The sequence below is a fragment of the Aythya ferina genome (assembly GCF_964211825.1).
Source record: "Aythya ferina genome assembly, chromosome: 13".
Lineage (NCBI taxonomy): Eukaryota > Metazoa > Chordata > Aves > Anseriformes > Anatidae > Aythya > Aythya ferina.
Genome location: NC_140311.1, coordinates 1,719,323 through 1,783,822, shown reverse-complemented (window position 1 = coordinate 1,783,822; position 64,500 = coordinate 1,719,323). Strand labels below are relative to the sequence as shown.

The 64,500-nt window shown below is 48.9% G+C and overlaps 3 protein-coding genes and 3 long non-coding RNA genes across 12 annotated transcripts in view; 4 read left to right on the top strand and 2 right to left on the bottom strand.

Annotated features, from left to right (window-relative positions):
- The first annotated feature begins 11,780 nt into the window (after positions 1–11,780).
- On the top strand, positions 11,781–14,223 carry LOC311443954. Its single transcript, XR_014697579.1, has 2 exons — positions 11,781–12,850; positions 13,172–14,223. It is a non-coding gene; the product is annotated as an uncharacterized lncRNA (long non-coding RNA).
- Positions 14,224–18,727: 4,504 nt separating this feature from the next.
- On the top strand, positions 18,728–21,370 carry LOC311443953. Its single transcript, XR_014697578.1, has 2 exons — positions 18,728–18,880; positions 19,735–21,370. It is a non-coding gene; the product is annotated as an uncharacterized lncRNA (long non-coding RNA).
- Positions 21,371–24,108: 2,738 nt separating this feature from the next.
- Positions 24,109–33,419, top strand: ITM2A (integral membrane protein 2A). Its single transcript, XM_084534644.1, has 6 exons — positions 24,109–24,295; positions 27,377–27,508; positions 27,733–27,921; positions 28,425–28,535; positions 29,696–29,846; positions 32,317–33,419. The coding sequence occupies exons 1-6, from the start codon at positions 24,212–24,214 to the stop codon at positions 32,403–32,405; spliced, it is 756 nt and encodes a 251-aa protein (XP_084390770.1). The 5' UTR covers positions 24,109–24,211; the 3' UTR covers positions 32,406–33,419.
- Positions 33,420–34,201: 782 nt separating this feature from the next.
- LOC311443814 lies at positions 34,202–44,371 on the top strand. 2 transcript variants are annotated; one of them, XR_014697511.1, is made up of 2 exons: positions 34,202–35,076; positions 43,135–44,371. It is a non-coding gene; the product is annotated as an uncharacterized lncRNA (long non-coding RNA). The 2 variants fall into 2 exon arrangements; XR_014697512.1 differs by lacking the exon at positions 34,202–35,076 and adding an exon at positions 37,929–38,125.
- Positions 44,001–51,971, bottom strand: GPR174 (G protein-coupled receptor 174). Of its 3 annotated transcripts, none has more exons than XM_084534324.1 (2): positions 51,869–51,971; positions 44,001–47,177 (listed from the first exon to the last, which is right to left on the bottom strand). In XM_084534324.1, the coding sequence occupies exon 2, from the start codon at positions 46,578–46,580 to the stop codon at positions 45,594–45,596; it is 987 nt and encodes a 328-aa protein (XP_084390450.1). In that variant the 5' UTR covers positions 46,581–47,177; positions 51,869–51,971; the 3' UTR covers positions 44,001–45,593. The 3 variants fall into 3 exon arrangements, with proteins under 3 accessions (XP_084390450.1, XP_084390452.1, XP_084390451.1); XM_084534326.1 differs by lacking the exon at positions 51,869–51,971 and adding an exon at positions 50,677–51,023; XM_084534325.1 differs by lacking the exon at positions 51,869–51,971 and adding an exon at positions 48,803–49,254.
- A 4,857-nt stretch (positions 51,972–56,828) lies between these two features.
- Positions 56,829–64,500, bottom strand: part of LOC311443693 (putative P2Y purinoceptor 10) — a 9,258-nt gene continuing 1,586 nt past the window's right edge. For 2 of the 4 annotated variants that reach the window (XM_084534034.1, XM_084534035.1), the window contains 3 exons: positions 64,416–64,500; positions 61,770–62,180; positions 56,829–58,690 (listed from right to left, as the gene is read on the bottom strand). The exon at positions 64,416–64,500 is cut by the window's right edge and continues 333 nt beyond it. In XM_084534034.1, the coding sequence (XP_084390160.1) occupies positions 57,525–58,640 (1,116 nt within the window). In that variant the 5' untranslated portion in view covers positions 58,641–58,690; positions 61,770–62,180; positions 64,416–64,500 and the 3' untranslated portion in view covers positions 56,829–57,524. The remainder of the gene's footprint in view (positions 58,691–61,769; positions 62,181–64,415) is intronic. The other 2 variants (XM_084534033.1, XM_084534036.1) reach the window with 2 other exon arrangements.

Sequence of the window (64,500 nt, the reverse complement as noted above, 5' to 3'; positions counted from 1 at the left end):
AGCTCTGCAGCTCGGGACCTCCAGCTCTGAACTCGCACATTTGCATCCCTGGAGCTGCAGAGCAGAAATGGCTGGGGCAGAGGCAGCTTAATAGCTTAAGTACAGAGAAAATTGTCAGGATGTGCAGGATTCAGAGCCTGCTCACTTGCCTTGGCTCTACGCCCTGCTAAAAAGGTTTTTCCTTTCATGGCCTTTCACAATACCACATTTCTTTTTTTTTTTATTATTATTTTTTTTTGACTGAATTGAGCCCTGAAAGGAGTAACCCTAGACAGAGTGAAATTTTCCAATCGCGGATCCCCCGGCTGCCCTGTAACAGCTTCGCTGTTATTTTTGCCCGACAATGAAATATTTGGGACTGAGGAGAACAGAACACCCACCTTTTGCCGGCATCCGAAAAATATCATTTCTCGGAGTGAGACAGACCCCAGTATTTGAATTATGGCCCCAAAACCGCGGCCTCGTCCCTGCAGCTCTGAGGTGGTGGTATGGAGCCATCTGCGGAGGGCAAGGCTCACATCACAGGCTGCTGATAAAGAAAGAGCCGGGGCTTTTCTGAGCAGAAGCGGTTCTTTCAGATCTCTGCTATGCGAGTTATTTTACACTTTGCCGATACGTGTTTTTGGCAACAGGAAAACAGGAAACCAGCTTGGAAAATATTAACTAAATGGAAACCGAGGTCGTAAAGTATTTTGGTCTGGCCAGCTTTCGTTCTTCCAATCTGTGAGCGCAGCAGAAGCAGAACCGTAAACCAATTAAAGGCAATTTCTTTTAAGAGGCTTCTCACGGAGGGAAGAGCTCTGGCGTGTCTGTGGCAGGGCGGCAAGCAGCAAGGACACCACCAAGCCCAGCACCTGCGGGGATATTGCTAACAGAGACGGGGCTGGGGCAGAGCGGGATGCGATGCAGATGTTCCCAGCTCCTGCATCCCTCCCGCGAGCTGCAGATACCAGACATGGGCGGCGCGGGTCAGATTCTCCCTCAATTATTAAGGGAATCCGATGCCGTTTTTTTTAATACCACCAGCATGTATTTTGGACAGGTTTGGGCAATTTGAGAAGTAATGGAAATTTAGCACCGCATGGCCCTGGGGAAGAGCAAACTCAAAAAAAAAAAAAAAAGAAAAAAAAAAAAGGCCAGGAGCGAGGGGAAGCTCGGTGCAGGGCACGGGCTGGCTCTGCCGTGTCCCTGCTCACCCCCCTGGCACCATTTGGGAGCCTTCCCCAGGCAGTATTTTGCCTCTTTTCTCAGAAATTCCTCGGCTGCAGCGATATCCAGGCTGCCAAGTCCTGCTTCTGAGCAGTTTTTCCCACAAGAGCCCTCGCAGCCGGAGGCCACGGACTCGTTTTTCCCCTCGGCACCCAAGCCGGCGAGCACTTACAGCCCACTTTGCATCCTGAGAACTCACCAACAAATTGCTTCCACACTACACCACAGCTTCAGAAATTGTGCAGTACAAGGGTTAACCAACTTAAACGTTTAAAGAGTCATGAAATGGACTGTTTCCGCTTTCCATCTGGCTTTTATCAATTTTAAGTCGGTTTCAGAAGTACTGCTACACAATCAAAACACACAATCTCCCTAGTCAGATAATTCAATTTCATAAATGAATTACTTATGTGCCTATAAGTAAATACATTCCTATGCGGGGAGATATTGACTGCTGTCAATGAAATAATGAAGTCCAGGGGATGCGGCCGTGGCCGTGCCCCTCAGAGATGTCCTCCTGCGGTGCCGTGGGACCGACGGAGCCCACAGCACGTGGGGATGTGCTCGGACAGGAGGGGCTGCCCCGTGGGAGGGGACACCTCGAGCCTCCTCGTGTGGACCACGAGCAACGTCATGGGTGTGAAAGGGGATGGACTTGGCCATGAGTTTGAGACGCATGGTAAGTAGGGGGAAAATATGTTGGAGGAGATGGTTGGAAGGCACAGAGACCCTGCAGAGGGGCTGCAGGAGGTCCCAGCCTACCCACGCAGACACATCTCCTCCCCATTTGCTGTTTCAGCCCTGCCTTGTTCCACGAGGTGCTAAAAACCACCCTTAGACCCATCAAACTGTGTGCAAGGAGACCTGATGCCGCAGGAGATGATTTCTCAGCTATTGCATTTTTGTTCATGGGGTCTATATCCAACGGGGACTCTGAGTGTGGGCACAGACACAGACGTGCACCCACATTCAGCAGAGCACAGCCTGCGGGCACCCGCTTGGGTGTTGCACAGCAAAATGCTGCACACGGGAACATGCAAACTCCTGGTACTGAGTCCCCGGAGAAATTAAATCTGTAAAATCCGACGGCCATACATGGTGGGTATGATCTCAGCCCGGGGATGTGGCCTGGGGATTTTTGCTTCCTTCTGTTTTCATTGCTTCATTTAACAAGAAGCTAAAAGTGCCCCAGGGCCTGTATCGTGGTGGTGCTGGCGGAGGAAGGATTCAACCGGGAGCTGAACCTGCCCCGGCTGCCAGGGCACAGGATCAGTCCCAGTGCAAACCCTTGCAAACACAAATATTTCGTGATGGACAAGGAAAGCACAACTCTTTGGGGGCCGTGTAACTGCTGAAGAGTGTTGATCTGTTGTCTTTTTTTTTATTTCCCCTCGCTATCTAACAGCATCAGACTGAGGTCTGGCAGGGCTGCCTGTCTCCAGCCAGCAGCTTTTCCCACTAAACCCCTGCCAGGGGGAGCTCAGCCCACGCTTTTGACCAGCTCCACACTTTCAGATGCTGAGATTCCAGCATCGTTTTCTATCAACACTTTGATGTTTTTTTTCCTGCACTTTCCTAAGTAGCATTTCCCATTTTCTGCTCAGTTTTGGTGAGCGTGAACACCACGAGCTGTGTCCTCTCTCAGACCTCCGAGCCCAACCTGGGGGCAGCAGCGTTGCCCATCGCCCAGCCCTGACAGCAGCACCCAAGGGTGCTCTTTTGGGTCTCTCCGTTCCTCCACACTCACCAAAAAAGCTCCCATGGGCAAACAGCCCGGCCAATCGCTCTGCAAGATGCAGAGGTGAACGATGAGGTACAAGAGGAATTCCTTCGTGCAGGCAGCCGTTGGGTTTTCTCTTGTCTTTTTGACACTTGTTTAATAGGAGCCAAGGCAAAAAGTCAAATTTTGGATAAAACAGCACTGGGTTGCCTGAGGAGGGGCTGCCAGGAGCGTGAGCTGGTACCGACAGCTGCCAAGAGCACATGCAGCCTTTCCCACCCTGGACCCGCGCCTCCTTGGGCTAATCTCTCACTTTTTCAGTTATTTCCTTTTTCTGTAGCAGGGATTTGGCAGAATTTGAGCAGCCCTGGCTGACGGGGCCGTTTTGGTGGGAGCTTTGCGGGGTTTGCTGCTGGGGTTTTGTCCACATCACAGGGGGTTTTGAAAGTGGTACCAAGCAACCTGTAATAAAAAACGGATATTGCACATTTGAAGTGAAAATCAGAACCCTTTCCGTGATGACTGAAGCAGCAAAATCCCGCTCATTACATCTTAAACCATCACTGAGGCTCTTAGGAAAGAATGCAAAAAAAAACCCTGCTTTGAACAAAAATGGTGAGGATTTGCTGCTAAATAAAAGTAATCCTTGCAGGCCTCCTGCAGTGACTTTTGTCTTGTTGTCTCCATTTGGAAGCGCTCGGAGAAACACCTCTAACTCCCCCAAAAGCATCCCTGCCTTTGGGGTTGGTACGGGACTGGTGGCCTTGGGGACACCGAGCGCTGGTGGCACATCTGTACCCTGCCCTCGTGGCAAAAACCCCATCCCAGGCAGAACAGCATCACCCACGGGCGGTCCTGGTGATGGAAGTGGTCTCCTGGTGCCTGCTCCAACCCCTCCGAGCAAATCCGGCACATTTCTGCATAATCACCCTGCAGCCCTGCCCCGCTGGAGGGGACGCAGAGCAAGGGCAGCGCTCGCTCTCCTCTGCGGCGAGTCGATTGCTAAATAAATACGGTGCTGAAAGCCCGGAGAAATTCGGAGACAACTCTTCAAAAGGACAGTTTTGGGGGGTACAAATTGTAACCGCAAAATCTGCATTTACATCTGCATCTGCGGGTAATTGTAAGCATCTGTAGGGCTGAGCGAGCGGGGATGGGGAAGGCACATCCCCGCGTTCAAGAAAATAAAATAAAAGCCCCATGTTTAATGAAATGAAATGAAATGAAATGAAATGAAATGAAATGAAATGAAATGAAATGAAATGAAATGAAGAAATAAATAAAATAAAATAAAATAAAATAAAATAAAATAAAATAAAAATAAAATACCCATTTTAGTCTTAAATTTGAAGTCCAGGTGTGCTTAAATGCCTATGGAAAAGCCTCGTAGCATTTTCCATCCGAACCCTCTCTTGCCTCGGAGGGAATCAACCTGCCAGACCCTGCCACAGTCCCTGCTACGCCGAGCTTTTGAAAGCAACTTCTTCACCTTAGCCTTAGAAAAGCCTTAGGAGCAGGGTCTGCTCTTTCTTCTGCTCCTTCTTTTGGCACAGGCCAAAAATCTTTGATGCTCAAGTCTTATTTTTTCACTTGAGAAATTGTTTGGGTGCTGGCAGCCGACAGGCACTTCGCAGCCACTGCGGCTTTGGAGGGTAACATGCGTATTTTGGCACCTCGAGTTAGAAGGGAACTGAAGCAAGTTCTTGCCAATATCCCCCTAAATTGCACCTTCCCAGCTTTAGCTCTTTTTACCTTTTGGAGGCTGGACTCTTCCCATACCCGTCACCAGACAAGCCGTAGCACCAACACAGTTGGACACTGCCCGAAGAGCAGCTTCTGAGTAATCAGCTCTTTGCAAAGTTCAGGAGGTCCTTACTTTCATGGCGGAAGTGCTTTAATCAAGATTAATTTTTTCCAGTTTTCAGTAATCGGAGCTCTTCCTGAGTTTTCCTCAGCTCCCCTTTAGGATGAAATTATCAAATTTCCATGGCAATTAAAGGAGAAAGCTGGAGCATGCGGCTCACTCCGTACAATGCACGAAGGGAACAAGTGGAAGGGGGCTGGAAGAAGGGCAGAGCAGCGACCTGCGGGGAGCATTTTGGTGCTGTGCTGTGTCCTGCAGGGCCAGCCAGCAGAGCCCTCTGCTTGCCACCCTCCTGCAGCTTCTGCATTGCTTTAGCTTTGATGCTGGCCGGTCCCAAACCAAGCAGGTGCTTGGCAATGGGTGCGTGGATGCCCGTGTTTGAATAAGCTGATCCTGTAGCACTGCCCTAAAGTCTTAAGGAAGGGCGTCCCCATTCGGGGGTGTGCAGTTCCTGGGTCCCATTATTATTTGCAAAACCACAACCAGTCCCTAGGGGTCACAAAACAGCTTGGGAATTCCAGGAAGCTCGTGAGCCAACTGGAAATGGGATCCTCAACACATTCCTGACTGCACACCCAATTTTAAAAGGTTTGGGCAGTTCGAGGAGGCAGAAGCAACATGCAGCTGATGGGTATGGCATGCAGAGCAATCCATCCCAGTGACAAAAGTACAGGATGGGCTGAGCAGATGGGGATGCTGAGTGCTTACAGTGGCCACTTGTGCCCCAGGAAAGCAGCCCCGAATGCCAGCCCCCAGCCTGACCCTGCCCACGGCAGGCAGGGACGGGCTGTAAAACATCCAAAGCCCGGGGAAACGTACTCTAATTCTGTTATATGGCTCAGTTCCTCATTTCTGAAGCTGAAGAATAAACACTACTGAGAGCTCAGCAGCGGCAGCTGGGGGAGCTGGTGTTTGCAAAACATGGGCTGCTCTCAGCTGACATCTTTTCCTGGGCTCCACGAGGACCAGCAAGAGCCAGAAGGGGCAGTGCCACCCTGGAGAGCTTCATCTCACTGCTCTCAGGTGTTGCCCTGTGCCTCCCCTCCTTGCTCTCCTTCTCCTTGCCTTGAAGGAAGCCGATTCCCTGCAGGGACATGGGGCCCTTCCCTGTGCTGCAGCCCCAGCCCTGCCGCGGGCTCTCCCCGGCCATATGAAAGACATCATCCCTGCTCCGCAGGGTTGGGTTACCCTGCAGTAATTCACTTACAGTTAGCAAACGATAAATCCTTGCACAGTTGGTTGAGAAATCTGGGCTAAGAAGGTATGGAAGTGTATTATTAAATCCAAATGGCTCTGCAGCCCGCGCCTGTCCTACTCACTTCGCAGCAGAATTAACAATATCGTGGGGCATGATAAACTGCAGCGCTGAAATAGCTGCTCCCCGAGCACACCTGAAACAAAGCGATGGCTTTTTCAGTGAGGCTTTTAGCCTGATGCTAACTGAATTTTAGGGAGGGCTTTAAAAAAAAAATAAATCTTCAGTATTTTTCTTCTATTTTGGCACAATTCCGTAACCTCCTGTCCTTTCTTGTTCCTGGTGGCAAAACCTTGGCTTAGAGCAAGCCTGGGGCTGCTCCTGACACTGCTGTGAGCCAGAGCTTTGCAGAGCAAGGCAGAGCAGGAGGCAGCAATCTCTACTGCCAAAAATCCCTTTAAAGGTGAATTTTGGCTGACAGCACGGAGCTCACACCCTGCTTTCTGTTCTCCTTCCCAGTAGGAGCCCCCTCGCTCCCATGCACCCCAAACCAGACCTCTCTGGCTTGGCTGGGGCAGACTTCAGCACCAAGTTTCTCCTGGCCTCCAGCTGCCCTGATTTGTCTGGCTTTTAAAATTTTGTGCAGACTTGAATCAAAATTCTCCCTTGAGACCTGAGAGCTTTTTCGGTGCCTTTCCAACTGCAACAAGGCAAGGAGCAGCTGCTCCCCAGGGCCAGCATCACCCCAGGCAGCCCAGAGCTTTGTGCAGGAGGTTTGGGACATTCTGGAGGCCTGGGTGCAGGAGGCACCGAGATGCCACCTCCATTTTCCACGTCCAAAACCACGATGTGAGCCCTGATGTGTGGGCTCCACGCTGCCTGCGTCATGCCCGAGTGATCTGCTTCCATCAGGGATTTACAAAATGTAGCAGAAAAGAGCAGAAAGCCACTAAATCCTGACATTTGCCCCTTCGCATCAGACATTTGCGCTGGCTTAGGACTTTTGTGTTTATCTCCCAGCGGAGCTGCTGGCTGCATTGCCAAACAGTAACATTATCCACTCGGGCTTTCCAAAAATAGTCCGGGTTCTGCTCAGCAGGAGGACAATCGTGTTTTGGCCTCTGCTTTGGGCAGAGGTGAAGACTGAAGGAGGAAATCTCCGAGGCTGTGCTGGCCCTGATTTGCTGTCAGCAGCGCGATGCCTGTTTGTCTGACCTCACCCCCCTGTGCCATGGCCATATTTTATTCTTACGTGTGCTCCTTTTTTCATGCATGCCTTCATTTCTTCACAAATCTATTTGCTCTGTGCTTAGGGCTCTCTGCTCCCTTGCTCCCAGGCTGGGGGCTGGTTTCTGGGTGCGCACTTTAAGGAGAAGCAGCGGCACTTGGTTGCTTGGCCCCATTATCCTGGAGCTCCATGAGAAACCTCCTGAGCCATTTCATAGGAACTCAGACGAAATCATGGAAAATCCAGGAGCACTACTTCACACCAAGCCACATGTTTTTTTTTTTTTTTGGTAATTGCCCAGGGACTGGGAGGCACAGCCACCCTGCCACCAACCCTGTTTAAGGCAGGTTTGGAGAGGGCACAGGACACCACCTCCCGGGGCCACCAAGCAGGGCAGCTCGAACAAGGACCCTTTTTGTGGGTAAGGCACTGTTTGTGCAGCCCCCTTCTGCAGAGCCACTGGCACACATGCCCCTGAGCATGGCATTTATTTGTACCTTATGGCAAAGTCTGTCTGTGCAGCACAACACTTAACTGCTTGCTTAATTTTTAGCTTACATCTGCAGAGCTGTACCCTAAATCAGTGGGACATCCAATCAGTGGGACCTTGTCCTTCACAAGGAGCACCAGAACTTTACCATGGGAAGTCATGGTTTGTTTTTTTCCTAAAGACTAAGTTTATAAAAATGAATATTGCAGCATTGCTTTCAGGCTTATTAGCTGTGTCATACTGTTATTGCCTCCAGTCATTTTTTTAGAAAACAAATAAACAGCGAGTATTTGTCAATCTCAGCAATAAACTATAGTGGCAGCAAACTTAATCTGGTGTTAATTAGGCTTGTGGAAAACTAAATCAAGCATCAGAAACCACAGATTATTTTAGGCTTCCTCTAGCATAAACACAAAGGCTTGAGGATCCATAACATATTATTTTTGTTGACAGTTTTCCACTTTTCCCCCAATTTATTTCATGTATCCGATAGGCTGCTCCTTGATTGCTTTTAGCTCTGTCTTCTTTTGGCCTCAGCGTGGCAGTTTGTTAATCCTTCCTATTTTTGTGTATTTAAGCAGGATTACAAACTTCAAATACATTGTAAAAGGAACCTGTATACAATCTTTCAAAATCACTTAAGTGGGCCAATGACAGAAGTACCAGCCTTGCAAGTAAATACAGAACATTTCGGAAATCATCCCCAGTGTTTATTTATAAGCCATTTTTAATTACTCAGTGGGAATGAATGAAAGAACTAGAAAATGGAAAACGACAGAGGGTTTTGCATTAAGTTACAGCTCACGGAGAACAAGGGAGTGATCACAGCGCTTTCAAGTCGGGATGGTTTGAGTGTATAATTACACCCTGCTGGTTTATTGACAACCTAATAAAATTAAACTGCAAACTATTTTTCAAATAGCAGGAGGAGGATCTCTTGAAACGCTCCACGCAGCACGGAGGAACAGCAGATGCCTTCCCTGGGGCAGCAGGTAAGGAAGGCAGGGAAATAGTGGGGCAGAACACTTGCCCAGGACCAGGACAGTGACTTTAGCACCACCAAGGGGGAGAGAGGCAGGCTCCAGCTTTTGGTCCTATCTTGGATGCGACAGCGAGGGGCAGCTGGGCAAGGAACCTGCAGGAGGTTGAAAGTGTATGCAGAGCATGGCCTGCATGAAATGGGCATTATGGTGCTTCTGAGCAGGGCTGCACGCAAAGCAAAGCTGTTGGAGACTTGGTCACTGAGCCATGAGGAGGTCGGGACTTCTTCAAACTGTTTGCATGGTCCAGCCTCCAAAGCAGTCCTTGCCCCCGGGGCTGTAACTGCTTGCAGGTGCCACTCGCAGCAGGGTGAGTTTTCTTCTAGGAAGTGTCACTAGTGCAGGACTTCAAAGTAAAAGCAAAATAAATAGCATTATTCAGAGTATCTGCAGCTCCCAGGCTCTAGCTACAGGCTCGCCAGTGGTTTGGTGATGCTGTGAGATCAAAACAGAGGTGTGGACAGCTTCAGAGGACAGCTCCAGGGAGGTGGGAAGCTGCAGTGGGGGCAAGGGAAAGATGTTCCTCTGGAAATACTCTGCCCATCCCCAGCACCAAACCAGGGCCAAAATAATGAAGTGGGCTTGCCAAATGTTGGCATTTGCCAGAGCGATGGTGTGGGGAGTCCCTGGAGCCTGCACAGCTCCAGCACAGCTCAGCAACAAGCACAGCACGGTACGCTGCACCGCAGGAATGCGGGGATCTGGAAACGGGCAGCGTGCGCATGCAGCTCCAGTTTACGTGAGGCTGAGGAACAATTAATCAGCAACACATAAAGGAGAAAAAAACACGTGAAGGAGACAATCTCATTTCTGAAAAGCCTGTCTCAGGGGATGAGCAGAAAAAGCAGCGCGCTGCGGCCAAGCTCAAGACAACCCTGCGAAAAGTTGCTCTGACCGTTAAGGCACAGGGATGGGAAATCTCTTACAGATGATGGCAGTTTAGTCAACAGCTTGAACACATTCGTTGTCTCATTATTCAGCTGAGGAGCTGGAGGTCAGCTTGTCTCAGACGAGCAGACGTGTTACGGAGACAAAAGGAGCAAAGTTCTCCACGAGCCCCTGCGACTCGCTGGGAGAGCTTGAGCACGCTGGCTGCACACCAAAATCCAGCACTTGCTGTCCCTGCACAGATCCTCCTGGGATGTTTAACTACATTTCTATTGATCGCTTATAAATATGTGTGCTGGTGGGGCTGTGAAGCGTCACTTACAGCTGGCTAGTAAAGAGTCAGTGCTGGGACTCCCTGCCAGAAGGGCTTTCCCCAGCACAGAGGGAAATAGCAGCAGTACCCAAGAAGCACTGCCAGGAATCCAGGTGATGGAGGCAGGTGGCAATTTAGCATCTTTAAAAGCTTTTAAACTATTTATTTGATGGTCTGGGAAAGGTGAGAGGTCCCCACCCTACCCCAGGCAGCTGATTGAGGCCCTGTGGCCTTCCTAAAATCTCCCTTCAAGATTTTAGATTCTTAAAGTAGAGAGATTTCCTTAGATATTAGGAGGCACCAGAGGGGTGCCTCCTTCTGAGCAGCCCCCCAGGGAGGTAAGCAGCTGCCGTGACTATCTAAAAGCTGCAAAAAATGATGCAAGCAGTAATTTTAGAAATGTAGCTGCACGTTTGTGGTGTGCTCGTCTGTATTTAGGGCAGTTGCATGGAAAATACTGTGAAATGTGCAAGGCATGTCCTTAGGGAACAAATCTGCGAGTGCAGGAGGCAGTGCTAAGAGAAGGAGAGATGCTGCGATGCTATGGTTTAGCTAAAAAGTGTTTTATCTGCATTTCCCACAAGAAAGCCCACGGCAGGGGAGGCTGGCTCCCCAGGCAGCTCATGGTCACAGTAGAAGCACAGGGCCACGCCGACATCTTTGTCCCTCCTGTCCTTTCCTGTCACATGGCTCAGCCCCACATTTACATAAAACAAAAAGGGATTTTCCTCATACTGACAAAAAACTGTGTTCCTTGCTGTATGCCGCATGTATACTGTGCAGTAGCACCTGCATTTGGACACCACCAGCACCACCTTTACAGACCTCATTTTTCCCAGTGTTCATTCCTCCTCGAGTTTCTCTTCCAATAAAAGCTAGTGCTAGATGGCCTGAGAAAGAACAGTGTGTTCATTTATTGGGACAAGATGATTTTCAAGCTGATTTGCATTAATTTTGAAAGTAAGATTTTTTGTTCCCATCTCTTTCCAGGAAAAACTGAAGTCATATGAGAGCAGACCATGCATTGCCTGGTTTTGATCACTTGGCATACTCCAAACCAAACTCCTCAAAGTAAATATTTCCTATGAAGATCATTAAGGGTGCGACCAACATGTAAGGAACAGCAACAGGAAAATACTGCTTTAAACCTAATACCACATCATGTTGCATTCATTAGTTGCTTGACATTGTAGCTGGGAGAGGAAAAAATAAAAAGGCATGGAGCAGAAAGATACTTCAGTTCATTAAACGCTTCTGAATCAGTACAATTACCCCCAAAATTGCAGTAATTCCCCACACATTGAACAAATGCAGCAGCTGCTGCTGCCTGTGCACTGCCTTTTCCTGGTGGGCAGGGGAGGAAGGAGGTGTGGGAGCTCCGGCTCAGCTCAGGACCATGCCACAGGTTGTTGCCAGAGGGACATCCCACATCCCCAAGACATTATCTGAGAGATGACACCGTGCTCCCTGCATCGCCAGAGGGAAATAATCATTTCACCAGGACACGGCTCACAGCAGGGACAGCCCAACCATGGCCCCCGGTGGCCCAGCCTGGATATCCCAGGACAGCCAGCCAGCATGCTCGTGGGCCCATCCAGCCCTGGCCCTGCTCCTGGGAGCTCTTCAGCTTGTAACCAGCCTTACTTTACATTAGGTTATATTTAGCAAGGAAAAAAAAAAAAAAAAAAAAAGCTGACGCACTCTGGCGAGGTCCTGGCGGAAGGAAGATAAGGCAGCGGTTCTCCTTCCTCCCTGGCCGCCCAAGGGAAAGCCCATGTGTTATCTGGTGGAGGCAGCGCGGCCCAGCTCCTGCTCCCGAGCATGGGGCATGGCACCGGGGAAGGGGTTTTAAGACATACTGCAGCATTTTGGTAGCTGAGAGTGGCCAGCGGCCCTGATGGCCATGGCTCGTGCTGTGCTGGTCCCCACAGGGACCTGGCTGCACTCGTGGGTTTCGGAAACAACTCCCAAGCTCTCTTCCCTTTAGTCACCATCCCTTCCTGCCATGTTGTGAATAAAGATAGTAAACAGCAAGAAACAACCCCCTGGAAAGTGGAGGGAAGGAGATGAGGTCTGAAAATATGTAAGAAAACAGTGAATGGGAGGGGCTGCCCCATGGCATTCAGCTGCAGGCCTGGTGCCCAAAGGCCCAGGCCTCATGGGGCCGGCACCTCAATCCTGTGGCCACCAGCGGCGAGGGGATGGCCCTACAGCCACCAGCACGGTGCTGGGCAAAGAGGACAGCAGGCATGAGCAGGATTTTCCAGCATTTCATTTCTGCCCTCCAGAACATCAGCCATTTGGGCATTTCGTGAATGTCATGGCCCTGTCTGCTCCTCTGGGGTTCGCAATGGCATTACACTGAACTTACCCTGCACATCAGTGAGTGACCCCTTTCATCACCTTCGATTTTTATTTCACAATAAGTGAATTTGCTTTTCTTTGCCACAAGATGGAGCCTTGAGATTAAACTCGATGTTTGAGGGTTGATTGTTACTTAAGAAAATCAAGCCACGTTTAGAGATGCATGTGTTTAATTTTCTTAGATGAAAATCTTTTTTTTTTTTTTTTTTTTTTTTTTTTTTTTTTTTTTTTTTTTATGAATCATATTTTTCATCATCTCTTATTAGTCAGAGATGAGGAAACGAGGAAGGCTCTGCCAAAATAGGTGCCACTCTGGCACGGATCAGCAGGGGAAGATGCTGAACAATGCAGCTTTTCTTCCTGAAGAAGAAATCAAACCGACACCACGCAGTATTTGGGGTGGTGCTCCAGGGACAGTGGGCAAAAGAAGCACATTGAGGAAAAGCCAAGGCATGAATGAAGGATAAGAGAGAGATTTGGGTGGCTTTTCTTCTCTCATATTTACCTTCTGCTTAAATATTACGTCTGAAAATCCCCTAGTAAGACACCCTACGGTGATTTCTGAAGGGCAATAGAGAAGTAGAGCTGAGAGGATTTTTCTGAGTGCTTGCATTCGCTGGGAGCAGAACTGCAAAGGCGCAGCCGTTCCGGCAGCACGCGGCTCTCCGCTCGCTGTTCGTCCATCTGTCTGTGTCACGTTCCTCCCTGACCTTTGCCAAGAGTTGCTTCCCCAAAATACAAAGCTTGTCTGTAGAAATTGTATTTCTCTTTTGATTTCACTTCCTTTCAGCCTGGAGGGATTGAACTTTGTGTTTTGCACAGTGCTTTTTTTTTTTTTTTTTTTTTTTTTTTTCTTAAAGCTATTGTGGAAAACATGGGAAAAGAATTGAGGTCTGGATTTTTTTCTGACGGCACTAGGTCTCTAGAAAACTCTCTGAAGCCGGTGGGAGTGGGTTTTACAGCTGCCTCTTGGCTTTTAAGGGAAGAACCATCTCCTGTGTTTGGGCAGCAGCCCCGAGAGCGGCAGCTGCACAGCTCCAGTGCACCCCACCCCTGCTGGGACCTGCGCCAGAAGGAGGAGGTTTGGAGAAGACCAAAAGTTTGAATTTGATTCAGTGTCTGCCAGAAGGCAGGGACTGATAAGGCTTGCTGGGCCCTTTGCGTCCCCCTTCGGACTCAGCAGTGACACGGAAATCGCTGAATTCAGCCAGGGGAAGGCAAATTGGCCAATACTGTGAGCAGATAACAAGCTGATGAATGAACCTCTTCTCTCTGGTCTCCACTAAGCCCTGGCCCACCTGGCTTCCCGCAACACAGCAGGGTAACCTCTCTTGTCCTCCTCCATAGGGTGAGCAGGATCAGGGCATGGCTGCCCACAGCATCAGAGAGCTTATCCACCAGGCACGGGCAGCAGGGGACTTGGCTGGAGGGTGTGGGTGATCCTCTGCACAGATCCCAAAGGAATGGTCCAGCTCATGGCCAACCCAATGCCGTGTTTCACTCTTCCAAACTTTCCACTGCTCTGTCACTCTGAAGCCTGCTGCCATCCTTTCAGACAGAGCTTAGCACAATGGTTGGACGGCTGCTGCTCATCCTGTTGAGAAGCCAGCAAGTTCTGTGCTCCACACTAACATGCCCATCGCAGGCTGAAGGCACAAGCCCAGCAGCGTGGTTGTGCTGCAAGAGGCAGGGATGGGAGCACGAATGTTGGCAGCAGCCACCTCTCCTGCCTGCGGCACGTCCAGGTATTGGGCAACCCTCGCTGGGAGCTCCACCCTTGGAGAGCCCTTGGTCTTTTGAGATAGAAGCCAACGCCCTTTCACATGGCTTCTTGTACCAGCTTTTACAATATCTATTGTAAATAAATAAAAAATAAAAAAATAAAAAAATAAAAATATCTATTTGCATTTTACAATATCTATTATTTAAAATGTATTAATTATAAATTATATATATACAATATATGTATATATACAAATACAGAGCTGAGAGCACACAATCCCTGAAATATTTGTCTGTTGAAGAGTTAAATACACACTGTACTTCTGTTACATATGGGGTCTGAGCATGCTGATTTATGGCATCTTTTGTAATCTATGACTGTCTACTTTGTGGTTTCCTGTTGAGAAAATACAGCTAGGTAGGCAGGAGACATCACAGGCAGAACCTGGCTGCAGGAACACGTGCAGTGGAGTTCAGCAGCACTTTGCTGGGCCACGGCTTCTCCTGGGGACGAGGCAGGGAAAGATGCACTGGGGGGGCTGAGCACAACTGGGGAATGCTTGGCCATGGGGAGGGACAGCCTGGCAGAAGCCAGAGTGGCAGGAGAGAGGAGCATCGGGGCAGCAGCCGTGGGTTTGTAACACGTTTGTGACACGTGGCTCCCATGAGCAAACACACACACGCACATTTATTGCTGCTGAGTTTGCAGCAGATCCTCTCATACCGGTACCAAACCTTCCGAGTCAGGTGTTGTAAAGAATTTCTTTGTCTGTTTTCTGATTGCAAATGACAGTGCTCCCTCAGTAAGACTCAGAGAGACAGCGATGTGCTCAAGCACTGAGGCCGTACTTCCTCAGCATATGCAGGGCTCCAAACCCACCCTCAGTGCAGTGCTGCCTGATGGCTGCAATGCTTTGCACAGAGGATCAGAATGGGTATGTGAAGTGCAAAATATTTTTAAAGAGCACCGGATTTTACATTTTAGCAAGCTCTTCCTTCCCGTTTCCTCCAGTGCCACTGTGCACCGCTTTCACACCCATGCCACTTGTTCTTTCCTCTCCAGCTCTTTGCCCTGCACAGTGCTGTTCCAGCACCTCCTTTCTTGCTGATCAGCCTGATTAAAGCACAGAGAGCAATGTCGTTATGAAAAAAACAATCTGTGCTCTGTCGTCAGTGGAATGACCATTTCCAATGTCCGCATGATGGAAAACAGGACTGAAGCTGCATGCACCTCATCCTTCTGGTACAGTAATTGAACAGAAACTGCCCCCAGTTAATATTATTTCTAATAGGTCTTGAAATGAACCAGACACAGTTCTGCTAATTAAGGTGAAAAAGAAGCTCATCCGAATAATTGAAGCAATGTTCTCACAGAGCAATTCCAAAGACACTTCTATTTGTTATAGTCTGTCTACTTATTATTCTCAGTAGGTTATGCAGGATGTAAGTGGAAGAATTCTAACCTTCCCATTAATTTCAGTGACATCTTTTTGTATCACAAGACACCATCCAACTCTACCTAATGAAAGCAGCTAAATTTCAGGAGAGTGGCGATGCACGCTTGACACAGGGTTAAATTTGGATTCAAGATAGCTCCATCGCCAGGCCTCCGGCAAATGACAGAGAGCAAGCAGGGCACAGCAGGGGAGATCATGTCCTTCACTAATGGAAATACTCACTTGGGAAGAAGGAGGAGAAAATAACCTAGAAATAAGGTCATCGTTCTCCAGACAGCCCCCTGGGAAACCCACGTAGTGCTGAGACTGAGCTAATTTTCCTGCTGAGCATGGCAGGCATGTGGACACCACTTCACCGGGCAGCAAGAGCAGCAGGCTGTGAGCAGCAGAAGCAGCCCTAATGTAGGCTTTGGGAAACATTAAAACCCCAAGAGACTGTGAAGAGTCGTTAGCCCTTAGGGCAAATGATCCCATGTGAATTTCCAGCATACGAATTTCAAGATTATTGTTGCACGAAGCCGGGACATAATTTGGTTCCTAGTGTATGTGAGCATTACCAAAGGACGAAGCATTGCAACATAACCGTCAAGAACTGTATTTCTCTGTGAGGCAATCCTTAAAGAAGTGGAAGAAAACACTCTGCTGCCTCTGCATGGCTCTTCCTGCAGGGCGACTGCATTGCAGGAAATGAAGCGCTGACACAATTCACACCAGAAAGGCTACTCAAATTCCAAGGAATTTGAAACTGCAGAATAACAGAGATGGGTTTGCCAGGACAGGACATTCACATTTCTGGAAATTCTCCATCCTATATGCTCAGTTTCATGACAGAAGAGCTGAGACTCAGAAGCAGGGCAGCAGGAACACGACCTCCTCCACATCACTGGAGCTGACCCCCCTGGGCTCTGGCTGAGCGCTGCATCCTGCCAGCATCACCCTGCCCCTGCCCCAGCATGAAAGGAAAGCCCTGCTGGAAAGTACCTGGGGATTACAGCAGATGCCAGGCTGAGCGTGAGCCAACAGCTTGCTCGTGTCTTGAACAAGGCAAGCCACATGCTGGGCTACATCATGATGAGGGAAACTGTTATTCCCTTCTACTGAGCTGCTGAGAGGAGGCTGGGGGTGGCCCTAAGAGCTGCCCGCAGCTATCTGAAGGGCATTTACAGAGATGCCAGAAGCAAACTCCTGCCAGCAGTGCCAGAAGACAGAAGCAAGGTGCAAAGGCCACAGATTGTGGCTTGGGAGACACAGGTTGAATATCAGGAAACCAAAACTCAGTCGGAAGGCAGTGTGGTACGGGAACAGGTTACCAAGGCAAGCTGGAAAGTCTCCATCCTTTGTGTTTTTCACAATTCAGCAACACCAAACCCCATCGAATGGTGGTGGTGGCACTTCTCTGAGTCAGAGGTTGAACTAAATAACCAACCAAATTCCCCTCCAACAAACATTGCCATTTTTCTGTGATCTTAAATCTAGGCCGATACACATGCCCTTAACATTACTTTGGTGAGATTTCAGTATATCCCAAACTGGGGATATATTCAGTATATATTCTGAACTGGGGAGCTTCATACAAAAGTGCCATAGAAGAAAACACCTTATTTATTTGTTTGTTTGTTTGTTTGTTTTTCAGGATTTCTTAGTTCCACTCCTTCAAAACCTGAATGCTATTCACTCTGCTGGCTGCTGGAGATTCATCGCGTTCAAAAATAGCATTGCACAGGGTCCCATCAAAGACTGCCAACATCACCAGGTGTCTCCTCAGCATGAAAACAAATTCTTTGATGAGATTTCTTGGAACAGGAAAATAAAGTACCACAAGTTATTTCCTGTATCGTGATGTGGTGTCATACGAACAGAAAACACCTTCTGCAGTAAAACCTGCAGTCTGCAAAAATGCTGTAGACGGTAGATTTCCTTTCCATTAGAATCAAAAGCCGTCTTCTCAAAACTAATAAAAAAATAGTACTGCTACCAGGATTTGTTCTGACAACATAATATTTCATATATGCATCAAACTTAGCATGTGTGTGCATGTGTGTGTGTATAAGTGTGTGTGTGCACGTGGTTGTGTTTCTTCCTCTCTTAATGCTTCTTCCTCTCTGCACTGTAAAGAGGAAGCTCAAGCTGGGCTTCGTAGCCTGCGTCTTACAGAATGAGCTTTCATCTTCGCCCCGGAACAGACACCACAACCTTGTTGAGGCTTTGCCTCTCAGAGCTGTAAGTCCCTTTGCTCAGAGATAAAGACCGTGACAGGATACCGCTATCACCTGTTCTGCCCCTTAACAGAACATCTCCAGCCCATTGCACAACTTTGCCTACAATCTGCAGGAAAAAAAAAAAAAAAAAAAAAAAAAAAAGAGCAACAAATCTCTTTAACTGACAAGATTTGCACTCCAAGCTGCTGTTAGGACAGGTGTTCTGCGGTATTTCTATTTTTGACAGTACAGGCTTCACGCAGATGAAAAGGGACACCTGTACGCTGAAAAAATGCCCGGAGGAGTAGACGAGGGTGAAGACAGGTTCATTTTCCAAAAGTGCTTCTTTTCTGAAAATTTGTATTATATCATTAGGTGAAAGAAAGTAAAACTGCAGAGCAACTGGCTGCAGAATTAGCAATGCATTCTTACTCAAAGGCAAGTACAAGGGCAATTTTTGTCAGCATTAATGGGCAGCAGGTTGGTAAGTAAGGTGACACAAAATAGTAGTTATATTGCTATCATCTCTAAAATATATACTTGCTCTTCTTTAGATAGACAAGTAACAGAAAACAGGGTGTATATCTGGAGGAAAGGTGTCTTTATAACTGTAGTATAGCTTTTTTTTTTACTAACTATATGCTATCAGCTCCAATTTTCATATACCTCTGCATGATTAATGAAACTCTGCTACAGCCCATGAAAGATCCACCTACGAGTTTTCACCCCAGCTCCGAAACCTCCTATAGTCTCTTAGTGCAGTGCTCGGGCTGGTGCCTGATTATATCATCTTGTAAATAAGCTGGAATGTTGTCTAGCTATAAATCCTTTATTAACAGCACATTAACAGATACCGCTGGTCAATATGCAAACGGTATGCATGCGACACGTACGGATGCAAACAATCAGACCAAACCCTGGCTTCTTTCAGAACTGCTTCCTCACTGAAAATCTGAACTAGCGTTAAGCTGATCACACCATTTAGGAGTGTCCCATCTCTGCAGGCAGCATTTTCATTATGCCAGACAAAGCTGTGAGCAGAGCCCTATCGACACTTCCCAAAGCACAACCGCACGTAACGAGTCCAACGAGCTACACCAGGCGGTGCGCAGTTCTGACAGCGCAGGAGGGATCTGTGCCAACACAGACAGCTCTGTTGATCTGGGAAGATGATCACACGGCCGCAATATATGTATGGCTCTAGCTTAACTGCATTTGTAGGCAAGCACACGCCGAGCTCGGTGCAGATCAGAAAACACAGCCAAACAAGCTGCGCCTGTGTCCGTGCTTGCCACAGAGCTAAGTTCAAGCTAAGCCTGTGTTCACAAGCACAGTCAGCGCCTGGTTGTTTTGCTGATGCTGATAAGCAAGGCTGGACATTGCAGCAATGCCTGCCAGGCCCCGGGTGGGGGGCGGAGGTGTGGGCTGTGCTGCTGTGCTGCATTCCTGCACGGGGGCTCTGCCACCGCCCCAGCTACTGCGAGCAAGGCAGAGGGGGGTAGGCCACAGAGAAAATGCCAAGGATGGAGGGGTGGGGTTAACCCCAGCACTTTCCCATTTAGGGTGCCTAATAAGTGCCAGCCCCATGGTTCTTGCATAGGCTGGGGTCCCTTGCCCGAAGCAGCCCCAGGCAGGTGGACTCGCAGCATGGTGCCATCGAGCAGCAGCAGAGCGGACTGAGCCTCAGCAAGCCCACCTCGGCCAGAGGGAGAATTGCTGGGGCACAGAGTCCCTCTGGGTGGTTCTGGGGGAAAGCAAAAAGGGGGGACCAGAGATGACACCCCTCAATGCCCAGGTAAACAATACTCTGTGTCCAAAAATGCCTATTCGGTCAGTTCAGTAGAAGATAGCTTGAGCTTGGAGTGCTTATTGCTTTTCCTCTAATAAGAGAGTTTAGCAATGCTTTTTTAGACCTGCCAAGACGCTGGGGCCCTCACATCCCTCTGGTGTAATTGTGCTTGCTTCACTGCAGTTACACCAGAGGTGAATCCGGCCCTATAGTCGCTGGGCTTGCTGATCACTCTGGGCGTGCTGCTTGCTTTGCAGATTTTCTGGAGGACTGGAATTTCTTGCAGAATTCTGCTCTGTGAAGCATCTGCTGTGTGGGCAGCCGGGTCCTCTGCGCTGCTCAGTCTGAGCACAGTCATTAGAGGATCTGCTGTTGACGTTGCTGCTCGGTCGGTAATCACCTCGCCGTCGCTGTCTCCTTGAGGCTCACTTTTCTGCTCATCACTTCTGCAGTTTGTCACTACAGAGAAAACGGGCTCCTGACTTTCTCCTGAATGCAAATAGGCTGCTTTGCATTTAGCTAATATTCTTGTTATAGTATTTGGTAATGAGGTGATCAGTAGGAATGAGTAATGTTTGCTGGCTTTGCCACAGATATTAATCTCACGCTGCTGTAACAAAGAAAAGCACTCCGGGAAGTCAGTGGAGCAAACACAGTAATCTCTGTCCAGAAACTGGTATCTTCAGTCAAAGGCCCAAATTCATCACAACCCAGGGGGAAAACCTTTCCCCTGTGAAAGTTTGTATTGGCAGCTGGCAGTGTGGCAGTTTCATAGTCTGAAGTGCTGATAGATTCCTTATCAACAGCCTTACAAACGCAAGTGAGGTAGAAATGAAGGGACCAAAAGAGGAAAGAACCATGATCTCTGATTTGAGAAGTAGTGAAGACAGCAAATATCAGAGCTAGGGAGTGAAGGAAAACAGGCTGAGGAGATGAGGAAGGAGGAAGTCTTACAAAGAGGGATGAAAAGGGCCAGAGTTAAAAAACAGAACTTCAAGTATCTGGGTAACTACAAACAGTCAAAATTAGGGAAAGTTTCCTTTTGTAAGTGTTAGCACCCTTGTAGCTTCTCTTTCATTTTTAATGGTCTTATGTGATGTACTTATTATTTCCATTTTGTCACCCTTCTTTCAGTGACTATGCTATTTGTAAATATATATCTATATATATCATTTGATGGATATAGTGTATATTTAAAACTGTTATCAATTACTTGTATTAATTATTGTTTCTCTGTGTGCTACCTTGATTCCAGGCTGGGGCTCAGCAGAGCAATGCTCCTGTATGTGTATTTAATAAGGGCCTGTCCCTTTTTAATAATAAGGGCCTGTCCCTTATTAAATACACTGTACATGTGAACTTGTGTAAAGGGCAGAAAGAGGACCAAGCCCCTGCTGCCTGAATGTGCACTTCAGTACTTAGCTATGTACATGGTTTGGAGTTTAACAAAAAACTTAAACACATGCTTAATATTAAGCTGTGAGTGACCATCGAAATGTAAAGCGTGTGCTTACATGTCTTGCCAGACTGCAGCCCTCTTGATCATACTTTTGTTTGAACTAGAACAATGCACATGACTGAAGACTGTACACACATGTAGTGCCTTCTACTTCAAAGCCCGAGAATACGAGCTATGACAAATGTAATACCATATTGTTCCCAAAAGGTAAAAAAGCATTCTCCTGGCATACGTGAGAAGGAGATAGAATAAACATGAACACGCTTTGAAGCTTGTGGTTTTTAAAAAGTGCATCAGAATAGTTTAAAAACTCCTACACATTGAAAATTAGTTTTAGTGCTATGGCAGGGTTGCTCAAAAAGATGGTTCAAGTGACGTTATCTGCTGAATCAATGATCGGCTCAATAAAACACACTACTGCACATTACAATTAATATTCTGAGACAGTCTGGTCTACTTATGTCATCACTACCACTAAAATGAGTGGTGTCTGTGTTTAACACCACTTTTAAGAGACGTGGTTCACAGCCATTCGTGAGCAGGCCTAAAGGCAACAGAATCATAGCCAATCCGGCACACCTGTTCACCCTTCTTTCTGGCCAAATTCCTCCACTCTCTAAAACAATCCAATCTGTACATTTGTTACAGTTTAGAGCACTATTGCTTTAACGTTACAAATCCAGAAGGATTAGAAGGATAATTAAGGATAAGGAGATTACCTCTTGCGTTTCAAGGTGATAAAGATGATCACCTGAATAAATACCAAAATAAAGAAATAAATAAATAAGGCCAGAATGCTTTAGTAGAAGGAAAATCAAAGATATTACTAAATTTAAAAGAATAAGTGATGCTACTTGTTTAGATGTCTTGGAATTTCCAAGCCTAAACTACAGCCAACATGTGGGAAAAGTCTGAAAGAAAACCGGGCCAGTACTAAGAGGCTAATACAAAAGCATTTTACAGACAAAACGATGAAGTCACCCATGGAGATCTCTAATATTTATTCGGTAGAACAGCCTGATGATTTCAGGATGGCAAAGAAATTGAATTGCCTTATGTCTGTGCATCCCAGGGTGGAATTTGTCTTCCCAGGCCTGTTACTTCAGATTACAGCTGGTCTACAAAATACAATCAGAATGTTGTACAATGAGTTTTATATGGAAGGAAAAGTTACTGACTAAATTGACAGCTATTATCAGTGCATAAGGATAGGAAAAAATTGTCTGATGATACTGGAATAACATTTTCCTGGACATTGCATATTTTAAAGAAGTTTTGAACATATATATATTTTTTTCACATGTAGGTTGTCACAGATGCTACAAATGGAAATGCAAAAAGAAAAAACAAAACAAAACACAGGTGAATCTTATGACAGTTCCAGTTTTGCAAATTCAGTGAATTAAGGTAAAAAAAAAAAAAAAAAACAACTATTTGAATTGTTATCTGAGCACAGTCTTTCAAGGTGCATCCATCCCTTGCAGTACATCACAGGATGTAGAGAGTGAAGCAAGCAGGATGTACAGACATTAGCCTTGACAAATAGCAAGGGTCTATTCCAGCTTTATTTCTGTGTCCTTTTTTTAAGTAAAGGTGTTGGGTAATTGGAAAATAAAGTCAATTTGTTTAAGCACAAAATAATTAGCCTAGATTGAGATACTGAAATTTTCTCATATAATAGATAAACTGTCAGCTTGTAGAGCACAGATATTGCATTGGCCACACAGGAAATCTATCTAATCTCTTTTAAAATCTGTGTTTTAAGGACAATGCTAATAGTATGCTTTAACTCATTCTTAACATGCTAAGGCTATGAAGTATGAAAATTAAATTTTAGCTGGTTTCTTGGCAAAATGAGGTAAAAGTGTTTTCTGTTACTAGACGAAGTCAGGTTAAATAGACATAAAAGACTGTTCTTTGAACGAAGTCAAAATTCTTGCTAACATGAAAGGCAGCAATATCAAACCTATGATCTTGAAAGGAAATAACAGTGATATTGCATCTGTAGAATAACAGGAACATGCTTTGAATGCTGGAATACACACTGCATTTTGTTTACACTTAGAAGAATTACTTATTGCAATATTTGCATAGTGTTCAGTTCTGTTTAATTACAGCTGTCTGCGGGGAAGAGTTCAATGGGATAGGCACCAGATTCAAAACAGATTTCTTTCAAGAGCCATAAAGTCAAATTCCAATGAGGCTGACACAGTCTTTCATCATGTGAAGGAGAAGATGGTTTCAGACGTTTTAGCACATGAAGCCTTTTCTTCTTCTCCCCCTTTGGAGACATTAATGACTGGTGAAGTCTTGTCTGTCTTCTTGGCTGCTAAAGCCTCCTCAGGCCGTATTTTGTAGGAGACGGGAGGTGGCTGATGGTGCACTTGACTGAAAATATCCCAACATGGTGCCATGCTTAGTATGGCCCTGAAACGCCTCCTTTTCACCTGTGATGTGCTCCGGGGGCAAACACGTAATATTAAGCATTTGTGGGATTACCAATGTGAGCAATGTGCAAAGAGGGGCCCAGATGAAAGGAGGGAGGCTGTGGGATCGTGCAGCGGGTGCCATCTCCCTGCTGCTGTCCCCTCACCCCACGCTACCACATCACCAGTGGCCTCTCCCAGATTTGAGGCCATTTTTAGGATGCAGACATTTTAAGGCAGGGGTGAGGTCTGTGCCCTTGCCTGCAAAACCCCAGGTGTGGCTGTGGGGCTGTGTGAACCCCAGTGGGGATAAACCATGGGGCTTCTGGAAGGCTCCCTGGCAGCACGGCTTGCTCGCTGGGGCTTGTGCTGAGGGCTGGGGAGGCAGGTGGGCCTCGGCGTGGGGGACAGGCGAGATCCTGTGGTGGTCTCACCACCAGGCGCCCCGGTGAGAGGTTTTATCCCCGGGTGTTCCCACAGCACCCACACCGCCGCCTCAGGCACCCTCACAGCCATTATGGCACCCTGCCTAATGGCGCCTGCGCTGCGTGGAGCCCACAGCACCCCCCGCAGTGGCTGTGCCTGTGCTTTGTTACCCTTCATTCACCACTTTCAAGGACAAGATCATCTTTTTAGGGCTAAAAAGGGACTTTCGCACACTGACAGCCCCGCATCACCCCCCCCTCACACACCCCCATACCCCCCCTCCCTCCCCACCCGCCTCTGCAGGGGGCGGTGCTAGCGGAGGCCCCGCCCCTCGAGGGAGGGGGGGCGTGGCCACGGCGCTGAGGCGCCGCCCCGGCGGCCGGAGCCCGTTGAGCGGCGGCAGGCGGCGGCGGCGGCGGCGCCATGGTGAAGATCGCCTTCAGCTCGCCCTTCGCGCAGAAGGACGGCGCCAAGAAGGAGGCGGCCGAGGCGCTGGTGGCCGACAGGGTGCGGGCAGCGGGGCTGGGCAGGGCTGGGGGGCTGAGAGGGCTGAGGGGGCGGTGAGGGAGGGCGAGGAGGAGGAGGAGGAGGAAGCGGCGGCCGCCATTTTGTGACGGCTGCGGGGCCCCCTCACGGTCCCCTCACGGTCCCCTCACGGTTTCGGCCGCTCCGGCGGCTTCCAGGCTGCGCTGAGTGGCGCTGAACTGGGCCGATTTTACTCGGGTTTTTACTTTTGGTTTTGGAGGCGCCGTGCTTGGTGCCGGCGGTGTCAGGCCGGCCGCTGGGTCAACGAAGCGGGAGCGCTAGGGCCGGGTTGGTTTGTTGCTCGTGGCGGAGAGGAGCCGCTGCGGTTGGGTTTTTAGCCAAATAATAGCCCTGCACGCAGCGTAAGGAGCCTTCCCATGGAATTGGGGAAGGCTGGGCTGTGGTGTTGCTGCCCCTCGGGCTGCCAGAGCCGTGCCCTGTACAGCTAACGGCACAGCAGGTCGAGGAGGAAGCTGAGGAACTGCACAGAGGGCATGCTGTAGATTAGAGAGGTCAGTCAGTTCCTCCATCATCAGCTGCTCCTCACGCAGCTTGTGGGGTGCGTATCTTCAGCAGCCTCTGCCATGCGGCTGCTGAGCGCAGTCCTAGCGTTGCCCTGTGCCCTCCCTTCTGTTCTCAGGAGAGCTGAGCTCCTTCGGTTTAGAAGCAGCTTACATCATTGTGTTACACACACCGCAGTGTTCTCGGTCAGTCGGTGTGTGCATACGCGTCTGACTTTGTTTCTAATACCTCTTCGCTCTGACTTGAGGGCATGCAAACAGCGAGTTCACAACTCTCCTTGAAAACAAACTTGTTCTAATGCTTATTCTTTAGATGGGATATTTTTGGAGAGCAAACAAGCTCAGTGGCTAACATTGGTTGAAACAGCACAGCAAAAGTCCCCTAGACTACCTGCAGCAAACCCTTGAGCTTGCAGAATTCTCTCCTTGCAGGTACTTTGGAGTGGACTGTGTCAACAGCAGCTCTTGACCTAGCTGCCCATGTTAACAGGAGTCATTTCTTTCCTCTGTTACTCCTTCTTTTCTTTGCTTGTTACTGCACAGCTCAGAGCTGCGTTTTCCTTGCAGGTATTTTATTGCTCATATTGGTTTTAGAGGCTGTGTAACCTGTTGGAGCAAAGTCTTGAATTGTGTTCTCTTATCAGCTCCGTCAACTCTTCTGAGATCAGGCTTCTGACATTGCTTTTTAATATGATAAATAGCTTGGCTGTGTTTGAAACAAGTGTGGCGCAAGTGTAGCTACTTAGCCCTTGACATCATCCGAGCCCTGGGACGTCTGAAGTGCTGGAACCTGGTGCGGGCTGCTGCGTGCAGCTAATGAGAGGCCTCACTAACGATGAGTAAGGAACGGCGAGGTGGAGGAGATGGCAGAACACGATGAGAACAGAACCAGCCTTGATCTTAAAACCAAGCTGGCTCTGAAAGATGGCTTCCACATAATGACATGTAAATGTGGCATAATTCTGACATGGAACTAGTTTAGTTTTTTGTTGTGACAAACACTTAACCAGCCAATTGTAGCGGCTTATGTCTTGCTGAACCAACGCTTTTCTGTTTGGAGGATGAGAGAGTGGAATGTAGGAGTGTTGACTTTCACTAAACAGTGTTTTTTTTGTCTCGTTAGTTGCATAGCTGATGGGTTTGACTTTTACACTGCCATATCTTGCTGAGCGTGGAAATAAGTGCAGCCTTTGTAAAAATACTGTGACTTGTTCTGATCACAGGTCGCTTAAACGTATTGTGTTGTACAGGAGTGCAAATAAGGGGACCAGAATTAGGAATGGCCACAGAGGCTGCTGTGCTAAATCTGGGTGCTGCACAGGAATCTAGGAACAGCACAGAGGAAAACACTCATTTTTTTTTTTTTTTGCACCCCATGTGAATTCATCTTTTTCTACATTTTGAATTGAAAGAGCAGGTTGTGAAAGCAAACTCTTAAATGCTGTAGTCATGAATCATTAAACGGACTACGTGCCAAACATGTAGGTTATCCAAGTATTTATGGCTTTTTTCTTTCTTTGTAGACCTGAAGGGTTTATTTCTCCAGGTGAATGTCTATTCTGATTGCTTAGGATTTGACAGTGCTTTTGTTCTTCTCTCAACTTCTCTTGTGTGGGCTTTTTGACTGAAAGCCTAGGAAGGCACGTAAAGAACAGGGCTTTAAATTGTGTCGTTCAGATACCGCCACCAACTCTGGATCAGCATTACACAAGTGATCACCGTGTTATGTAATGGTGAGAGTTGTTTCCTTTGGCTGCAGTCCTCTGTCTGCAAGCGGACCAGGAAAAAACAAGCCAGTGAACTACAGGCTTTTAGGCTGCTATATACAAAACATTACTCTTCCTTCCACCAAAGGAGCAGGGTTTTGAAGCTGCAAGGTAGGATGTACCACAGGAGTTTATTCTTATTTGACATAATTTGAAGCTCTGCTTGAGCTGATGGGTGGTTCTCCTTCACGGTGAATTTAATGTGCATATTCTGAGAAAGTTCTGAAACCCAAATGTGGGATTTATGTCAGGTGTCTCTTTCCCGACTAATAGACAAAATTGCATCTTAGCTTCCTGTGTTAGTCCAGCTCTGTTAAGAACAGTAATGCTATTTTTCTTCCATCTGACGGAGGAGAAGAGGATAGGAAGTAGGCTTTGGGAACACTGTGTTCCTGAAAATGACCTTGCTCTACAAATCTTGCTTTCCTTGTACAATATTGTGGCTGCAGCACTGTATCTATTGTTACAGTTATTTAAATTTCTCACAGCTCAAGTAGTGTTTTTCAAACAGCTACATTTTCTGGACAGAGGTTTGTCTAGAAAGATGACTAATGAGGAAAATATTCTCTATTCAGTGCTGTGTGAAAGCTCATCTTGCTATGATGCAGCAGTATTTCGTGGAAGTGCTTTCCTACTTTATGATGCTTGACTTCTCAGCACACACCTAGAGGAAATAGAATCGTCGGGTTGTAGGTCAAAGTGAACCACTTGGTAGCTGTCGACTTTAAATTATGGGTGGCTGCACCTTCTCAGTTCTTATCCTTCTCTGGTTAAAGGATCCGGAAGTTGCCACACACGGAGGTGAAAACTCCTCTGGAAGATGTCTGTTGACTCTGCTGGGCTTAGCGTTCATCTTGGCAGGAGTTGTCGTCGGTGGAGCCTGCATCTACAAGTACTTCATGCCTAAGGTAGTGCGAAAGTTCTTTTTAAGCATCACTGACAAAAAAATGTAATTATAAATGGGTTACCTGTGTAATAGAAATCTTTTGGTAACTGGGACCTCAAGGCTTCTGTACCCTTTATAAAAGCTTCAGGTCTCAGGCTTGCACTTCTTTGTAACACAGATGTTGGAAGTGTAGTTTTAAAGCAATATTCACTGTAAAAAAATAACTAATCTTGCTCTTACTTCCAGCATAAGGTGTACCGTGGTGAAATGTGTTACTTTGAAAATGAAAACCGGGATCGTGCTGTGGAACCTTATTTCCTGCCTATTGCCGAAGAAGCTGACATTCGGGAAGATGACAACATAGCCATCATCGATGTGCCCGTCCCGAAATTCTCAGACAGTGACCCGGCCGCGATTGTCCATGACTTTGATAGGGTAAGTACAAGTGCAGCAGTAAGGAACAACTGGTTCACAGCTCACTGGGAAACGAGTGAATGCTCGTCATGATAGCTCCAAGGTTTTCATTCTTGAGACCTGTAAATGCAGGTGATTCTGGCTGAGTGCTCCATGAAGTTAAATTTATTAAAAAAGGGGGGAGGGGGCAGATAATGTTGGTAATTCTAGTCTCTGCATTTTTGCACCCAGTGGTAAGGATGAAGTGACTAGGAAGACCTTAACACTTTCTCTAAACAATTAACTTGTAGAGAACAACCACTTATCAGCTTAGTCAGCTCTCAGTTCTGATGTAAAGTATAACTAACAACTTTGGAGAGGTGATAATAGCTAAGTTCTTGCTTTGGACACTTGCATCAAAGCAGTGCATGCAGCTAGCTGTTCTTCATCGTTCTGAAGTTACTTCTTAGACTTTGTAGAACTGTGTGCTAATAATCAAAAAGCCGTGATTAATCAGTTGAAAACCTTTTTTCCCTCCAAAATAGCTTTTGACGGCGTATCTTGACTTGCAACTGGGCAACTGCTATGTGATTCCGTTGAACACGTCCATAGTTATGCCGCCAAGGAATCTGATGGATCTCTTTGCAAAACTGGCGGTATGTGGAGTCTTGATTGTTTAGTTATGCTGATGAGAGAATTCCTGATAAGAACGCTGGATGTTGCTCCTGAACTCCAATCTTTTGCTAGAACAGTCCTCTTGCCATCGAAGTACATAATCCCCCTGGCTCAGTCACTGTACTAAAGTTCAGGCCAGCTGTCAGTGTATATTATGTTGAGTAGATTCATGGGTAATGCTCTTATTAATACGTAGCTTTATGGAAGCTGAAAGCAACTAGTAAGTAAGGTTAAATTTAGCTATTATAAAGCAATTTGATGAAGCTCCAAGTGTCATTGAAAGCCTAAACCTGAAAGTTGCCGCTGGAAAGCTCACTTCCCCCCCCACGAGTTTTAATGAAAAGAACAATTGTTCTGTTCTACTGGCACTGTAGTTATGAGCTCACCGCAAGCATTTTGACTGTCCAGTGACTAAAAGTGGTATTCTTCCAAGAAGGCTTATCTTCTGGGTCAAGCTGATACAGCTTGCTGCTACTTCCAAATTAAATGTGATACCGAACTATCGTGTGTCGAATGTACTTTTTTTAAAAAGTCATCGACTCCTCAGCGTCTAATGCTAGGTGCCACCTGATGTAGCTTAGCTCATTTATTTTTTTTTTAGCTTAATGAAGATCAGCTTTGTGTGTTCCCTTGCCCCTGCTTTTAGGAGTTGAGGGGTGACAAGTTATTTCAATAGCATTAAAGCATTTTGGTGAAGACTTCATCTTTCGTGTTTGAGGCAATTATACCTAATACAAAGAATAAAAACAGCATGACCTACAAAAGTTAGGTATTATGAAAGTTTCCCTGTTTAAACTGCGAACTTTGTTGCATACAAAGAAACCTGAATAGATTTTCTTAATGCTTACTTTGTATGAAGCAAGCAATTTGCAAAGCACTTGAAAGCAGAGTTAATCTTAACTGCACTCTACTTGAATGTAATTGGAGCTCTTTGACATGGCCTTTGTCAGTTTTTAACTTCTCTGGTGTGCAACTCTTCAAGACTAGCATATCTTTAATATTAAACAGATGGAAAGCTGAAAGGCTCTCATGTTTTGTTCTTTGATGGAAGGCCTCAAGTCCTTCCAAAGCAAAGAAAAAAGAAGTAGTGATTGTCCATTGTTACTGTTCTAGTGTATCTCAAGGTATTTTCTCTTTTTAGACTGGTTCTTACCTGCCTCAGACTTACCTAGTCCGTGAAGAAATGGTGGTTACGGAGGAGATAGATAACGTATCTGATCTGGGTATCTTCATTTACCAACTCTGTGTTGGAAAAGAGACTTTCAGACTTCAGCGCAGAGACCAGATAACAGGTAAGTTTCCTGCTGTTTAAAAAGAAAACAACAAAACCTCCTATTGGAGTAGGGAAAGGGTAAATACACTGTCAGGGTTTTTAGACCTGGAAATCTGAGTGTTCAGCACAACTTCTGAGCTGAGGCTGCTGTTAGAACTGATGGATGTTGTTTTCCCTATTTTCAAATACATGTCTAAGTTTCAAGCACAGTGAGAGAAGCTTTTGGTTACAGAGTTGGAATTTATGTGTCCAAAATGGGCTTGAACATAAGCAAATGTGTTCCATTTTTCTGGTTGAAGCCATAGATTAGTTTGGCCTAAAAACTCATATGCTCCAACAGATTATGTGGGTCTCTGTAGGTGTAGCTTACTCTTTCACTGTCCTTTCTGAAAGTGGGTTGCAGGGGCATCAAATAACAACATTATCTTCTCGTTCATTTGCTCTGAGAAATACTGATCATCTAGATCTGGACATCCCAGACTTCTCCTCTGAAAGAGGAAGAGCACATCCTGGGAACTTCTGAGCTCTATTTCTGCTTCGCGTGTCTCTTTGTGGCACCCCTAGCCGTTCTGTGAAAAGGAATGAATTTGTGTCAGAGGTTTGACACATTGGAAGGAGGCCTGAAATACAGAAATGTGATGCTATGGATTTTAGTTCATTGTAGTTCTCAAACCATTTAGTCTGCTGCTCTCATCAAATGCATGGCAAACTAATCCTTTGTCAGTTACTGCCTTTCAGAATGCAAATGATGGGTTTGTCAGAACTCTCTGCTCCAGTTTTCCTGCCAAACTCTTGGGCAAGATTTTCCTCTCCCCAGTTACAGCTTGCAGCGTCAGGAGCCACATCTGCTGTTTGCTAGAGACTACGTCCTGTTACTACAAGACGGAAGGCTCTGTATGTGGCAACATAAAACAGTGGTCCTAAATAGCAAAAGCAGATGAAGAAACAGTAAATGTTCCTTTTATGGGAGGGAGAGGCATGTGTCTGAGCTGTTGTGAACAAGTCTGGGCTGACTGCTCTCGTGTCTGAAAGACTGTAGCCTACTGACAGTACTGCAGAGAGTGTTTTACGGTGTTTCCTTAAGATCATCTTGCTATAGCATGTTTCAATTCATGTTGCTGACAGCTCTGCTGCACGGTAAATGACTTCCACAGAATGCTTCCACAAAAGGATTCTAGCAAGTGAACAATGCCCCTTAGTACGGTTTCTTTCCTGTAACTGACCTTGTTTCCCTCTTGGTAGGGGGAGAAACTTCGAGTAAAATGGAGGACTGCTGCTGAGGAGAAAACTGTTCTTGCTTTCCAGATTAGATTTCTAGCACACCTTTCTTCAAGTATGCACAAAACCAGGCCAACTTAAATAATTAGGCTGCAGTGGATAAACTCCTGAAAACTGTGTGGAGGAGTCGGTTCGCTTAGCTGCTACATTTGCCCTCAGATTTTGTGGAGTTGGTAGAGTGGTTTCGTAGATCAGACAGTTCTGAGGCAGTTCCCTCGAGGCATAAGTGAAGGTGTGAGAGACTGGACAGGTCTTCCTGACTGTGCAGTGTGTGTATCCAGTTGGATAGCCATTGGAAGATTTTTAGCTAAAATAGAGGTGAACTGAGGAGCTGATAGTCCAGCTGTTAGTGTTTACAAAACAAAACAGTACCCTGCTGTGTTTGATTTAGGAGAATGCTTGTAGACTTCTATGGATAGCTCTGCTTGCATACTCTGAACAATTCTGTGCTTATTAAACAAGCTTAAAGCTTTCCTCTCTAATTCTTGTATACCGGTGTGTTTTAGTTGATCAGCTTGTCTCTGACTGCAGGACTACCATTTTCTTGTCTCCTATTAAAGCTTCACAGCTGGTAGAGGTAAATTGCCTGTATCAGATCCAGTGCTGGCATGTCCCAGAATAGAGAAAATCACCTTAACAGTGTTAGGAAAAAACTTCAGTAAGGTCATCAGCTGAGTGGTAAATCCTCATCTCTCTTCCCAGGTGAAGACTGTGCTGTAGAATTACACTCTTTGTTAATGCATACTGGGGTGGAGAGAAGTGCTGATAAAGAACTATTGAACTATTTTTTTTATTTTTTTTTCCCCCTGCACCTTTTTAGAGTTTTTCACCTCTTTTCCTGTAAGGCAAAGAAGACTGAAATTACTTTTCTTTGTGGTTAGGAAGGGCTATGAGAAAGTCTGTTCAGTGCTCTCTTCTGTCACTAAAGTAATTACAGGATACTGGGTTAAACGACAAGATCTTGCTTTATCCTCTGTCTGTATCTAGCCCCCTCTGAAGTAGTCACTGTTCTGAGAATGGGGGAGGTTTTCTGATGGAAAACCAGCCTGTATCCAGCTCAGATGGTAATTCCTGGGTGTAAAAACAATATGCACAAAGTGATTGTATTTCATTGTTGTTTGTAATGACTTAAACAAACAAACCTGTAAATGCTTGCTGCAGAGTTGCAGATCTCCTGCTTTACTTAGGCTCTCATCTTGTCTCGTCCGCAGGTCTGCAGAAACGTTCAGCGGAGAACTGTCACTCAATCAGACACTTTGAAAACTCTTTCGTTGTTGAAACAAAGATCTGTCAACAGTGAAAGGCGTTGGATGGGAGGTGACTAGTTCACACCTTCATTGAGAAGTCTCACCATTAGATGTCGACTTCTTAAATTAAAATGTGCAGTGATAATCAAAAGCCTTATGCATTTTCTGTGTATTGCTTGTATTTCAAGAAGACAGTCACCATTTCAGCTTTTTTTTGATCCTTGGTATACCTATTCTTAGTTTTCTGTAGAATTTAAATTTGAGTAAGGTGTTTTGGTTTTGTTTGTTGGTTTTGGTTTGTTGGTTTTTTTTTCAGAAGGGTAACATCAGTTTATCCATCGAATGCGTGTGATCTACAGTAATCTGGGAATGGCAGAAAAACATATATACAGAAATGTTAACCAACTCCTTGGCTGGAACCAGTTCTGTTCACCTTAACTTTCACAGGATGATTAATGTATTAATAATCTGTGGTTTGCACATCTTGTGTAGTTCTGTAGAGTAGCTCTGCACTCAGTCTCCTGGCTAAAAACCTCCTGATGCATATCATTGAAGGTTTATTTTAACATCCATGTGTGAAGCATGTAAAATCCAACCTCAGTGATCATAAACCTCTAACACTACCCTTTCTTTTTGTGCAATTACTGTATTGAATTCGTATGTATATTTGGAACCTTCCCTGAGCTTACACTTAATTCTTCTACCTTTGTTTGGTTTTGTGGTATTTAGTTCTTAGATTCAGATCGAGTTGCTCTTAAAGCTTGTCAGTATTTTGGTTATGAGTTGGTTTATCCTGTAACTTTCTATTTCAAGAATCTGTTCTGGTAATAGCTCACTTGTGAATGTGACTGTAGTTGTAAACTTAAACTACTGGCTTATACAAGCTTTTTAGATCAACTTTTTATGAGCAAGTAGCGTTACTACTGCAGTCAGAGCATTGTTCCTTTTTTGAAAGCTGTAGTATAAAGACAGCGAAGACATAGCATCCTGCAGTTGATGAGAGTTTTATTAAGGGACTTTATATTGGCATAAATTCTGCAACCCTGTAATAAATGTTTCTCTAAAAATCTGGTGTTTGTGTGACTTCCTGGTGATCAGAAGCAAAGGGCACTACGCTGGTATATGGCCCATGAGGGGGAAGTGAGGGTTGTGGGTCTGGGCTAGTGTTTGGTGTTCTCCCTACCTCCTTCAGTCCATGAAGCCCCATTTCCTCTTCCTGTTAACTGTGGAAATGCTTTGTGGTGCAAAACTGGAGGAACAGAGGGAGGAAAAGATGCATCACTACAAACTGGATCCCCCACGGTGTAGGTGTTAGTGAAGCTTAGTGCTACTGTAAGTTGAATTCCTGGCATGAGGGCAGCAGCTCAGTTGTATAGTTTAAAAAAAAAAAAAGGGTAAATTCTAGCACACATCTCTCAATGTTGTTGAGGAGGCCAACACTATGCTTGCATTACTGCATTTATGGCCATGCTCATGAGATGAGTCTTTTTAGCGTATTCTAACTCCAAGACAGCCGAGGATTAATCAAACATCTTACAGAAGCACTGTTCAGCTTTTACCAGCTCTAAGCACAGAGGTAGGAGACAGTGAGACTTGTATTAGTCTGATTGCTCAAAGAGTTAATGTACCAAACCCTTCTGGCTTTCCTGGAAAATATCTGTGACTTCTACAGCTGGAAGTAAAACAATAAGCAGGCTGTCTGTGCTGAGAACTAGCGAGTAAAATGCCACTATAGGAGGAGCTCCTCTGTCATTGTGAAAGTGTGCAGTGGAAAGGAGTCGACCAGCTCTGGGGCAGTGGGGAAATTTGTTGTTGTGTCTTGGAAATTAACGCAGCTCTTCTCCCTACATATAGGGCAATGCAGAGGACATGTCCCCAAAACCAGAGCTTTGCTCTCTTTGTAATCAGAGCATTTGTCTGTAAAACAGTAAGTGTAGCAGGGAATTTTGTGTCCTTAACTTTGTTACTGGACTACAGTGCTGTAGAAACCTCTTAATCTGTTAGAGAGCTAGGTGTGTTTTACCAGGGGAAGCAGTAGAAACTTGTCCGTGCGGCTGCAGGCTTGCTGTGTGCTTGGACAAGTTACCGTGGGGAAGATTTCCGGATCGTCTGAGAGGATATCGAGGGTGGGGTGGTTGTCTGGTTTGGTTTGGTAGTGGGAAGATTTGGAAACGAGTTAGTCGCAGAGGGCAAAAGCATCTGACTGCAGCATTCAGCTTTGGCTGGATTGCAAACAGAGACGGGAACTCTTCCTTCCAGCTCTGAGCAGCTGTGCGGGGAGAGCTCGCAGCGTGCAGGCCTTTAACCTGCTGGCTGTCTCCAGCCATGGAGCAGGAACGCAAGAAACGCTTCCAGATAGGCTGCAGCGGTTTCTCTTACCTTTGCCTGCTAAAGACTTTAAACGAATGAAGTCAGTTCCTTAAAAACCTATTAGATGTTCTAGGCAACGAGCCAGCGTATTGAAGGAACACATTGTTCTGCTCACCTCCTCGGGGCTCTGTCTTTGAGAGAGTAGCTGCAGTTTCAGCCGTGCGGGCGGCGTGCTGGGCTCATGCTCTGGCCCTGATGGCTTTGTGCTGCGGACAGGCACTCTGATCAAAGGGCTGCCGCTGCAAGGTGGCTTCCAATAAGGTCCTGGGAACGCTGGTTATTTCCAGATCGGTATCTTTGAGGAGCTGAATTCATCTATCCGCTCTGCAAGAGTCAGGAGGCTGCCTTGCACCAGTAGGTGGCACAGTCAGCAAGCCCTTTGCTTCTGAGCTGCCTGGGGCTGGGCTGGAAGGTACACACACATAACCGATAAAAACTCGGTGCCTCAGCACGAGCTGGCTACTGGTGGGTGACTCAAACTGACACTGCACCTATTTAGGCTGAAATCGAGGTTTCCGAGTAACTACTGTACCTAAACACAAAGGTGGCTTGGGGCAGGCTTCCTTCAGCTGGTGTTGAGTCTTTGCTTTTGGGCATAGCTTACCTTCAGTGAAGAGCAACTTTATAACAGTAACGTGTAAATGTATGAAATACTACTTAATAGCTGAGTAAGACTATGCTTTAAACATGAGTATTGTAACTAATAATATTGCCAAGATGCAAATGCAAGCTCATTTACAGCAGTGGCTGGTTTTTACAAGTGTGCTGACTCAAAAAGTAATCGGCGTGCACAGAACAATCAGCAGCCTCTGTGCACTTGTGTACAGACAACTGTCTTTATGCCAGCTTGCAGGTTATCTTTTATGATATTGTTTTTAAACTAAAGCTTTAAATACCTTTATGAATGTTAAAATGGATTCCAGTGCTTTGGATGATTCATCTTCCAGTACTACCTTTGAGTTTTTTCAAGTTTATTTGTAACACTGATCAGGAAAACAGAGAAGAAAATGGCAAGGAAGAGCAAACACATTTGTTAGTCGGAGCAGATGCTGCTGGCCACTGCAGAAGCCTGAAGGCTTTCTGTTTGAGTGTGACCCGTAAGATGTGGGTGGCTGGTGGTGGTGTGAGTGACAGACAGACATTGCCATTAGAGGAGATGCTCCCCTACGCTAGAACTTCAGGTTTTTCTTCAGCCTGATCTTGTGGTTAAAACAAAACAAAACAAAACAAACAAAACATAAGAATTAAGTTGTTGCTTGCTTATATAAATACCTTGAGATGAAGATCCAGGTAAGGAAAAATGGGGACAGTGATGAAACACTTAAAAGACATACAGAGGCCTCAGCATGATATGAAATTAAAGCTTTAGCACCTCAGACTTGTTAAGCTGTTTGGCTAAAAGTGGGACGTATTTCACCATAAGCTCAACCCTGTACCATGGGCTGTTGCAGCACAGCCTTGCTAGCAAGGGTGTGAAAAACTCACCTCACAGCTATACCGAAAGTCACGGTGTGCATGTAGGCACCCAGAAGAAAGGAATCTGCTCGGACTTCAGCAGGACTGGGCTGATTTCTGTGGACTTTCTTAGTTCTTTGCATCACAGGAAAAGCTACCAAAAACACAGGCGTAGCTCAGAAGAGTTTATGGTGGGTGATGGCAGAAATATCCCAGCTCTGAAATCAGCACTGCATTTCGCCGAGGAAGTTTGGTTTACTGTATTTTTAATCCTCCTCCTATGCTTGGGATTTGTTCTTCCCCGATTGCTTTGGCTCTGCTTGCAGCAGGGAGAGCTAACTTGGACGGTCCTCTTCGTAACGACAGCAGGTGCCAGCTTTAGTTTTTGCAGGTGGACAATTTCATTTCTTGTCCCTTTCCAAAGTACTCAGGAGGGCTAGAAAGAACGAAAACATTATGGTTTTTAGGTAAAAACATGCACAATCTGATGTGTTTAATCTCACATTCTCCTAATGTGCCCCAGACTAAAAATCCTAGAGCAGAAAAGAGCACGTGGAGGGCCAGATACACACAGTGCGGTTAGCTCGTGGAGTCCCTGCAGGGGTACATGCTAGCCGTGTGGCTGAATTACCACTTCTGGGAAGACTGCGCTCGAGGTAGGGCTTGGAGGAATTAAAGCTGCTCTGACTGTCCTCGTTTTAAGCTGGCTGGGGGATGGCTGGGCTGCCAGCATGGCACGGTGCCCAGATGCTAGCACTGATTGAAGCTTTGAGACTCTGAGCAAAATAATTACATGTATATATAATTATAGTCACACTATTTCATTAAAATGATTTCTTTATTATGTGTTTATCTGCGTTCTATTGCCTAGGCAATAGAAATGGGTGTATTTCCTGTCTTGAGAATAATTAAAGCCTTGCCACCTAGCACTCCACCTCCAAAGGAAATTATTTCTTATAGCTCCGACTATTTTGTTTGCTTAAGCTTGTTTTCTGTCATTTTGTAGGGTGGCTCCTCTCCCAGGCTTCACACTGACAAATGTAGAAGTGAATTCACTGCCTTAAGAGCCGTTCTGACTGTGGGTGTAGGTGACCTGTGTGTGTTACCGGCGTGCTCAGCTTCTCTTGAGCTGTTCCATTTTAGGGCATGTTGACATTTGAAGTTGTTCCAGGTTAAGCCCGTATGTGGACACCTTCTTCTGGAACAAGAGCTTCCTTCCTGTGAGCCTAATCCCTGGCTGGAGAGGAGCCAGGAGCTCTTCTGCTGGCGTTAGAGTGCCTGCCTGTGGGATTCATCAGGAACAGCTCCACCGACAGATAAACCCACAGTTTCTTTGATGATCACCAATCCCTCGTTTTGGGTCGGTGGCATGTGTCTGTTTGCTTTCTTTGGGGAGGTGGGGCCTTTATTTTATTTATTCATACTTTTATTTTTAGATGATATCGGTTGTAACTCTACATTCTCACGTGAAGATCAGTAATTCAGTATTTCAGCTTCCCTGGGCTTGACAGTGACAGCTGCTTTGTCACCTCAGATTCTCAGGAGCCCCTCTCACTCGTTAATCCTTAGTGCTCAGACAAATCAGAGAGAGGTAGGAGCCACTGTTCAGGCTGCCCTGTCCGCACCGGTGTGCTCATCACTGGTACAGTGTGAGGCTGGCAGCAGCCAGGGCTCTGCCTCCTCACCTAACAGTAAAAGAGGAAGCCAGGCTGTTTCACACGAAGTAAATGACAGCGCTTCCGTGGCTGTGATCTGCGCTTATGATCTGAGCCGTAACTGCTGTTTTTCACTTAAGTTTGCGCTCTGAAAAGAAATGAAAGCATTCAGCCTTATCTCGTACATCTGCGCGGCAGTATAAGCTGCTTTCCTTGATGTCCTGAGTTCTTCTGCTCTCATCAAGGCTCTGGTATTATCACGTTGGACAGTTTGCAAGGCACGGCTGAAGCAGGTGGGTAGCTGCGAAGCAGAAATGGCCCTCCAAAGGTGCCACCTCCTTCCACTGCTGACGGTCTGAAGGCGTGACCTGTGGTATGGGTTTGCCTGGCTGGAGGTGACTCGGAGGTAAAACTGTCTACCAGCTAAGAGGAGCTTGCATCTGGAGGTGCTGACTGCCACTGTATTTCTGGGGCCCTGTTTTGTGGTAGATTACAACCCTAGATTTTTGGAAGGGAAGTGACTCATGCTAACAGGAGGGAAAACAAAGTGTCTGGCTGAGCGCCCCGAGTGCGAGAGAAGGAGCTCCATATCTCAACAGCTTCTGTATCTCTTATTTATAAATACCACTGGATAATAGCATGTCCTAGACTCACAAAATTCATTGTTCCTCAGTGGAACTAATGGTTTCCCTATACAAGACTTTTTTTTTTTTCTCTCTCTCTTTTTTTTTTTTTCTTTTTCTTTTTTTGCTTGATTTTCTACCTCTTATATGTTTTCACACGTGGAAGAGGCTGCACAGGCTGTGCCATTGCACTGGGGAGCATGGATGTGTGCTCCAAAGCCCTGCTATCAGCCTTGCAGTGTTGCTTCTGTGTTCCTCCTTTTGCCTTTGGATGGATGGGGTTGCAGTCCCCATTTGCTAATCCTACCAAGGGCTTGTCGTGCAGAGATCAGATCTCTGAGAACAAACACCCGAGCCCCCAAAGTGAACTCATTCTGCTGAATGAATGCGAATGAAGGCAAACTTGCCCTCACGTGGCCCTTGATGCTAACAAATCCCTGGTGCTCACCCGGGGGTTGGCACCGTGCACACCAGGGCCCTGCGCTGGGATCAAATGTGGCCTTGAGCCAGCACAAGAGTATGATCCCATTACAAAATACAATCCAGAATAAGCTTCAGAGGTGTGTGGATATTCAATGGGAATCTGAGGGCAAACCCCATCAGAAATGAAGTCATCGGCAGGGCTTGCGAACAGGATTTCTTGTGCGTTTAGTTCAGTGCTCACGTGCCAAATTCAGCTCACTTATTTCCCTGCTGCTCACTGGGCTGTCCCTTAGCTCAGTGAGTACCAGCAGCATTTGCCCCACACCAAACCATCCTGGGCAGCTCTGGTGGCTGTCTCCTGCCTCTGTGACAGGCAGAAGTTCACGATGGTGCCTCTGGCCCTGGGGCTGAGGCACAGAGGGGTCCTCTGCTCCCCGGGGAGACAGCACCAGCTGCCCCACATCCCTTTTACTGGTAAAAGGGAACTGCTTGACCCTTGCTTGTAAAAGATTTCCTGGAATTTGTAGCGTTATTTCTAAGGATATCCCTATCCTGTGGCCGACGTGTCCCCTGGAACCTTTTGTAGGCTGTGGCTTGCTTTAAAGATAGCAACGTAATGGCAGGGTGGAGGGTAAATGCCTCCCTTACTGTCCTGCAGAGAGAACCTGGCCCTGTCCTTGTGTCCTTGTGCTGGTGCTGGTACGGGCTGCTCGCCAGCGGGACCAGGCTGGGACTAGCTTTGGTGGTTGGTGTTAACTCAAATAAGAAACCTCTCATTAAACTAGAAACTCAAAGCCATGTGATTTTTAGCTTCTGTTTTACATAGGTCTCCTGGGAACTTTCTTTCTAGCTGCGCAGCCCTCTGTCTGACCACAAGGAGTTACCATTTCTTTAAATACCAGCCCTGTCATGTAATAGTGGGGTTTGGGCAACGTATCAGCCCTGTGATTCAGTGCCGTTATGCAGACTTCCAGCAGATTAGAGAACCTAGTCAGCAAAACAGATCTCAGGGGACCTGAGAGTTTGAGGTAGATTTCTTCCTTTAGGACATTGGAAGGGGAGCAGGGAGATGAAGCTGGGCGTTTGGTGCTTGCAGCAGACCACAGATGACTGCACGCCGTAGCTGGTAAAAGCCATGGCCTTTCCTCACCTGGAGCCCCAGTGATATTTTTCCTTCTTGCATCATGGTTGAGCTCACTGGAAAAATGGGTAGGCAGAAGGGATTTGTTAATTCTCATAGTACAATATGGGAACCCATTATATTGCATTCACCCTACCTTTGCTAGTTGTTTGGTTTTTATTTGTTCATTTGTTTTCCCCTCCCTGAATTCTAGGTTTGGGGAAAAAAAATAAAAAGGCAGGGGGCGAAAACTTCATGAGACCTGCACTGAAAATTGTAGTCCTGACAACTGTAGCTCAGCCACTTGCTTACCGTGGAGGTCGCCAACCTCCAGGAGCCTTCATTCTCCCCCTCACTTTAACTTGGTGCTGCCACCTCTGTGTCTGCCCAGAGCTGAGCACGGGTTGTGACCAGGTGAAGAACTCCTTGACGTCCCCTGGTGCAGCAGCCTGAAGGGGCTCTGGGGACATCCGTGCGTGTTGCCAGCCTGGCTTCCTTGGGTAGCCACCGCTCGGTCGTCACGTCCCCAGGGCAGCGTGGAGTTCCCTTATCAGGGAGTGCCAACTGCCACCAGAAAAACCCCACATCAGCCTCCCAGCAGCTGGGGGTGTTTACGGATTGTATCCAGTGTTGGTTTGACGCAAGGTACAAAAATAGAGCGTGCAGCAGGAACAAGCACCTTCCCCTTTGAGGAGACAGCACTAACCGCTGAAAGTCATGTTTGGGTCTGTTCCCTGTACTCAGCACCAGCTTCTGGTTTGTCACCTTTTCTTTTTTCCACTGCTTTGAATGACCAAGAGCATTTCCATAGCAAGAGGAAAAAGGAAATTAAATCCCCTCTTGGACTGAGCAGGAATTTTGACCATTCTTCTTCCTGTACTTACAAGGAGGAGCAGTGACAGCTTTATCCCTTCTCCGTGTTTTGGGACCAGGATCTGCTCCTGCCAGTGAGATTCAGGTGATGCTAAAACCCCTTTACACTCAAATCTAGGCCTGAGTATATCAGACGGATATGCCTGGCCCTGGGCTAGGCACCTCCTTCTGTTGCTTGAAGATTGCTCTCTCAGCAGCAGGGGGATGACAACCACAACAGAAAGTACCAATGCCCCAAAGTAGTCTGTTACAGCTGGAGATTATTCCTAAATGCAGTTCAAGGCTTTAATAGAGCAGAAAGCAATAAACACCAGAGGAAAGATGTGATAAGAAAAGCAATGATCCCTGTCTCTGACTGCTTATTTCAACGGGAGCGTCATATTTTCACCCCAAGTTCCTCCTAGAGCCACCTAGCTTCCCAAATGATCTCCTTTGTGGCACGTTTTTTTTAAATTTTGAGAAATCCTTGGGGCCTTCTGCTTTATATCAGCAGTGTTACCCCTGCAACTTAATTCATTAGTGCAAATCACTGTAGAGAAGGGCCAGTAAAGCAGTTTACTTCCCAACAAAATCATCACAGCAGCAAGTGGTGCTACCAAAACTGCTGTGAGGATGTGCTTTTTGGGGCTATTTTATCCTGGATAAATAAGAGAACCTTTTTCAAAGCTGGATCTGGAAACTCTGTCTTTTGGGCCCTGGTGTATAGCATATGGCTCGTATTTGCATAGAGGTTGGTTTATCAGCCCAAAATCTGGAGCCCGACCACGCTGGGTGTTAGCTGGCTGTGTGAACCCAGGCACTGCTGTGACCACTCCAGCTTCTCTGTTCTTTGTCAGGGTATTCATCAAACCATCTCTGATGATAGTTTATCTTCTTTCTTGTTTTTGTGTTGGATGGGGTTGATTTGTATCTGGCTCGGCCACTGTGGTTTTCGGGTACGGCCGTGAGCTGTGTTCCAGGCTGCCCGGCCAGCGGTGCGGGCTTTCTGCGCGGGTGCCGAGCTGTTCTGGGGACACCGGGGGCGATGCTGATTTTTGGCCTCTAACAGCAAAGCAAAAAAGGAAGCGAACAGCGAGGTGTCGGAACTTGCCGCTGGTGCTTGCTTGATTGCATCAGAAAAGCCTAATGCTGAGTACAGAGAAATGGGCAGCGTTCACTGGGCACTGACAACCCGATGGCAAAATAACGAATGAACGCAGCGCTGCTGGACGGAGAGAAGCACATGGGGGAACAAAAACCATGCTTAGGTAAAGAACTGTAAGGAAGGGGATCTTTGAGTTACGTGGAGAGCTCCCAGTGCTTTTTTCAAGCCCACCATCAGCGACAGGTTCCTGGCTCCTGTGGCCTCCGACCTGTCTCGGCCATCTCGGGAAGGTCTGCAAAGGAAGACAGGAAGGGGGGAGGGCGCACGCTCCCCTGCTGCTGCAGCAGCCCTGGCTCGCAAGTACAACTGTACGCCTCAAGATGCAGAAACCCCGTCACGTCTCTTCCTTTGTGTATTGTTAGCAGGGGAAGCTGTGCGAGGCGGCACCGGGCTGTGATGAAACGGGCCATGGCTGGGGCAGGCGGTGCGTGGGCTCGGAGGCGCGCGGCGGCGGGGGGGCTGGTGGAAACAAGGTGGCGAGACGCTCACAAACCAGCACGGCCAGAGCTGAGAGCTCTGCTTCAACCCACGAGCCTGCCATGCTCTTCTCATGCCGGGCTTCCCGAAAAAAAAACCTGCCTTGGTGCTGCTCTTAACACTCAAAGGTCCCCAAGCATACACTAGCTTTCCGGGAAAAATGCTTTACCTGGCCTTGTGATTTATTTATTTATTTTTAATTTAATTATTATTATTGTTATTTATTATTATTATTTTATTTTTTATTTTTTTAAATGAGAAACTGTATTTTTGACAAAATGAAAACTTCCCAGGAGGGTATGATTTTTTTCAGGGTGATGGTGAAGGCTCCAAAGCTTCAAAGTTGAGAATAAACTTAATTCAACAATCTGAAGAAAAAATAAAATGTGTGGCAGTAACCATGCCTTCCAGCCTCGGGGTGAGTCCTTGGAGGAGTCTTCTTCCATTGCCAGATGAAGAAAAACTCCCCTGAGATGTAACTGCTGGAAAGAGGATGCACCTTTCCTTTGGGCCTAGCACGAGCTGGGGGTTTTGGGTTTTGTGTTTTGGGAGGACACTGGAGCATCCTTCTGCTCCAAGCCACCCCTGGGCACGATGTATGCCTTCTGCTCACCTAAGTGAGGCAACATCTTTGTTCCCCAGGTGTCTGCAACACCGTTGGCCAAGTGCTATGAGGTGACAGAGAGGGCAGCTGAAGCAAACCCTGCCTGGAGCAGAGCTGCCACGGATGGCAGGACAAGGCAGGCAGAGCACCTGAACCCGGCTCACGCGAGCTACCGCGACCATTGCAGCAGACTTCCTGTAAAAAGAGACCGTTAATAGTAATATGAATAAACCACACCGTGGAGGAAATGGCTGCTCTTGCGCCTACGGTATTTTCTAAGTGGGAAAATTGAAGCACGTTGAGTTCTTCTCGTCTGATTATTTCTGAACTTCTGACAACCTTTCATGTGATTTCTCTCCCCGCTCTGAAGCTAAAAGTGGCTCTGTGGGGTCGTGCTGGGCTGTCCTGCTGCCTCCCACACGGCTGGGGGAAGGAGGCCAGTGGTGGGTGCACATGTGGCTGGCATAGCAGAGGTCAGGGACTCTCCCTCTGGTGCTGGGGGCTTCATTCCCATCCCACAGAAAACACCACTCACTTCACAGCCTGATGGACCTAAGGGAAAACACTCCATTTAGGGTGGGTCTGAAACGTGTAGGTGTTCATAAATGGCAAAAAAAGCTTAAAATTGTGCATTATCTTCAAATATGACCACTGAACTGATGCGTGCCTGACGTGCCTCGCTCAGCTGGGAGCTGTTGTGTGTGCTCAGTTCTGTTTTCTCCAGGTGCTTGGGAGGCAGCAATGCTCCAAGAGCTGCCCCACATGGTCTGTAAGCAGGAACTTACTGCTGATGCAGGCAGTTGAAGGTTTGAGAGCAAGCCAAGAACTGCATTTAAAATTTGGGGGTGGGGGGGGGAGGAGGAATGATTTTTTTTTATTATATACAACAGGAAATGCAAGCAGATACTGGAAAATAAATAGTTTTTTTTATTGTTGTGAACAAATTACAATGTGCTGCTCGGTTTCTGCAAATTAGTGGTGCATACTCAGCTGAATGCATGTACAGACACAGGCTGGCAGTGTGGGCGGGGTGGTTTATTATATAGAGGGATTTTAAAAGTTTTTTTAAAAAGGTCTTTCTGTGTTCCAACAGTCTCTGGAATTCACATCATTTTTCTACAAAATGTTTTCATAAATAAAATCTATAAAACAGTATTTGCATTAAATAAAATCTAATATCACAGTATTTTTACAATTCAAAATGTAACATTTCAAATGTTCACGTAACAACAGATTATACAAGAAGGTGCAAATAAAGTACCAGTGGAGCACGAAGCTTCTGTTGTTTGATTTTAAAGACCTTACTATTAAAAATACATCCACATTTGAATATTTCTCTCAGCTTTTTAAAGCCACCTGTTAGGTAGCTCCTTAGACTCGGCATATAGTGAGTTCCCATCACAGTAAACTGCAGAAAGCTCAGCTTCCTGTGCCCCATCTTAACGAAGCTGGTGCTAATGACTTGAACTTCACTAAGGTGGATTTTCTACAACTACAGAAAGTTATCCCCGCCCCAAAATCGTCAACTCCTGGACTCAGGGGCAGGTCACCGTAATACTGATGATAACACCACAGCAGGTGTTATGGTGCAGAGTCTCTTGTCAGAGAAAGGGGAACCATTTACCCCGTTTTTGGAGAAAAAAAGGACCTGAGAGGCTCACTGGACCCTTACCCTGACTAAATACACTCAAAGCAGGGCCCTGTGTTTAAAGCTTGTCACAGGCAGTAAAAAGGGCCGCTCGTGGCATTTTGCTACTTCTTACCCTGATCCAGAAATGACCTGATGGTAAAAGAAAATGGCTGATGGTAGAAAAAAATAGTGTCTGAGCACTTGATTGGCATTGTGATTTGGGGAGCTGTCAACTGACGCACCCCCAGAATCGAGTCCTGGGTGTTTATGGATGCAACCAGGCCTTCGGGGTGACCTGAGGCCTCAGGCACATGTAGACATTAAAGATGCTGTGCCATCGCCAGTTGCTTCAGAATAATATAATACTGGGCCACGTGCTAACTTTAGGACTGAATTCTTGCTGGATGGGGAAATCCCAAAGTCTTGGCAGTCTCTTGGCTGGTGCCAGGGTGTGAGACTGGGCTATGGGTGGGTGGCAGCGGGGCAGGGCTGTGTGGCCTGCTCCTCCCAACGCCAGCCTGCTCCTGGTTGCCCATCTCGGGAGTGGGGCCTGTGTGATTTACATAGTGGTGCTTACACAGGGAACACTTGCAGCCAAAGTATTAAAACATCAGGGGGTAGATCAGGCTTTTTTGTTGTTGTATTTTTAGCTCAAATCCTCCTGGGGGCCAGCAGAAGCGTGCCTGAGGAGTGGCTCTCAGCGTGACAGAATCACAGGGTGGTTGAGTTGGAAGGGACCTCCAGAGCTCATCGAGTCCTGCTCGAGCAGGGTCACCTACAGCACGTGTCCTGGGGAAGCAGATCGGCCACGGGCCAGATCCGCACGAGCACCTGCGGTACCCGGGGCCGTGCCCGGGGCAGCCAGCGCTAGCAGTCGGTGGCCTCCTCCTGCAGCGTGGCCTGGGAGTGCTTCTTGCTGCAGCTGTGGCTGTGCAGCTGCACGCTGTCCTGCAGCTCCTGCCGGGACAGCCGCCTCCGGAACTCGTCCGTAGTGAAGTAGTAGAGGATGGGGTCCACGCAGGAGTTGAGGCTGGCAAGGCACAAGGCCACGGCGTGAAACAGGGAGATCACCTCCTGGACGCGGCAGTTTTTAATCTTTTTGGTTTTGACAAAGAAATCCAGTGGGAAGCTGATATGGTAAGGCGCAAAGCAAATCAGAAATACCAGAGCGCAGGTGAGAATCATCTTCAAAGCCTTTTTTTTCTCTCCAAGATCAGGCGAAGCGACATTTTTTTCTTTTAATGACAAGATGGTCTTCCACGAGCAATATACGATGATAAAAAGGGGTGTTATGAATCCCACCAATTCCCCTAGCGTCATCATTGCAATGGCAGTGGGAAGGTCAACTTCCCGTACAGGGAGGTCCACAAAGCACTTGTTTGCAACTTTTGCTTCTTCGCTTCTCAGCAGAGGGAAAGGCAAACAGCCAATGCAGACCACGATCCACCCAGCAATGCTGATGTACACATCACAAATGCGTTTGCAGTCGCTGAATCTGAACGGGTACATAAGAAACAAAAGCCGCCTCACGCTGATGCAAACCAAGAAGTAGATGCTGGCGTACATATTGACATACTTCAGGTAGAAGCAAAACATGCAGAGGCCTGATCCAAACTCCCATGTCCCAGTCAAGTAGTAGAAAATCCTCAGAGGCAAGGATAAAACCTGCGATAAGTCAGCAATGGCTAAATTGATCATAAATATTACGGCCCGTTTAGTCTCTTTCATGTACCCGTAGAAGACCCACAAAGCCAATACATTTCCTATTAGTCCAGGGATGAGGATGAAAGTGTATGTAGCTGCATAGTAGGGCTTGAGGTTGGTGCTGTTGGAGCAGGTTGAGCTGTTCTCCATGGCTGGGCTCTAGATTCCTGCTCAGCTCTGGTTTCTTCCCCCAGAGCCCCCAGGAGCTGTGCGTAGATGGTGAGCAGAAGAGCTGCGAGCTCAGTAGCACCTCTGTCCCAAGCCGTTGCCTTCCTGCCTTTCGGGCACTGGTTACCTTTGCTCTTCATGAAGTCTTCTGCTGTGCCAACGCAGGCATGTGCTGTCAGCACTCTGGCACAGTAACATGGTCCTCACCGGCACCCCGCAGCCAGGTTGTCCTGAGGTTTTTGGTTCCTAAATAAACAGGTGTAAACCTCCTTCAGCCCTGGTGTTTGTGCACGAGGCTTCAGCTAGGCGATCCTGTCCCATCTGGTGAGGAGCTCTGCTCTGGATTCATTCAAGTCCTGCTTGTATTGTACGTGTCCTTCCTGCTTTTTCAGAAGTTACCAGACCTTAACGCAGCTGCTTGCGGTGCTGGTAGAGCTGGGATCCCCACAGAGAAATCCATCTTTACGTGTTGAAGCAGTCAACAGTCCAGTGCCAGGTCTGCACCCTCGGTCACCTTTCGGGTGGCATTGCAGCCCCTTCCCTCAGCACAGGAGTCTGACGGCAGGCACGGTCCCACAGCTGAAAGACAGAGAGGTGCAGTTACAGCGCCGCACGGAGCCGCGGGTCGCACACAGCAAAGCCTGCAGGAGGACTGCAGGAGAGGGAGGAAAATCTCTCCTCAGCAGCAACCCCTCGCTAGAAGAGGTCAGCTCTTCACCCCTCTACCCAGCACCACCTCTCGCCCAAGGGAAGTCAGGGACAAACCACTGAGGAACGGATAGAAAATGGGTTTAATTGCACAGCCCACCCTGCAGCGGCTCCGTCACGGGGCAGATTCAGCTCATGCCTGCTTTCTGCAGCCCACAGCCCCAGGACCATCCTCCCCATGGGTTTGATGCTCCCGTGGCCTCCGGGAAAGTCCTTCAGAAACTTCCCACGCTCGCCACGGCTACAAAGAACCGAGAAGATGATGGAAAGAAATGTGCTGCTCATCTGAATGGCCCTGTGCATTTTCATGTAAATCTTCCATCAGCACAGACACCGGTGCTGCACCTCGGCGTGGGAGCCCCAGGACGGCGGCTTTCACCAAACCGTCAGCATTTGCAGGCAAAAGGGCAGCGTGGGAGGCACGGACGGCGGCTGTCAGCTACCTGCCAGGGCTTTCTCTTGGAAAGGCAGAGAAAAGGCTCAGCCTCCACCACTCGTAAGGTGCATCAGCACAGGTGCATCAAAGCAGCGCGCATTTTTTTTGGGGGGGGGGGGGTCAACTTTTTCATTTATTTTTTGAAAATAAGACATTCGTACTGCAAGCAGGGACAAGTGGCCTGTTTATTAAGTGCTTTTTGCCACAGAACAATGCACACTTTCTCCCAACAGCTTTTTCTGAGCCTTTCCATTCGCCACTTTGTGAGGAGGCCTGCTGCAGCCATTGGAAACACCAGGAGTCATTTCCCCATAAACTAAGCTGACTGTAGGACGACTTTGTTCAAAAATTGTTTGCATAGTGGGCAGCTGATAATATCTGAATATGTCAGACCAAAACCAAACCAACCAACCAACCAACCAACCAACCAAAACCCAGATCTAATAAATATAGAGGGAATTCAGATCTCTGATCAAACTTTCTCCAGGTCACCTTTTGCTTCAGCGTGAAGAACCAAACCTACAGGTCTACATGAGAAAAGCGTGGTGCCATGTGATGTGCCCGAGGCACATTTATAGATTAAAAATTTCACCCTGCTGCAATCCGTGATGCTTTTTCCTGTACTTTGAGGCACAGGTGCTAAAATACGAAGCTTTTTAGTGAGGCTGATGTTCAGCACTTGTCGGTGTGATTGCACTGCAACTTTGGAGCAGCTTTCTGTAAAACTACAAAATCTGCCAAAGGAAACTGTTCTCAGGGCAGCTTTTATGTGCCCATTCATTTTATTTCTCTTGCCATACCATTAAGTGATGAGTCCAAAGAGACCGAGATGTTTTCCTTTTTCCAGGGAGCCCACATCCAACTCAGTCAGGAGAGCAAAAGGGCTCGAGAAATAATCGCATTCAGCTCCAGAGGCGCCCATTAACGAGCCGTGGGGTCAGCTAGCCTCCTCTGCGAAGACTTTCCAGTCCTGCTATTAATTCTGAGGCTGACCTCCAGGGCACAATTAATTCTAGAAATGTGAGTAATCTCTCAGTCACGTAGGAAAACTGGTGCTTACCTACTCGTTGGTTTATCAGTCATGGGTGGGGAACTGGGGCCGAGGGCTTCAGTTTCCATTTGCTTTACTGGCACCAGTAACCGAGGGGCGTGCGGATGGGACAGGGTTTTGGCAGCGCTTGGTGCACTCCCGTGAGCTTCCCGGGGAGGGTTCAGCATCGTGCAGTGTGGGTACAGACCCCTCCAGGACAAACCATCGCTGGGGTACACAAGCTGCCTCCTTAGCTGCCCGTGTTTCACCCTCCCCACTGCCCAGGGACTTTCCTGCTACCCCCGCCTGGGCAGAGATGTTGCTGCGGCCCCGGGGGCCCTGAGAGCCCCGGTGCAGGGGACAGCATCACCCGCCCCGTGGTGGTGAGAAAGTGCGCTTTGGAAATCCCGGGCAGTCACATTGCACAGCGCGGTGGTTCAGCCAAAAGCGCTGCGTAAAAACCAGCAGGAGGCTAAAAAAAGCTGCAGAAAGAGGAAATTTTGTTTCACGTCATCCGCACTCGTCTCTCGTCGGCTCAGGGCGCGTGTTGGGGGGGTGAGGCTCTCCCCAGGCACGACTTCCTTCTTCCTCCTGACCTTTTTTCCCCCTCTTCATTTTGCCAGGGAGACCCCACAGCCAGTCACTTTAGGGTGCTTGATGAAGACAATTCGTTTGTCCTTAGTGAGCCACGAACACCAGGTGAGGTTTGCAGGCAGCTGTTTAAGGGCCAGGACTCAGTAGAGCTGGGCACACGAGTCTGCCAGCTAAATTCCAGCTCAGCAGGATTTCAGCTGGAAGCTCAGGGTCCCAATGAAGCCGTGTGGGCGGCGGTGTTGGGGTGTGCACATCCCTCCAGTGGGTACCAGCGAGGGGGCACAGCATCACTGCCCAGTGCCCAGGCTTTGTACGGCCCTGGAATTGTTGCTGTCCTGTTGTGGCAGTGGTAACTACCAGTCATTACAGTTAAAATAGTCATCATCATCATCACATCATCCGTAATAAATAAAAGTAGAAGTTATGCAAATATAAACCACTAATTACATAGGGCTGCTTTCACGTTTAAAAAAAAAAAAAAAAAAAAAAAGAAAGTCTTCTTTCTCCTGAAGCAGCTTTCTGGTAGACCTTTGGGTTTCTACCTTCTTCCCCAGGGGGGACAGTTTTGCCTCTTGTTGTGTTGATGGTGGAAATTTCTCTCTTTACTTCTTTGGTAGCGTCTGCCCGCGGAAGCCACAGTGCGTTTTTGTTGGCCATCCTCATGGTCTCGTTTACTTTGCCTCTTCTGAAACTTCACCATGCTTGGCCTGAAGGGCCCGAAGCAGCACAGCCCCTGCCTTTCTGCATTCCTGGCTGCCCTGGCACAGAGCAGACACCTCTGGGGTTACATCAGGAGCTGTGTGGTTCATCCTAACCCTGGGTACCAGTGGCCTCCTGAGCATCCATCCGCTCTTGCAGCACCCGTTCTGCACCGAGCACCAGCTGTGCCTTGGGTTGCCAGAATAAATTTGCCAACGCCGTGTTTGCGAGGCAGTACGGACACAGCCAGCTTGTTTTGCTTCAGCTGCAGAGAAGCCGAGCAGGTGCCTGTTCATCATCGTCTGTGGTTACTCGAAACATGAGTCACTGAAGTGCTGAATGCTCATTATGGGGAAAAAGCAGGGAAACAGCCAAGATGTTACAGGTTGGGGCTGTGGGGCCTTGGCACAGCAGGATGAAGGGGTTTCTTTCTGTTGTTCATCCTTAATCTTGTTTGCTCCTGCTCAGGGTATCGGTGCTTCCAGCCTTGCCTGCGCTCCCTGCATTCCCAGCCTGTGTCCATGCTGGCTGGGTGTGGGGGATGGAGAGGTTTTGGCTGTCAGGTAAGCCAGCAAGGTCCCAAAGCAACCCCGAGTACCATAAATCCTCACCACGCACTCCTGGGACTCCTTCTGGGGGGGATTGGGCATTTCTTCTGCCCCCAGAGAGCTGGCTGGAGCCGTGGGCCTGCCGTGGGACAGTCAGCCAGGCCGGCAGGGGGATTTCAGTTGGGTAAATCCCACAAATGTGCAAGAAAACGTAAACACTCTGGTTTAATTCCTTGTGACATATACTGCTTTTACCTTTTAACCATCTGCCCAAGCTCTTCTTTCTTGCTGATATTTATCCTGGCTAAAAAATGGAAAATGTACCCCAAGGAGCAGAGCCAGCTGTCAGCCTGCTGCCCACACCCCTGTGTCCCTTTCCCGGCACACGCCGATGGCCATGGTAGGAAGGTGCGGCATCAAACACCAAAATCTTGAATTTTCCACCCAAACTGTTGATGCCCACCCTCAGGGCACAGCCACATGCCCGTGGCATGGAGCTGGGGCAAGCGGAGCCAGCGCTCCCGCGGTGCCGGCTCCATCCCATCCCGCGCACACCAGGTTCACCAGGGCACCAGCAGGCACAGGAACCCTTTTTCCTTTTCCATGAGTTTTTGCCATTGAGTGGCAAAAATTGCTGGTGGAAAATCAGCACACTGCCTTCTGCAAAGAGCAGCCCATTTAGTAACACTCCGACATGCTGAAGTGGGACGTGAGGCAAGGAGTAAATACACCACTTGTATGCACGTGCCGGTGGAGCCTGTGTCGCACGGTCCCCAAAAGCCCCCCTCCAGCCACATCCCTGCCCCAGCACCCCATCCCCTTCTGGCAGCCACCAGCTCTGCCCAGGCTGGGGATCACCCACACTGGGCACGGGGCCTCAGGGTGCTCTTGGGGCAGCACCGGGGAACGGGGCTGGGGACCCGGCACCTGGGCTGGAGCCGTGCCCATCTCGCTGGCACGCTCAGGGCCTCTGGCCAGCACTTGCTGAACGGCTGAAACATGGAGACAGCGAGCGGCTCCTCGTCCTGCCCAGGGTCACTTCCTGAGCACCAGCTCGACCTGTCCAGCACCGTCTCCTTCAGTTAATTTTGAGGACCCATGGTGGTGAATTTGGAGCCCCACCCGCCACTCTGCTGGGCACCCCCAGCCCTCTTATAACGCAGGAGGCACAAAACCCACACGGCGATAATAACTAAAGAAAGCACAAGCTAAACCTTGAATCGAAGGCAACGGGGGACAAGAAGCGTGCTCCTACCTTGGCAGGCTCGGCTGGCTGTGCCCGTGGAGCCCCGCTGCGGGTGCGCGCTTCCACCCCTCCCGGCACACAAAGCAAAAGTGCAACTGCTGCGAGCGTGCAGCCTGCGCCGGCGCGGGGCCCTCCCCGCCAGCCCTGGTTTATTTCTGCTCATTGTGCCAGCAGGTCAGAGCTGGACCTGCTTTTTTTTCCCCCCTTTTTTTTTTTTTTTTTTTTTTTTTTTTTTTTTTTGTGGTGAAGAGAGATATCAAGGCGCCGCTGGGTTTGGTGTGTTTTGGAAACTGCCACAGCGGCATGGTGGCTCCTGCTCAGTGCAGTGGGGCTGTGGCCCCAGCAGGGCTGGGGGGACCACAAGGGCTTGAATGGCCCCAGCCGTGTCCTGGTGGCATCGTGCAGGCACCCGTGGGCACCAGGAGGGGCTCTGGGAACCAGCGAGGGCTCTGGGCCAGCTCCTCCTTGCAGAGCCCCCCTTCTGCAAGGACACCGAGCTGATGAGACCGAAAGCTGTGCTAGATGTTTCATCACTCAGTTTCTTTTCTCTTTCCTCATTCTCTCCTCTGTCGAAGGAGATTATTTCAGTCTTTTTTTCATTCCCCACCACGGAGGTTGTGGGCACAGGCCAGGGCTGCTGTCCCCATGGGCTCCCAGCACCATTCTGCTCACCAGTGCCCAGCACAAACCCGCCTGGCCAGGGACTAGACTTGTGGATTCACACGTTTCTAATGCAGAAACACTTGCTCATCTCTGTATTTAGTGCTTCTTCCCCCTGCTGATGACAAATACAGAAATGGAAGAACTGAAAAGCCATGAGAAAAATGAGCATGTTTGCTAATTGCTAATTGACATCTTCGTGGCCCTGGGTGGGCGCACGCTGGGGTCAGTGGACAGAGGGCCAGTGACTGAGGGTGTGATGAGGGTAAGATCTCTTTATGGAAAACTCAGCATTGGCAAAGGGATCCCTGCCCTGGGGCAAGCAGTGGCAGGGCCAGATCCTGTTGGGAAACCACAGCCTGGTGCATGAGGGGCTAAGATCTGTGCCACCCCTGTACCCTGCCTCTGCTTCTGGTGCAGGGCACTCGGGAGCCCTTCCCACATTAGCCACATGGGATGCCATTCTAGGAGGCTGCAAGTCCAGATAGCTGCTGCTGTGCAGTGATCTGCCAACACTGGGGTGGCTGTCAGCTCGTCCATGTCCACCTCCCAAAGCAGAAAGGTGGCAGAGCCCAGGTCTGAGCCCCTGTCACCCATGGTCTCACCAGAGAGGACAGTGCTGCCATGGAGGTGGATGGAGAGGGGCTGCTGGGGCAGGAGACCCCCACTGCAGGACCCCGCACCCCCTGCATCGGGGGATGCTTCACAAACTCCTTCTGGAGCTTATCACAGCCCTATTTGGGATTCCCCAAAAGTAGGAGGCTCTCCGTGGTCACTGCTCTGCTCTGCAAATGCTGTGCTGAGAGCAGCCTCAGGGACACAGGGACACAAGGTCACAGGGACACAGGGACAATGCTCCGGTCCCTGCAGTGGCACAGCTCCTTGCTGGGGAGCATCTCCCAAAGCACAGAGGCACTCGCCTGTTTGAGCAGCTCACGCTCCTGCTATATAAAGCATACAGCCATTGTTTTGGAAGCCTGGTGGTTGCTTAATGTGGGATAATTAATCTTGTGTGGGAGCCGCTGCTTTCAGCGCCGTGGTATCTTCACCACAGAGTTGTTCTCTTGGGCTCTGGGATGCATCAGGCTGCTGCTACTTTTAGAATAAAAGCACCCGGGGGGTTGGTGCTTCAGCGGGGCTGGTGGCCTTGTGGCATTGCCCCGAGACCCTGCTGAGATGCCGGCTCATTCGCGCTGGTCCTGTGGTGTTTCTGTAATTGCATCGGGCGATGGGAAGCTTCCCCGAGCGCGCTGCGCCTCCTGGCAGCTGCCTGTGCACGGCGCTCTTCACAAAGGGCTTTCACCTTAGCACTTGCAAGATAACCATTTTTTCCTCCCCAAAATCATGTGATGTACAACCTGGCAGTCCCCAGGCTTCTGAATCAGAAGGCTTGCCAAATTGCTACCTGAAAACGGGGCTAGCTGGGCAAAGTGGGAGCCAGCCTGCAGCCGTGTGCCGCATCTCAGCTGAGCTGCACGCCCTGCAGAACCTGCCCGTGGTCACATCACGCCTCTGCCGCCTCGTGCTGTGGGGTTTGCTGCTGCTGCAACAGGCAGCAAAGCGCCAGGAACAAAGGCAGCACCAAAAACCTCCCGATTCCTGAACAGAGACTGGCTTCTGAAAACTTCACCTTTCCTTTTCCTGCTCAGATGCGCGGCGGGTGCTCAAGTTTGCACTTTCATTTCTGCGGAAGCCGGCCCGTTTATAAGAAAGCCTGGCCTCTGTTCGGGGTGGCAAGAGTGCTTACTGTACAGATCGGCTGCTTCTTTCAAAAACACCTTTCGGAGCATAACCATATCCTGTTTTGCCAGCGCCCCGCTCGGCGCACAGCTGGCGCTCATGGTGCGCCGCGCTGCGGTCGTCCTTCCCATTTCATGTCATGCTGCAGCCGGCGCAGCCTCACCTTAACCAGAAGCTGAGTGCAAGGCTGGAAATTAGGGTGGCTGCCTGCCTGTTTGCCTCGGTGCTGGCCCAGCACACCCAAGGAGGAGCCCAGGGAAGGGCACCCACATGGAGCTGGCAGGGCTGTGACTGCGCCGCAGCAGAGCCGACCCGTGGCAGCCCTGGGCTTGCCAGCGCTGGCACAGCCCAGGCTGGGTGGGCACCGAGGCATTTTCCAGGTCCTTTCCCTTCTGCATGAGCAGGCATTTGTGGTTTGAACTGCATCGCTCCGGCCCTGGAGCTGCCAAACGGCCCCATATTTCTAACAGAGTGCCACCCCGATAACCATCAGTGACCTGATCTTCAGCTTCTGGCTGAGCCGTGAATCAAAAAATTGGCCTTGGGTGGGATGAAATCACTGCTGTCTGGGAAGCCACTCCCTGGCAACAACGTTTGCTTGCTGTGCATCTAGGTTACCCTCAGCACTCGAGCCTGGCTGTGTCTGTTCCCGTGCCAGCCGCGGCACTTTCCCCTCGCTGCAGGGCGAGGACGGGAGGATCACCAAGTGGCCGGGAGCGGCGGCAGGGAGCAGGGTGCCAGAACGCACTGTGCCAGCACTCAGCGAGCCAGCACTCACCGTGCCTGGGGATCAATCCTTCCTGGGTGTGCAGCGCAGGCTCTGCCACCAGCGGGGTGGTTTTGGTGAGGTGAAGTTGGGAGGCACGCGGTCCTGGAGGCAGGACAAGGTATTTTTAGCAGAGCAGAGCAGAGCAGAGCGGAGCAGCTTTCCTTCCCTTCCTGCAGTGCCCTAGAAAGCATTGCGCACGAGGGGCATCACCTTGGAGAGCCTTTATTTAGGTACTGGGGAATTTTGCGTGCTTAATGAACTGCGTGTGAGTAGAACAACTAATTGCATGTGAGATTTCAGGACACTGCACTGCCGCAGCTGCAGGCAGAGCCGGGGGTCCCTGGCTGAACCTGCAGAGGTGAGCCTGCTGCTATCAGCCCTTGCCCTCGCCCCTTCCTTCCCTTTCTCTCCAGCACTTCATTTTCCCATTTTAGCAGTTAGCTCGTTCTGGTCCTAAATCTTGCTGGGGATGCCGCAGTGCTGCTGGCTGTGGGACAGGGCGGGCTGGCAGCCATCCGGGCTCCGGCAGGCAGGAGGCAGCAGCCTGCACAAGAAGGGAGTTTCCTTGGGTTTGGGCCGGGTTTGGGTAAAACCCAGCGCAGCCTTATCTGCTGAAGCAGAACCAGCAACAAGAAAACTTTCACTTAGGTCAAGTTAGGAACAAGAACAAGTCCTTTCCTGGCATAAATCTGGTCAGGGAGTTATTAAAGATGTTATTCAACAGCGAATTCATCGCTATCCTGTGCGGGTAACCCCAAAAAGGGGGGTTCTGCTCTATTTCCCCTGCAAGCTGTGGTGCAGGCAGGGCTGCCCGCAGGAATGGCTGCTGCTATCTGCACGTGACAGCTTGCTGTGAGTTTTTATTTTGCTTTCTTTTTCCTGTTTTCCTCTCGGAGGCAGGGCTGCGTTGCAGAAGCTGCCGTGAAGCTGCGCAATCTGCAAACAGACTGGTGAAGCCCCGGCGGTAACTGGGGCTGCTGGGGAAGCTCCATGGGGCTGCCAGGAGGATCAGAGCTGCCGTGCGGGCTTTGCCTTCACTCAGCAGGATGCCAAAAATGCCCTGAGTGGTCACCAAGGTCGACCTGGACGTCCACCCCCTGCACTCCAACGTGCCCCTCTGAAGCAGCTCTTTGCAGCCCTAAAAAGCCTTTTTTTTCCCCCAAAACCAAGCAAGGAAACCACATCCCTTAATTATTCTTTTTCTTTTGTGAGAGGAGGAGGCTCAGGCCAGCAGGGGACGGTGTGAGCTGGAGCATGGTAAGCCCCAAAAAGCATTTCCCCAGGTTGTGTGGGTCTCCCCTCGTCTGCCTTTGGCTGGCGAGCAGTGAACTGCACCGCCTGCGTGCACCTCGCCAGGAACGCCACATGGGCTGGACATGTGCACCCAATTATCAGTAAATCTGTTCTCTATTAAAAAAAAAAATAATCCTCTGCCTACATTTACTTATGTAATCCTCTGAGGGTTTTTGGCACGGCAGTCACCAACGCCTTAGTGCACGAGAGCAAACCCCGCAGCCCACGGGGCCATGATGGTGGGGGGGCTTTTTGGAGCTGCTGGCAGCCCAAGGGGGGCCAGGAGCAGGACAGGCACCCCCTGCACCTTGAGACATTGCTTTGAGAGTGATGCCAGTACCGAATTAGCTGATAAATAGAAAAAATGCAGCTGTCCAAGAAAAAAGTGCTATGGAAATGCTGCCTGGGGGTGGCCGTCGGGGCTCTTGGGGCTCTTTGGGAGCGGCTCGAGTCGGTCCCTACAACCATGGGAGGGTTTGCTTGAAATAACACCCACAGTGCCCAAAGACGTGTTGAGAACATTTTATTTCCTCCCGAGTTTGAAGCCTGAAGGATGCACTCGGGTCAGGTTTGTAAACGTTTCTTGGTCCCAGCTAGGGCTGCACCCACTCCTGGTTTATGAAGCAGACCCGAGGGGCTTGTGTGACATCTGTATCGATGAGCAGAGGCTTTAGCAACCCTCCAAATGACACAGGCTCCTAGATGGCAACACCAACTTCTCATCCTCTCTGCTGCAGTCCCAAGGTCCAGATTTAGTGTTGATTTTCTCGGAGGGAGAGGTTTGCTTGGCATGCACACCATTACCCGTCCTGATCTGGAGCCCGTGGTGCGGAGGGCACAGGCCCACCCCGCACCACCCCCGGCAGGATGCAGAAGGGCTGCCAAACACGACAAATAGGTACAGACACTGACACGACAGCAAAGGCAGGGCACCACACCTAGCTGCAGTCCAGCAGGGGAGAAACACTGATGGTTGTGGCGGCTGTTTGCGATATTTTAGCGATAACACGACGGAGAACACTGTAAGGCGAACAGTCCCTGACACCTACAACACAGCACCCCAACCTCCTCCATCAAAATGTCCTCCTGGGCCTGATCCCAGCACCTGCTGCGCACAGGGGGAATTCAGCACGGATGTGGAGACCCAACACGACCTTCACTCAAGCTATGGGGAGCACCTACGCGGCGGGGAGCGTCTTCTTTTCAAGAGATGGACTCCAGGAGGAGCTCGTCGGGCGGCACCGGGGGGATTTCCATGCTGTTTATCCGGCCGAAGAGCTTGGGGAGGGACCAAAGCCTGAAGCGCGGCAGGTTTCTCGGCTTGGTGCGGATGTCGTGGCCGGCGTCCACCACGGAGAAGCTGCTGCGGCTGCGCGTGAGGCGAGCCCGCAGGGCGGCACAGCCGTGCCGCAGCAGCTGGTCCTGGAACTCGGAGGTCATGAAGTAGTAGAGGACGGGATCCAGGCAGCAGTTGAGGCTGGCGAGGCAGAGGGAGATGGGGTGGAAGCGGAGCGTGCTCCTGTGCACGGCGCAGTCCGTGATGATGTTCTCGATCACCATCATGAAGAGGGGGAAGTTGATGTGGTAGGGGGTGAAGCAGATGAAGAAGACGGCGGCGCACATCAGGACCATCCGCAGCGCTCGCTGCTTCTCGCTGGCGTTCTGCAGCTGCGTCTGGCACTCCCGCAGCGACTGCCTCATCTTCCACGTGCAGCAGGCGATGATGCCGAAGGGGATGACGAAGCCGAAGAGCTCCGCCACCGTCACCAGCGCGATGGAGGCTCCCGGCGCCAGCTGCTTCACGGCCAGGTCCGAAAAGCAGGTGTTGGTGCTGTTGGACAGGGCCGGGCTCCTCACGATGGGCAGGGGCAGGCAGGCGGCCCCCACGAAGAGCCAGACGGCCGCGCTGATGGCCGCGTCGTAGCGGCGCTTCCAGTCCTTGGCTCTGAAGGGGTGGAGGAGGAAGAGGTACCGCTGGATGCTGATGCAGGTGAGGAAGCAAATGCTGGCGTACATGTTGAGGTACTTCAGGTAGAAGCAGACCTGGCAGAGGAAGCTCCCGAAGGGCCACGTGTGGTTGATGTAGTAATACATCCGCAGCGGCAGCGAGAGGACGTGGGCCAGGTCGGCCACGGCCAGGTTGATCATGAAGATGACGGCTTTGCTCTTCTTGCTGATGAAGCGGCACAGGACCCACAGGGCAGCGCTGTTGGCCAGCAGGCCGGGGATGAAGATGATGGTGTACGTGGCTGCATACAGCGTGGACTGGAAGGCCATCTGCGGGTGGGTGCAGTTCCCAGAGGACGCGTTGCTCTCCATCTCGGCCGAGTCTCCTCACTCCGTGGTGGATTCAGGCGGGTGGAGGCTTTCTGCGGGGAGCAAAAACAAGTGCTGTGATGCCCCAAACCTCCCAGTATTGCCCCGCGTTGAATAAATGCACTTCAGAGTGGAAGGACAAGCTGCATATATACAGGTGATTTCCGCGGGGCTGCAAATAAAGAGGGGCTTTGAGCGGGCTGATAAAATTGTCCTTTTGGATCCGCGCAGAGGTTCAGTGTAATTAGCCTCAGCAAACGATGCTGCTGGCAGCAGAGCGGAGCAGAGGCCAGCCAGGGAGGTGCAGACAGATCTATCACAGCCCTGGCTCCAGATCCAAGGCTGCTTTCCTAAGCTAATAGCCAGCCGAATGCACGCCAGTCCCTCTGTCGGTCCTGCTAACTCAATTTGGGCGCTCCCGGCACGCTGTGCAGGCATCGTGTTGTAGCAACAGACAGGATCTGCCAGCAGCAGCTCAGGCCCTGCAGGAAGACAAATACGCTTGTCTCGGAGCTGCAGCAGGATTTTTTTTCCCCCATTTGCCTGATTCACCTCCCAGTGCCAGTGCGGGGGCATTGGTGGGTCTTTTGGGGCTCATGGGTACGTGTGGGTCTCCAAGAGGGTGGTGGATTTGCTATCTGGGAGCAAAGCCCCACGCCATATAATTTGCCTCCAGGAGATGTGGTGCTGGAAACAGAGCCTCGGGCAGCCTGCAGGGTGTCGGGACGCCTGTGGCTTCCTTCCAGCAGCCTGCTCTGGGACAGCCCCAGCAGCTCTGCCCTTGCCACCAAGCCCCTCAGCAGTGGCATTTAATTAGGAAGCAGCTTCCCACAGCCCTGTGCCTGGTGTTTGATACAAGGACAGCTTTCCCAAAGCTAAACTGCCCGCAGCAGGGAGCAGCTCCTGCACACGAGGTGTCAGGGTGAAGGCTTTGACCCTGCTCCTGCTCGGAGGCAGCTGTGCAGGGGGCTGGCATGCAGGAGGAGGGTGCTGCAGAGCGGGGTGCTCTAGCTGTGTACGGGATGCTCCCTCTCTATAGATACATACGGGGAGAGAGAGAGTGAGAGAGAGAGGATGCTCCTTCTCTAGATGTCAGATGATATATATATATAGGATGTTCTTTCTAGATTTATAGGATGAGATATATACACAGAGGATGCTCGCTCTAGATATATAGGATGATATAGGATGTATATCTAGATATACGTATAGGCTGCTCCATGAAGATACGTAGGGTGCTATATATATATCCCATATCTATATATTTGGCTGAGCTGCCTGCTGCCTGCACCTCTGCTCCCAGGAGGGTCAGGGCATTCGCCCACCTCTGAGCCGAACCTGGCCGTGGTGCCGGCTGCCGTTTGCTTTCTCCAGGGCTTGGCTGCAAGAACACGAGGCTGAAGTGAAAGCCCGGCTGCTGCACTCATGCACTTTTTAGCTGCTGACCATGCTTAACCCAGCAGCCCTGGGTCAGGACATTTCTGCTTTCTCTGCTGAGCTGTGGCAGGGAGTGGGGGAGTTGGGCATGGGGGGACAGTGGGCAGCAAAGCCCCTTCCCTGCGGTCCCTGCAGCATCCTCACCTGCCTGGAAACCCAACGGGAAGCTCATTTGGTACCAGCCCCATTCCAGGACTTGTCCAAAGGCTTCCCCTCTCCTGCCACAAACATCCAGCCCAAATCCTGAGATGTGGGGAGCCATCTCACCCGTTTTCTCCATTTTTTGGCTTTCCCTGGAAGCCCAGCGGTGCGTTTCTCAACGTGGGGCCGGGGCATTGCTATTTCAGTGTTTGGTTGATGCCTGTCAGCACCTGGCAAGAAGCAGAGGGGAGCTTTCTGCAAGGCACCGCCACCTTGGGTCCCAGCCAGGGCTCCTCCAGCACAGCTCTTCCTGGCAGAGCGGGGATTTTAACTTCTTGGTGCTGGTTCCCTGTTTTCACTGTATGAGGAGCATTCACTGTGCCTTGCCCCAGGCCCCTCTGGCCCTCCTTGTCTTTTGCCATCAGTGATGCCAGTTTTGGGGCAGAAACGCTCCCATGCTTTGGCAGGGCTGTGCCTCAGCGATGGCACCAGACTTTCACAAAATATTCCCTGCCATTCCTTCATCGTATCGCTATTCCTTATTTGTTTATTTATTTGTTGCTATCGGTGTGACGGGTAAAGCCCTCTCCCAGCCCCAATTTACACACAGCCAGGAGCTGGGGGGCTTTTTTTAAGCGGCAAAGCTGAGTTTTATCCAGCTGCGTGCTGAAATTAATTCCTGTCCTGGTGGGTTTACGGGCTGGAAACACACAGAGGGGCAAGGCCGTTACTCATGGATTCAGCATCACTGAGCATCAGTCAACTTTGCAGTTCTTTAGGACGCTAAGGCAGCTATTACAACACCCACGTTGCCGTTCCTGAGTGTGTTAGCAGTATATTTTTCTGGACGCGTACATGGCTGTCATTATTGGAAATTGCCTGGCTACTCTGAATCACTGCATGCCCCACCCAGCTCTACATTTCTGCGGTATTGCATTTACTGCTCCCAGAGCCCCTGGCAAAGGCACCCTCATCTTTTCCACAGGTTTTTTGGACAGACAGTGCTGGATGGGGCCCTGGCCACAGCGGGATGGGACGGGACAGGACGGGATGGGACAGCAGAGCCTCGCTGTGGTCCTGTTCAGTGCTGGGATGCTGGAGGGAAATGCAACCAAGTCCAAAAATAGAATAAAATAAAATTAAAGAAAAAATAATCCACAATTCTGGCTTGAAATAAGTTTCGGATTTCAAGTAGTGGAGGCTTTTTGGAACTTGTTCGTTAAGCAGCAGTTTTGTTTGTTTAATCCAGGCACTGATAGGAAACACATAAACAGAGCTGATGGGTTACAGCAGCTTCTGTCCGTAACGACAAAGTTTTGCTATTTTCTGCAAAAGTGGCTTTGCCCCGCGCACTGCCACACGCAGCAGCCTCCTGCACTCATGCACACCCCCTGCAAGGCAAGGACACAGACACACCGACACTGCTGAGGATGTAGCACCAGGCTGCCTGATAAGATCTCGTGAAAAAAAAAAAAAGCCCACCATGACAACGTCGCTCGATACTGCAAGATCTTCTATCTGCTGAAGAAAGCACATAGCAGAAACCAAGCTTACCTCCCTGTAGCTTCCATCCTTCAGGGGGAAGACATCCATGCTAGAGAGCAGGAGGAGCGAGCCCTCTGCTGCTGTTCCCTACCGGCTTTCGCAGCAGTCCCAGCCCCAGAGGCTCCCCTCTGAACTTGCACATGTTTTCGGAGCGCTGGAATCCTGCCGGCATCTGCAGCCCAGCACAGTGGCTGCAGAGCAGGAAATCCTGTAGTTTGTTTCTCTTCGCCACACAAAATGTGAGCAGCAGTGACGTTAAAACAGCTGGAAGGGCGATGACATCAGTGCATCCAGTGCCGCGGGACCGAGCCCGCGGACAGGGATTTCTTTCTGCCTGCTCAGAAGTTGAGTTGCACGAATGTGCCCTTCAGGCTAGCTGCTTCTCCTTTTCCCTGCTGTCACTCGCTTGCAAAAAAAAAACTAAAAAATATAGAAACTTTTTTTTTTTTTTCCAGTAAGTACTCACTAAAGGAAAACCAAAAGCTGTATCAGTAGAAACTTACTGCAAGGTAGTAATTTTCTTGCATTTTCTTGGAAGTTTTGTTAACCTCAGACTATTTAGCCTAGAGGCTACATTTTCCAAGGGTTTGGACTTTGTTTCTGAAATAATATAATGGTTTCAGGTTGAAATTTTCCCCAAACTGTATTTTTTATAAAAACATAATGTCCATCATTCCCAATTCCTTTTTTCTTTTTCCTTCCTTTAATTACTGTCCCATATGCGTAAGTATATATATATAATATATATATACACACACACATACATATATATATATATTAATTCTTGTACTGCCTGCTGAGAATGACCTTCCTCTTTAGGATTGCTGCAAACTGGCCCGCCTGCAGCACAGTGAGACTCCTTACGAGCTGCCTCATTTCCAGCTGACCGATTTTACATGATATACAGTGCCGCAGCTCATGGCCCAGGGCTTGGGAAGATGACATGGCTGCTGGCACGCTTCCCTTTCTTGTTGTATGTAATGTACAGTAGAATATAAAGTATTCTTAGATAATCTCCATCAGTCCCTTTCAAATATCATAGAATCATAGAATATGATCCTATCCTATCCTATCCTATCCTATCCTATCCTATCCTATCCTATCCTATCCTATCCTATCCTATCCTATCCTCTCTATTTTTTTTCTTGAATTGGTCCCATGACCCTGCACCATTAACAAGAACATAACTGTGGAAGAGAAGTGAAAAAAGGGCGCTATCCTAACACATAACTGCAGTGTAAGCTCCAGCCCAGGGGTGGTGACCTTTCTGCATGGTGTCTGAGCCCTGCCATGAAGCTTTGCTTTGCCACAGCAATGTAGGGAAGGGAGAAGAGGACCCTTCACCTGGAGCTGCCTCCGGCTGGTGGACGTGCACTTAAATCCATTAGCCAACGTCCTCAGGAAGGCAAAAGGCAAGGCCACTTTCTCCACCAGCCTTTGCGGATGTGTCTATGGGCTTCTTCATTACTTGCTTCCTTTCCCAACCTTTGAAGGAACCCTACCAACAAATAAGCACCTGAGAAGCCCCATGTTCATTGTCTCAGGTGAGAGCAAAGTGATTTGGAAAATGCAAGAGCTGCTTATCGCTTGTTTTCAATTCCCGTGCATCTTTTGTCAGCAGCTGATGCTGATCCTAGGAAGAAATACTGATGTACAATCGTCTGCAAAATGCTGGCAGATTTGTAAAAGGGAAGCTGGCCTTCTGCCAGCACATCTCTCTCCAGAGGTGAAAGGTTTATCCCGAAGCGAAGCGGCCGCTTTACCAGGATATCCTGCCTAGGACATCCTCCTTCTGAGACCGAGGCGCACAGCCAGCCCCGTACCCAGCCTCCGTGGCTCTATTTTTAGGAAGGTGCCTGCAGGGGGTCACTGGTTCCCGACCAGAACAAGGGCCAGGCACGTCGGAGCCTTCCCCTGCTCATTGCTCGGTGCTCCTGCAGGACACAGCACCCTTCCTCCCTGCTCGCTAGGGCTGGCGGGTCAGCAAGCCTTGAGCCTCTGCCTTGACCACGTTGTACTGCACCTCTCCGCTCTTCTTTCAGCTGCATGTGTATTTTTGTTGAGCATTTCTGCCTCTCTGGCTCATTAACAATACCAAGCATGCCTTTTACACTACGCACATTTATGTTTTTAAAGGCAGCAGGCACAAAGGAACTTTTAAACAACTGCGAGACTTTATCTAAGGCCTCCAGATAAAGGCTGTCTTCACCTTTAGACTGGTATCCTGTGGGCAGAAGGCCAAGCGCAGATAATCAGAACCTCTTTGAGCACTCGGCGTTTAGAAATATCTGACAGGATGCACCTGAAGGATGTATGAAAAACAAGCGTGGGCCATTTGGGAGGAGGAGAGGAGGAGGAGGAGGCTTTACTCACACAAAGGGCACCTCGCCCTGTGCTGCAGCATGCCCAGGGCCATCAGCTCAGGGTCCCTGGGGCTGGGCGAGTCCATTTGCTTGCCCTACAGAAAAACACATTTTCTTTTGCTTTGGGGTGAATTGCTCATGCACTAGGGGAGGAGCATGCCGTGCTCTGGTGCTGCCCAGTTTTCTGTGCCTGCAGAGAGGCTGGAGAGAAGGAGCCCTCCTGCTCTGCTCTCTCAGCTGGGACGCAAACCAGCAAGGAGGGGTGACGGAGCCTTTCCCCATCACTGCTCACCTAAGACCCGGCTCAAGCCATGCTGCTGCTGGCTGGGTCTGCTCTCATCCAGGGGAAACCCAGCAGGGAAGGGAAGGCACGAGGC

What these genes read in the sequence shown, in the direction of transcription:
- ITM2A (XM_084534644.1), top strand. Translation starts at nt 24,212, where the DNA reads ATGGTGAAGATCGCCTTCAGCTCGCCCTTCGCGCAGAAGGACGGCGCC. An exon ending in ACAAGTACTTCATGCCTAAG is followed by an intron (nt 27,509 to 27,732) that starts GTAGTGCGAAAG and finishes TCTTACTTCCAG; the next exon opens with CATAAGGTGTACCGTGGTGA. An exon ending in ATCTCTTTGCAAAACTGGCG is followed by an intron (nt 28,536 to 29,695) that starts GTATGTGGAGTC and finishes TTCTCTTTTTAG; the next exon opens with ACTGGTTCTTACCTGCCTCA.
- GPR174 (XM_084534324.1), bottom strand. Translation starts at nt 46,580, where the DNA reads ATGGAGAACAGCTCAACCTGCTCCAACAGCACCAACCTCAAGCCCTAC.